This window comes from Pan paniscus, chromosome 17 (genome assembly GCF_029289425.2).
Source record: "Pan paniscus chromosome 17, NHGRI_mPanPan1-v2.0_pri, whole genome shotgun sequence".
NCBI classification, from domain to species: Eukaryota; Metazoa; Chordata; class Mammalia; order Primates; family Hominidae; genus Pan; species Pan paniscus.
The window spans coordinates 7,977,505-8,049,593 of NC_073266.2; positions in this window are offsets into that span (position 1 = coordinate 7,977,505).

Consider the following 72,089-nt stretch of genomic DNA (forward strand, 5'->3'; position numbering starts at 1 on the left):
AATATCAAAAGTACACCAAATATATATTATATAATCTATATAAAATATCAAAAAGTACAGTAAATATATTTCACATGTTGTACATATAATATTAACTAAAAGTACTCCAAATACATTTTACATACTGTAAATAAAATACCAAAAATTACAGTAAGTATATATTATCTACTGTACATAAAATATCAAAGAGTACACCAAATATGTTTTATATATACTGTAAATAAACTATCAAAATCTGCAGTAATTATATTTAATATACTGTACATAAAATATCAAAAATTACACCAAATGTATATTATACACTCTAAATAGAATATCAAAAAGGACAGTAAATATATATTACACTCTATTTAAAATATCAAAAACTACACCAAATATATATTATATAATTTACATAAAATATCAAAAGTACACCAAATATATTATATACTGTACATAAAATATCAAAAAGTACAGTAAATATATTTCATATGTTGTACATATAATATTAACTAAAAGTACACCAAATACATTTTACATACTGTAAATAAAATATCAAAAATTACAGTAAGTATATATTATCTACTGTACATAAAATATCAAAAAGTACACCAAATATGTGTTATATATACTGTAAATAAACTATCAAAATCTTCAGTAATTATATTTAATATACTGTACATAAAATATCAAAAATTACACCAAATGTATATTATACACTCTAAATAGAATATCAAAAAGGACAGTAAATATATATTACACTCTATGTAAAATATCAAAACTACACCAAATATATATTATATAATTTACATAAAATATCAAAAGTACACCAAATATATATTATATACTGTACATAAAATATCAAACAGTACAGTAAATATATTTCATATGTTGTAAATATAATATTAACTAAAAGTACACCAAATACATTTTACATACTGTAAATAAAATACCAAAAATTACAGTAAGTATATATTATCTTCTGTACATAAAATATCAAAAAGTACACCAAATATGTGTTGTATATACTGTAAATAAACTATCAAAATCTTCAGTAATTATATTTAATATACTGTACATAAAATATCAAAAATTACACCAAATGAATATTATACACTCTAAATAAAATATCAAAAAGGACAGTAAATATATATTACACTCTATTTAAAATATCAAAAACTACACCAAATATATATTATATAATTTACATAAAATATCAAAAGTACACCAAATATATATTATATACTCTACATAAAATATCAAAAAGTACAGTAAATATATTTCATATGTTGTACATATAATATTAACTAAAAGTACACCAAATACCTTTTACATACTGTAAATAAAATATCAAAAATTACAGTAAGTGTATATTATCTACTGTACATAAAATATCAAAAAGTACACAAAATATGTGTTATATATACTGTAAATAAACTATCAAAATCTTCAGTAATTATATTTAATATACTGTACATAAAATATCAAAAATTACACCAAATGTATATTATACACTCTAAATAGAATATCAAAAAGGACAGTAAATATATATTACACTCTATGTAAAATATCAAAACTACACCAAATATATATTATATCATTTACATAAAATATCAAAAGTACACCAAATATATATTATATACTGTACATAAAATATCAAAAAGTACAGTAAATATATGTCATATGTTGTACATATAATATTAACTAAAAGTACACCAAATACATTTTACATACTGTAAATAAAATACCAAAAATTACAGTAAGTATATATTATCTACTGTACATAAAATATCAAAAAGTACACCAAATATGTGTTATATATACTGTAAATAAACTATCAAAATCTTCAGTAATTATATTTAATATACTGTACATAAAATATCAAAAATTACACCAAATGTATAGTATACACTCTAAATAGAATATCAAAAAGGACAGTAAATATATATTACACTCTATTTAAAATATCAAAAACTACACCAAATATATATTATAAAATTTACATAAAATATCAAAAGTACACCAAATATATATTATATACTGTACATAAAATATCAAAAAGTACAGTAAATATATTTCATATGTTGTACAGATAATATTAACTAAAAGTACACCAAATACATTTTACATACTGTAAATAAAATACCAAAAATTACAGTAAGCATATATTATCTAGTGTACATAAAATATCAAAATGTACACCAAATATGTGTTATATATACTGTAAATAAACTATCAAAATCTTCAGTAATTATATTTAATATACTGTACATAAAATATCAATAATTACACCAAATGTATATTATACACTCTAAATAAAATATCAAAAAGGACAGTAAATATATATTACACTCTATTTAAAATATCAAAAACTACACCAAATATATATTATATAATTTACATAAAATATCAAAAGTACACCAAATATATATTATATACTGTACATAAAATATCGAAAAGTACAGTATATATATTTCATATTATGTACATATAATATTAACTAAAAGTACACCAAATACATTATACATACTGTAAATAAAATATCAAAAATTACAGTAAGTATATATTATCTACTGTACATAAAATATCAAAAAGTACACCAAATATGTGTTATAAATACTGTAAATAAACTATCAAAATCTTCAGTAATTATATTTAATTTACTGTACATAAAATATCAAAAATTACACCAAATGTATATTATACACTCTAAATAGAATATCAAAAAGGTCAGTAAATATATATTACACTCTATGTAAAATATCAAATCTACACCAAATATATATTATATAATTTACATAAAATATCAAAAGTACACCAAATATATATTATATACTCTACATAAAATATCAAAAAGTACAGTAAATATATGTCATATGTTGTACATATAATATTAACTAAAAGTACACCAAATACACTTTACATACTGTAAATAAAATACCAAAAATTACAGTAAGTATATATTATCTACTGTACATAAAATATCAAAAAGTACACCAAATATGTGTTATATATACTGTAAATAAACTATCAAAATCTTCAGTAATTATATTTAATATACTGTACATAAAATATCAAAAATTACACCAAATGTATATTATACACTCTAAATAGAATATCAAAAAGGACAGTAAATATATACTACACTCTATGTAAAACATCAAAACTACACCAAATATATATTATATAATTTACATAAAATATCAAAAGTACACCAAATATATATTATATACTCTACATAAAATATCAAAAAGTACAGTAAATATATTTCATATGTTGTACATATAATATTAACTAAAAGTACACCAAATACATTTTACATACTGTAAATAAAATATCAAAAATTACAGTAAGTATATATTATCTACTGTACATAAAATATCAAAAAGTACACCAAATATGTGTTATATATACTGTAAATAAACTATCAAAATCTTCAGTAATTATATTTAATATACTGTACATAAAATATCAAAAATTACACCAAATGTATATTATACACTCTAAATAGAATATCAAAAAGGACAGTAAATATATATTACACTCTATGTAAAATATCAAAACTACACCAAATATATATTATATAATTTACATAAAATATCAAAAGTACACCAAATATATATTATATACTGTACATAAAATATCAAAAAGTACAGTAAATATATTTCATATGTTGTACATATAATATTAACTAAAAGTACACCAAATACATTTTACATACTGTAAATAAAATATCAAAAATTACAGTAAGAATATATTATCTACTGTACATAAAATATCAAAAAGTACACCAAATATGTGTTATATATACTGTAAATAAACTATCAAAATCTTCAGTAATTATATTTAATATACTGTACATAAAATATCAAAAATTACACCAAATGTATATTATACACTCTAAATAGAATATCAAAAATGACAGTAAATATATACTACACTCTATGTAAAATAACAAAACTACACCAAATATATATTATATAATTTACATAAAATATCAAAAGTACACCAAATATATATTATATACTGTACATAAAATATCAAAAAGTACAGTAAATATATTTCATATGTTGTACAGATAATATTAACTAAAAGTACACCAAATACATTTTACATACTGTAAATAAAATACCAAAAATTACAGTAAGCATATATTATCTAGTGTACATAAAATATCAAAATGTACACCAAATATGTGTTATATATACTGTAAATAAACTATCAAAATCTTCAGTAATTATATTTAATATACTGTACATAAAATATCAATAATTACACCAAATGTATATTATACACTCTAAATAAAATATCAAAAAGGACAGTAAATATATATTACACTCTATTTAAAATATCAAAAACTACACCAAATATATATTATATAATTTACATAAAATATCAAAAGTACACCAAATATATATTATATACTGTACATAAAATATCAAAAAGTACAGTAAATATATTTCATATTATGTACATATAATATTAACTAAAAGTACACCAAATACATTATACATACTGTAAATAAAATATCAAAAATTACAGTAAGTATATATTATCTACTGTACATAAAATATCAAAAAGTACACCAAATATGTGTTATATATACTGTAAATAAACTATCAAAATCTTCAGTAATTATATTTAATTTACTGTACATAAAATATCAAAAATTACACCCAATGTATATTATACACTCTAAATAGAATATCAAAAAGGACAGTAAATATATATTACACTCTATGTAAAATATCAAATCTACACCAAATATATATTATATAATTTACATAAAATATCAAAAGTACACCAAATATATATTATATACTCTACATAAAATATCAAAAAGTACAGTAAATATATGTCATATGTTGTACATATAATATTAACTAAAAGTACACCAAATACACTTTACATACTGTAAATAAAATACCAAAAATTACAGTAATTATATATTATCTACTGTACATAAAATATCAAAAAGTACACCAAATATGTGTTATATATACTGTAAATAAACTATCAAAATCTTCAGTAATTATATTTAATATACTGTACATAAAATATCAAAAATTACACCAAATGTATATTATACACTCTAAATAGAATATCAAAAAGGACAGTAAATATATACTACACTCTATGTAAAACATCAAAACTACACCAAATATATATTATATAATTTACATAAAATATCAAAAGTACACCAAATATATATTATATACTCTACATAAAATATCAAAAAGTACAGTAAATATATTTCATATGTTGTACATATAATATTAACTAAAAGTACACCAAATACATTTTACATACTGTAAATAAAATATCAAAAATTACAGTAAGTATATATTATCTACTGTACATAAAATATCAAAAAGTACACCAAATATGTGTTATATATACTGTAAATAAACTATCAAAACCTTCAGTAATTATATTTAATATACTGTACATAAAATATCAAAAATTACACCAAATGTATATTATACACTCTAAATAGAATATCAAAAAGGACAGTAAATATATATTACACTCTATGTAAAATATCAAAAACTACACCAAATATATATTATATAATTTACATAAAATATCAAAAGTACACCAAATATATATTATATACTGTACATAAAATATCAAAAAGTACAGTAAATATATTTCATATATTGTACATATAATATTAACTAAAAGTACACCAAATACATTTTACATACTGTAAATAAAATATCAAAAATTACAGTAAGTATATATTATCTACTGTACATAAAATATCAAAAAGTACACCAAATATGTGTTATATATACTGTAAATAAACTATCAAAATCTTCAGTAATTATATTTAATATACCGTACATAAAATATCAAAAATTACACCAAATGTATATTATACACTCTAAATAGAATATCAAAAAGGACAGTAAATATATATAACACTCTATGTAAAATATCAAATCTACACCAAATATATATTATATAATTTACATAAAATATCAAAAGTAACCAAATATATATTATATAATTTACATAAAATATCAAAAGTACACCAAATATATATTATATACTGTACATAAAATACCAAAAAGTACAGTAAATATATTTCATATGTTGTACATATAATATTAACTAAAAGTACACCAAATACATTTTACATACTGTAAATAAAATATCAAAAATTACAGTAAGTATATATTATCTACTGTACATAAAATATCAAAAAGTACACCAAATATGTGTTATATATACTGTAAATAAATTATCAAAATCTTCAGTAATTATATTTAATATACTGTACATAAAATATCAAAAATTACACCAAATGTATATTATACACTCTAAATAGAATATCAAAAAGGACAGTAAATATATATTACACTCTATGTAAAATATCAAAACTACACCAAATATATATTATATAATTTACATAAAATATCAAAAGTACACCAAATATATATTATATAATTTTCATAAAATATCAAAAGTACACCAAATATATATTATATACTGTACATAAAATATTAAAAAGTACAGTAAATGTATTTCATATGTTGTACATATAATATTAACTAAAAGTACACCAAATACATTTTACATACTGTAAATAAAATAATAAAAATTACAGTAAGTATATATTATCTACTGTACATAACATATCAAAAAGTACACCAAATATGTGTTATATATACTGTAAATAAATTATCAAAATCTTCAGTAATTATATTTAATATACTGTACATAAAATATCAAAAATTACACCAAATGTATATTATACACTCTAAATAGAATATCAAAAAGGACAGTAAATATATATTACACTCTATGTAAAATATCAAAACTACACCAAATATATATTATATAATTTACATAAAATATCAAAAGTACACCAAATATATATTATATACTGTACATAAAATATCAAACAGTACAGTAAATATATTTCCTATGTTGTACATATAATATTAACTAAAAGTACACCAAATACATTTTACATACTGTAAATAAAATACCAAAAATTACAGTAAGTATATATTATCTACTGTACATAAAATATCAAAAAGTACACCAAATATGTGTTATATATACTGTAAATAAACTATCAAAATCTTCAGTAATTATATTTAATATACTGTACATAAAATATCAAAAATTACACCAAATGAATATTATACACTCTAAATAAAATATCAAAAAGGACAGTAAATATATATTACACTCTATTTAAAATATCAAAAACTACACCAAATATATATTATATAATTTACATAAAATATCAAAAGTACACCAAATATATATTATATACTCTACATAAAATATCAAAAAGTACAGTAAATATATTTCATATGTTGTACATATAATATTAACTAAAAGTACACCAAATACCTTTTACATACTGTAAATAAAATATCAAAAATTACAGTAAGTATATATTATCTACTGTACATAAAATATCAAAAAGTACACAAAATATGTGTTATATATACTGTAAATAAACTATCAAAATCTTCAGTAATTATATTTAATATACTGTACATAAAATATCAAAAATTACACCAAATGTATATTATACACTCTAAATAGAATATCAAAAAGGACAGTAAATATATATTACACTCTATGTAAAATATCAAAACTACACCAAATATATATTATATCATTTACATAAAATATCAAAAGTACACCAAATATATATTATATACTGTACATAAAATATCAAAAAGTACAGTAAATATATGTCATATGTTGTACATATAATATTAACTAAAAGTACACCAAATACATTTTACATACTGTAAATAAAATACTAAAAATTACAGTAAGTATATATTATCTACTGTACATAAAATATCAAAAAGTACACCAAATATGTGTTACATATACTGTAAATAAACTATCAAAATCTTCAGTAATTATATTTAATATACTGTACATAAAATATCAAAAATTACACCAAATGTATATTATACACTCTAAATAGAATATCAAAAAGGACAGTAAATATATATTACACTCTATTTAAAATATCAAAAACTACACCAAATATATATTATATAATTTACATAAAATATCAAAAGTACACCAAATATATATTATCTACTGTACATAAAATATCAAAAAGTACAGTAAATATATTTGACATGTTGCACATATAATATTAACTAAAAGTACACCAAATACATTTTACATACTGTAAATAAAATACCAAAAATTACAGTAAGTATATATTATCTACTGTACATAAAATATCAAAAAGTACACCAAATATGTGTTATATATACTGTAAATAAACTATCAAAATCTTCAGTAATTATATTTAATATACTGTACATAAAATATCAAAAATTACACCAAATGTATATTATACACTCTAAATAGAATATCAAAAAGGACAGTAAATATATATTACACTCTATGTAAAATATCAAAACTACACCAAATATATATTATATAATTTACATAAAATATCAAAAGTACACCAAATATATATTATATACTGTACATAAAATATCAAACAGTACAGTAAATATATTTCATATGTTGTACATATATTAACTAAAAGTACACCAAATACATTTTACATACTGTAAATAAAATACCAAAAATTACAGTAAGTATATATTATCTACTGTACATAAAATATCAAAAAGTACACCAAATATGTGTTATATATACTGTAAATAAACTATCAAAATCTTCAGTAATTATATTTAATATACTGTACATAAAACATCAAAAATTACACCAAATGTATATTATACACTCTAAATAGAATATCAAAAAGGACAGTAAATATATATTACACTCTATGTAAAATATCAAAAACTACACCAAATATATATTATATAATTTACATAAAATATCAAAAGTACACCAAATATATATTATATACTGTACATAAAATATCAAAAAGTACAGTAAATATATTTCATATATTGTACATATAATATTAACTAAAAGTACACCAAATACATTTTACATACTGTAAATAAAATACCAAAAATTACAGTAAGTATATATTATCTACTGTACATAAAATATCAAAAAGTACACCAAATATGTGTTATATATACTGGAAATAAACTATCAAAATCTTCAGTAATTATATTTAATATACCGTACATAAAATATCAAAAATTACACCAAATGTATATTATACACTCTAAATAGAATATCAAAAAGGACAGTAAATATATATTACACTCTATGTAAAATATCAAATCTACACCAAATATATATTATATAATTTACATAAAATATCAAAGTACACCAATTATATATTATATAATTTACATAAAATATCAAAAGTACACCAAATATATATTATATACTGTACATAAAATATCAAAAAGTACAGTAAATATATTTCATACGTTGTACATATAATATTAACTAAAAGTACACCAAATACATTTTACATACTGTAAATAAAATACCAAAAATTACAGTAAGTATATATTATCTACTGTACATAAAATATCAAAAAGTACACCAAATATGTGTTATATATACTGTAAATAAACTATCAAAATCTTCAGTAATTATATTTAATATACTGTACATAAAATATCAAAAACTACACCAAATGAATATTATACACTCTAAATAAAATATCAAAAAGGACAGTAAATATATATTACACTCTATTTAAAATATCAAAAACTACACCAAATATATATTATATAATTTACATAAAATATCAAAAGTACACCAAATATATATTATATACTGTACATAAAATATCAAAAAGTACAGTAAATATATTTCATATGTTGTACATATAATATTAACTAAAAGTACACCAAATACATTTTACATACTGTAAATAAAATATCAAAAATTACAGTAAGTATATATTATCTACTGTACATAAAATATCAAAAAGTACACAAAATATGTGTTATATGTACTGTAAATAAATTATCAAAATCTTCAGTAATTATATTTAATATACTGTACATAAAATATCAAAAATTACACCAAATGTATACTATACACTCTAAATAGAATATCAAAAAGGACAGTAAATATATATTACACTCTATGTAAAATATCAAAACTACACCAAATATATATTATATAATTTACATAAAATATCAAAAGTACACCAAATATATATTATATACTCTACATAAAATTTCAAAAAGTACAGTAAATATATGTCATATGTTGTACATATAATATTAACTAAAAGTACACCAAATACATTTTACATACTGTAAATAAAATACCAAAAATTACAGTAAGTATATATTATCTACTGTACATAAAATATCAAAAAGTACACCAAATATGTGTTATATATACTGTAAATAAACTATCAAAATCTTCAGTAATTATATTTAATATACTGTACATAAAATATCAAAAATTACACCAAATGTATATTATACACTCTAAATAGAATATCAAAAAGGACAGTAAATATATATTACACTCTATGTAAAATATCAAAAACTACACCAAATATATATTATATAATTTACATAAAATATCAAAAGTACACCAAATATATATTATATACTGTACATAAAATATCAAAAAGTACAGTAAATATATTTGACATGTTGCACATATAATATGAACTAAAAGTACACCAAATACATTTTACATACTGTAAATAAAATACCAAAAATTACAGTAAGTATATATTATCTACTGTACATAAAATATCAAAAAGTACACCAAATATGTGTTATATATACTGTAAATAAACTATCAAAATCTTCAGTAATTATATTTAATATACTGTACATAAATTATCAAAAATTACACCAAATGTATATTATACACTCTAAATAGAATACCAAAAAGGACAGTAAATATATATTACACTCTATGTAAAATATCAAAACTACACCAAATATATATTATATAATTTACATAAAATATCAAAAGTACACCAAATATATATTATATACTGTACATAAAATATCAAACAGTACAGTAAATATATTTCATATGTTGTACATATAATATTAACTAAAAGTACACCAAATACATTTTACATACTGTAAATAAAATATCAAAAATTACAGTAAGTATATATTATCTACTGTACATAAAATATCAAAAAGTACACCAAATATGTGTTATATATACTGTAAATAAATTATCAAAATCTTCAGTAATTATATTTAATATACTGTACATAAAATATCAAAAATTACACCAAATGTATATTATACACTCTAAATAGAATATCAAAAAGGACAGTAAATATATATTACACTCTATGTAAAATATCAAAACTACACCAAATATATATTATATAATTTACATAAAATATCAAAAGTACACCAAATATATATTATATACTGTACATAAAATATCAAACAGTACAGTAAATATATTTCATATGTTGTACATATAATATTAACTAAAAGTACACCAAATACATTTACATACTGTAAATAAAATACCAAAAATTACAGTAAGTATATATTATCTACTGAACATAAAATATCAAAAAGTACACCAAATATGTGTTATATATACTGTAAATAAACTATCAAAATTTTCAGTAATTATATTTAATATACTGTACATAAAATATCAAATATTACACCAAATGAATATTATACACTCTAAATAAAATATCAAAAAGGACAGTAAATATATATTACACTCTATTTAAAATATCAAAAACTACACCAAATATATATTATATACTTTACATAAAATATCAAAAGTACACCAAATATATATTATATACTCTACATAAAATATCAAAAAGTACAGTAAATATATTTCATATGTTGTACATATAATATTAACTAAAAGTACACCAAATACCTTTTACATACTGTAAATAAAATATCAAAAATTACAGTAAGTATATATTATCTACTGTACATAAAGTATCAAAAAGTACACAAAATATGTGTTATATATACTGTAAATAAACTATCAAAATCTTCAGTAATTATATTTAATATACTGTACATAAAATATCAAAAATTACACCAAATGTATATTATACACTCTAAATAGAATATCAAAAAGGACAGTAAATATATATTACACTCTATGTAAAATATCAGAACTACACCAAATATATATTATATCATTTACATAAAATATCAAAAGTACACCAAATATATATTATATACTCTACATAAAATATCAAAAAGTACAGTAAATATATGTCATATGTTGTACATATAATATTAACTAAAAGTTCACCAAATACATTTTACATACTGTAAATAAAATACTAAAAATTACAGTAAGTATATATTATCTACTGTACATAAAATATCAAAAAGTACACCAAATATGTGTTACATATACTGTAAATAAACTATCAAAATCTTCAGTAATTATATTTAATATACTGTATATAAAATATCAAAAATTACAACAAATGTATGTTATACACTCTAAATAGAATATCAAAAAGGACAGTAAATATATATTACACTCTATTTAAAATATCAAAAACTACACCAAATATATATTATATAATTTACATAAAATATCAAAAGTACACCAAATATATATTATCTACTGTACATAAAATATCAAAAAGTACAGTAAATATATTTGACATGTTGCACATATAATATTAACTAAAAGTACACCAAATACATTTTACATACTGTAAATAAAATACCAAAAATTACAGTAAGTATATATTATCTACTCTACATAAAATATCAAAAAGTACACCAAATATGTGTTATATATACTGTAAATAAACTATCAAAATCTTCAGTAATTATATTTAATATACTGTACATAAAATATCAAAAATTACACCAAATGTATATTATACACTCTAAATAGAATATCAAAAAGGACAGTAAATATATATTACACTCTATGTAAAATATCAAAACTACACCAAATATATATTATATAATTTACATAAAATATCAAAAGTACACCAAATATATATTATATACTGTACATAAAATATCAAACAGTACAGTAAATATATTTCATATGTTGTACATATAATATTAACTAAAAGTACACCAAATACATTTTACATACTGTAAATAAAATACCAAAAATTACAGTAAGTATATATTATCTACTGTACATAAAATATCAAAAAGTACACCAAATATGTGTTATATATACTGTAAATAAACTATCAAAATCTTCAGTAATTATATTTAATATACTGTACATAAAACATCAAAAATTACACCAAATGTATATTATACACTCTAAATAGAATATCAAAAAGGACAGTAAATATATATTACACTCTATGTAAAATATCAAAAACTACACCAAATATATATTATATAATTTACATAAAATATCAAAAGTACACCAAATATATATTATATACTGTACATAAAATATCAAAAAGTACAGTAAATATATTTCATATATTGTACATATAATATTAACTAAAAGTACACCAAATACATTTTACATACTGTAAATAAAATACCAAAAATTACAGTAAGTATATATTATCTACTGTACATAAAATATCGAAAAGTACACCAAATATGTGTTATATATACTGTAAATAAACTATCAAAATCTTCAGTAATTATATTTAATATACCGTAAATAAAATATCAAAAATTACACCAAATGTATATTATACACTCTAAATAGAATATCAAAAAGGACAGTAAATATATATTACACTCTATGTAAAATATCAAATCTACACCAAATATATATTATATAATTTACATAAAATATCAAAAGTACACCAAATATATATTATATAATTTACATAAAATATCAAAAGTACACCAAATATATATTATATACTGTACATAAAATATCAAAAAGTACAGTAAATATATTTCATATGTTGTACATATAATATTAACTAAAAGTACACCAAATACATTTTACATACTGTAAATAAAATACCAAAAATTACAGTAAGTATATATTATCTACTGTACATAAAATATCAAAAAGTACACCAACTATGTGTTATATATACTGTAAATAAACTATCAAAATCTTCAGTAATTATATTTAATATACTGTACATAAAATATCAAAAATTACACCAAATGTATATTATACACTCTAAATAGAATATCAAAAAGGACAGTAAATATATATTACACTCTATGTAAAATATCAAATCTACACCAAATATATATTATATAATTTACATAAAATATCAAAAGTACACCAAATATATATTATATAATTTACATAAAATATCAAAAGTACACCAAATATATATTATATACTGTACATAAAATATCAAAAAGTACAGTAAATATATTTCATACGTTGTACATATAATATTAACTAAAAGTACACCAAATACATTTTACATACGGTAAATAAATTACCAGAAATTACAGTAAGTATATATTATCTACTGTACATAAAATATCAAAAAGTACACCAAATATGTGTTATATATACTGTAAATAAACTATCAAAATCTTCAGTAATTATATTTAATATACTGTACATAAAATATCAAAAATTACACCAAATGAATATTATACACTCTAAATAAAATATCAAAAAGGACAGTAAATATATATTACACTCTATTTAAAATATCAAAAACTACACCAAATATATATTATATAATTTACATAAAATATCAAAAGAACAACAAATATATATTATATACTGTACATAAAATATCAAAAAGTACAGTAAATATATTTCATATGTTGTACATATAATATTAACTAAAAGTACACCAAATACATTTTACATACTGTAAATAAAATATCAAAAATTACAGTAAGTATATATTATCTACTGTACATAAAATATCAAAAAGAACACAAAATATGTGTTATATGTACTGTAAATAAATTATCAAAATCTTCAGTAATTATATTTTATATACTGTACATAAAATATCAAAAATTACACCAAATGTATACTATACACTCTAAATAGAATATCAAAAAGGACAGTAAATATATATTACACTCTATGTAAAATATCAAAACTACACCAAATATATATTATATAATTTACATAAAATATCAAAAGTACACCAAATATATATTATATACTCTACATAAAATATCAAAAAGTACAGTAAATATATGTCATATGTTGTACATATAATATTAACTAAAAGTACACCAAATACATTTTACATACTGTAAATAAAATACCAAAAATTACAGTAAGTATATATTATCTACTGTACATAAAATATCAAAAAGTACACCAAATATGTGTTATATATACTGTAAATAAACTATCAAAATCTTCAGTAATTATATTTAATATACTGTACATAAAATATCAAAAATTACACCAAATGTATATTATACACTCTAAATAGAATATCAAAAAGGACAGTAAATATATATTACACTCTATTTAAAATATCAAAAACTACACCAAATATATATTATATAATTTACATAAAATATCAAAAGTACACCAAATATATATTATCTACTGTACATAAAATATCAAAAAGTACAGTAAATATATTTGACATGTTGCACATATAATATGAACTAAAAGTACACCAAATACATTTTACATACTGTAAATAAAATACCAAAAATTACAGTAAGTATATATTATCTACTGTACATAAAATATCAAAAAGTACACCAAATATGTGTTATATATACTGTAAATAAACTATCAAAATCTTCAGTAATTATATTTAATATACTGTACATAAATTATCAAAAATTACACCAAATGTATATTATACACTCTAAATAGAATACCAAAAAGGACAGTAAATATATATTACACTCTATGTAAAATATCAAAACTACACCAAATATATATTATATAATTTACATAAAATATCAAAAGTACACCAAATATATATTATATACTGTACATAAAATATCAAACAGTACAGTAAATATATTTCATATGTTGTACATATAATATTAACTAAAAGTACACCAAATACATTTTACATACTGTAAATAAAATACCAAAAATTACAGTAAGTATATATTATCTACTGTACATAAAATATCAAAAAGTACACCAAATATGTGTTATATATACTGTAAATAAACTATCAAAATCTTCAGTAATTATATTTAATATACTGTACATAAAATATCAAAAATTACACCAAATGAATATTATACACTCTAAATAAAATATCAAAAAGGACAGTAAATATATATTACACTCTATTTAAAATATCAAAAACTACACAAAATATATATTATATAATTTACCTAAAATATCAAAAGTACACCAAATATATATTATATACTGTACATAAAATATCAAAAAGTACAGTAAATATATTTCATATGTTGTACATATAATATTAACTAAAAGTACACCAAATACCTTTTACATACTGTAAATAAAATATCAAAAATTACAGTAAGTATATATTATCTACTGTAGATAAAATATCAAAAAGTACACAAAATGTATATTATACAATCTAAATAGAATATCAAAAAGGACAGTAAATATATATTACACTCTATGTAAAATATCAAAACTACACCAAATATATAATATATAATTTACATAAAATATCAAAAGTACACCAAATATATATTATATACTGTACATAAAATATCAAAAAGTACAGTAAATATATTTCATATGTTGTACATATAATATTAACTAAAAGTACACCAAATACATTTTACATACTGTATATAAAATACCAAAAATTCCAGTAAGTATATATTATCTACTGTACATAAAATATCAAAAAGTACACCAAATATGTGTTATATATACTTTAAATAAACTATCAAAATCTTCAGTAATTATATTTAATATACTGTACATAAAATATCAAAAATTACACCAAATGTATATTATACACTCTAAATAGAACATCAAAAAGGACAGTAAATATATATTACACTTTATTTAAAATATCAAAAACTACACCAAATATATATTATATAATTTACATAAAATATCAAAAGTACACCAAATATATATTATCTACTGTACATAAAATATCAAAAAGTACAGTAAATATATTTGACATGTTGCACATATAATATTAACTAAAAGTACACCAAATACATTTTACATACTGTAAATAAAATACCAAAAATTACAGTAAGTATATATTATCTACTGTACATAAAATATCAAAAAGTACACCAAATATGTGTTATATATACTGTAAATAAACTATCAAAATCTTCAGTAATTATATTTAATATACTGTACATAAAACATCAAAAATTACACCAAATGTATATTATACACTCTAAATAGAATATCAAAAAGGACAGTAAATATATATTACACTCTATGTAAAATATCAAAAACTACACCAAATATATATTATATAATTTACATAAAATATCAAAAGTACACCAAATATATATTATATGCTTTACATAAAATATCAAAAAGTACAGTAAATATATTTCATATATTGTACATATAATATTAACTAAAGTACACCAAATACATTTTACATACTGTAAATAAAATACCAAAAATTACAGTAAGTATATATTATCTACTGTACATAAAATATCAAAAAGTACACCAAATATGTGTTATATATACTGTAAATAAACTATCAATACCTTCAGTAATTATATTTAATATACCGTACATAAAATATCAAAAATTACACCAAATGTATATTATACACTCTAAATAGAATATCAAAAAGGACAGTAAATATATATTACACTCTATGTAAAATATCAAATCTACACCAAATATATATTATATAATTTACATAAAATATCAAAAGTACACCAAATATATATTATATAATTTACATAAAATATCAAAAGTACACCAAATATATATTATATACTGTACATAAAATATCAAAAAGTACAGTAAATATATTTCATATGTTGTACATATAATATTAACTAAAAGTACACCAAATACATTTTACATACTGTAAATAAAATATCAAAAATTACAGTAAGTATATATTATCTACTGTACATAAAATATCAAAAAGTACACAAAATATGTGTTATATGTACTGTAAATAAACTATCAAAAACTTCAGTAACTATATTTAATATACTGTACATAAAATATCAAAAATTACACCAAATGTATACTATACACTCTAAATAGAATATCAAAAAGGACAGTAAATATATATTACACTCTATGTAAAATATCAAAACTACACCAAATATATATTATATAATTTACATAAAATATCAAAAGTACACCAAATATATATTATATACTCTATATAAAATATCAAAAAGTACAGTAAATATATGTCATATGTTGTACATATAATATTAACTAAAAGTACACCAAATACATTTTACATACTGTAAATAAAATACCAAAAATTACAGTAAGTATATATTATCTACTGTACATAAAATATCAAAAAGTACACCAAATATGTGTTATATATACTGTAAATAAACTATCAAAATCTTCAGTAATTATATTTAATATACTGTACATAAAATATCAAAAATTACACCAAATGTATATTATACACTCTAAATAGAATATCAAAAAGGACAGTAAATATATATTACACTCTATTTAAAATATCAAAAACTACACCAAATATATATTATATAATTTACATAAAATATCAAAAGTACACCAAATATATATTATCTACTGTACATAAAATATCAAAAAGTACAGTAAATATATTTGACATGTTGCACATATAATATGAACTAAAAGTACACCAAATACATTTTACATACTGTAAATAAAATACCAAAAATTACAGTAAGTATATATTATCTACTGTACATAAAATATCAAAAAGTACACCAAATATGTGTTATATATACTGTAAATAAACTATCAAAATCTTCAGTAATTATATTTAATATACTGTACATAAAATATCAAAAATTACACCAAATGTATATTATACACTCTAAATAGAATACCAAAAAGGACAGTAAATATATATTACACTCTATGTAAAATATCAAAACTACACCAAATATATATTATATAATTTACATAGAATATCAAAGTACACCAAATATATATTATATACTGTACATAAAATATCAAACAGTACAGTAAATATATTTCATATGTTGTACATATAATATTAACTAAAAGTACACCAAATACATTTTACATACTGTAAATAAAATACCAAATATTACAGTAAGTATATATTATCTACTGTACATAAAGTATCAAAAAGTACACCAAATATGTGTTATATATACTGTAAATAAACTATCAAAACCTTCAGTAATTATATTTAATATACTGTACATAAAACATCAAAAATTACACCAAATGTATATTATACACTCTAAATAGAATATCAAAAAGGACAGTAAATATATATTACACTCTCTGTAAAATATCAAAAACTACACCAAATATATATTATATAATTTACATAAAATATCAAAAGTACACCAAATATATATTATATACTGTACATAAAATATCAAAAAGTACAGTAAATATATTTCATATATTGTACATATATTAACTAAAAGTACACCAAATACATTTTACATACTGTAGATAAAATACCAAAAATTACAGTAAGTATATATTATCTACTGTACATAAAATATCAAAAAGTACACCAAATATGTGTTATATATACTGTAAATAAACTATCAAAATCTTCAGTAATTATATTTAATATACCGTACATAAAATATCAAAAATTACACCAAATGTATATTATACACTCTAAATAGAATATCAAAAAGGACAGTAAATATATATTACACTCTATGTAAAATATCAAATCTACACCAAATATATATTATATAATTTACATAAAATATCAAAAGTACACCAAATATATATTATATAATTTACATAAAATATCAATTGTACACCAAATATATATTATATACTGTACATAAAATATCAAAAAGTACAGTAAATATATTTCATATGTTGTACATATAATATTAGCTAAAAGTACACCAAATACATTTTACATACTGTAAATAAAATATCAAAAATTACAGTAAGTATATATTATCTACTGTACATAAAATATCAAAAAGTACACCGAATATGTGTTATATATACTGTAAATAAACTATCAAAATCTTCAGTAATTATATTTAATATACTGTACATAAAATATCAAAAATTACACCAAATGTATATTATACACTCTAAATAGAATATCAAAAAGGACAGTAAATATATATTACACTCTATGTAAAATATCAAATCTACACCAAATATATATTATATAATTTACATAAAATATCAAAAGTACACCAAATATATATTATATACTGTACATAAAATATCAAACAGTACAGTAAATATATTTCATATGTTGTACATATAATATTAACTAAAAGTACACCAAATACATTTTACATACTGTAAATAAAATACCAAAAATTACAGTAAGTATATATTATCTACTGTACATAAAATATCAAAAAGTACACCAAATATGTGTTATATATACTGTAAATAAACTATCAAAATCTTCAGTAATTATATTTAATATACTGTACATAAAATATCAAAAATTACACCAAATGAATATTATACACTCTAAATAAAATATCAAAAAGGACAGTAAATATATATTACACTCTAATTAAAATATCAAAAACTACACCAAATATATATTATATAATTTACATAAAATATCAAAAGTACACCAAATATATATTATATACTGTACATAAAATATCAAAAAGTACAGTAAATATTTTTCATATGTTGTACATATAATATTAACTAAAAGTACACCAAATACATTTTACATACTGTAAATAAAATACCAAAAATTACAGTAAGTATATATTATCTACTGTACATAAAATATCAAAAAGTACACCAAATATGTGTTATATATACTGTAAATAAACTATCAAAATCTTCAGTAATTATATTTAATATACTGTACATAAAATATCAAAAATTACACCAAATGAATATTATACACTCTAAATAAAATATCAAAAACGACAGTAAATATATATTACACCCTATTTAAAATATCAAAAACTACACCAAATATATATTATATAATTTACATAAAATATCAAAAGTACACCAAATATATATTATATACTGTACATAAAATATCAAAAAGTACAGTAAATATATTTCATATGTTGTACATATAATATTAACTAAAAGTACACCAAATACATTTTACATACTGTAAATAAAATATCAAAAATTACAGTAAGTATATATTATCTACTGCACATAAAATATCAAAAAGTACACCAAATATGTGTTATATATACTGTAAATAAACTATCAAAATCTTCAGTAATTATATTTAATATACTGTACATAAAATATCAAAAATTACACCAAATGTATATTATACACTCTAAATAGAATATCAAAAAGGACAGTAAATATATATTACACTCTATGTAAAATATCAAAACTACACCAAATATATATTATATAATTTACATAAAATATCAAAAGTACACCAAATATATATTATATACTCTACATAAAATATCAAAAAGTACAGTAAATATGTTTCATATGTTGTACATATAATATTAACTAAAAGTACACCAAATACATTTTACATACTGTAAATAAAATACCAAAAATTACAGTAAGTATATATTATCTACTGTACATAAAATATCAAAAAGTACACGAAATATGTGTTATATATACTGTAAATAAACTATCAAAAGCTTCAGTAATTATATTTAATATACTGTACATAAAACATCAAAAATTACACCAAATGTATATTATACACTCTAAATAGAATATCAAAAAGGACAGTAAATATATATTACACTCTACTTAAAATATCAAAAACTACACCAAATATATATTATATAATTTACATAAAATATCAAAAGTACACCAAATATATATTATATACTCTACATAAAATATCAAAAAGTACAGTAAATATATTTCATATGTTGTACATATAATATTAACTAAAAGTACACCAAATACATTTTACAAACTGTAAATAAAATACCAAAAATTACAGTAACTATATATTATCTACTGTACATAAAATATCAAAAAGTACACCAAATATGTGTTATATATACTGTAAATAAACTATCAAAATCTTCATTAATTATATTTAATATACAGTACATAAAATATCAAAAATTACACCAAATGTATATTATACACTCTAAATAGAATATCAAAAAGGACAGTAAATATATATTACACCCTATGTAAAATATCAAAACTACACCAAATATATATTATATAATTTACATAAAATATCAAAAGTACACGAAATATATATTATATACTCTACATAAAATATCAAAAAGTACAGTAAATATATTTCATATGTTGTACATACAATATTAACTAAAAGTACACCAAATACATTTTACATACTGTAAATAAAATACCAAAAATTTCAGTAAGTATATATTATCTACTGTACATAAAATATCAAAAAGTACACCAAATATGTGTTATATATACTGTAAATAAACTATCAAAATCTGCAGTAATTATATTTAATATAATGTGCATAAAATATCAATAATTACACCAAATGTATATTATACACTCTAAATAAAATATCAAAAAGGACAGTAAATATATATTACACACTATTTAAAATATCAAAAACTACACCAAATATATATTATATAATTTACATAAAATATCAAAAGTACACCAAATATATATTATATACTGTACATAAAATATCAAAAAGTACAGTAAATATATTTCATATGTTGTACATATAATATTAACTAAAAGTACACCAAATACATTTTACATACTGTAAATAAAATATCAAAAATTACAGTAAGTATATATTATCTACTGTACATAAAATATCAAAAAGTACACCAAATATGTGTTATATACACTGTAAATAAACTGTCAAAATCTTCAGTAATTATATTTAATATACTGTACATAAAATATCAAAAATTACACCAAATGTATATTATACACTCTAAATAAAATACAAAAAAGGACAGTAAATATATATTACACTCTATGTAAAATATCAAAACTACACCAAATATATATTATATAATTTACATAAAATATCAAAAGTACACCAAATATATATTATATACTCTACATAAAATATCAAAAAGTACAGTAAATATATTTCATATGTTGTACATATAATATTAACTAAAAGTACACCAAATACATTTTACATACTGTAAATAAAATACCAAAAATTACAGTAAGTATATATTATCTACTGTACATGAAATATCAAAAAGTACACCAAATATGTGTTATATATACTGTAAATAAACTATCAAAACCTTCAGTAATTATATTTAATATACTGTACATAAAATATCAAAAATTACACCAAATGTATATTATACACTCTAAATAGAATATCAAAAAGACAGTAAATATATACTACACTCAATTTAAAATATCAAAACTACACCAAATATATATTATATAATTTACATAAAATATCAAAAGTACACCAAATATATATTATATACTCTACATAAAATATCAAAAAGTACAGTAAATATATTTCATATGTTGTACATATAATATTAACTAAAAGTACACCAAATACATTTTACATACTGTAAATAAAATACCAAAAATTACAGTAAGTATATATTATCTACTGTACATAAAATATCAAAAAGTACACCAAATATGTGTTATATATACTGTAAATAAACTATCAAAACCTTCAGTAATTATATTTAATATACTGTACATAAAATATCAAAAATTACACCAAATGTATATTATACACTCTAAATAATATATCAAAAAGGACAGTAAATATATATTACACTCTATTTAAAATATCAAAAACTACACCAAATATATATTATATAATTTACATAAAATATCAAAAGTACACCAAATATATATTATATACTGTACATAAAATATCAAAAAGTACAGTAAATATATTTCATATGTTGTACATATTATATTAACTAAAAGTACACCAAACACATTATACAAACTGTAAATAAAATATCAAAAATTACAGTAAGTATATATTATCTACTGTACATAAAATATGAAAAAGTACACCAAATATGTGTTATATATTCTGTAAATAAACTATCAAAATCTTCAGTAATTATATTTAATATACTGTACATAAAATATCAAAAATTACACCAAATGTATATTAAACACTCTAAATAGAATATCAAAAAGGACAGTAAATATATATTACACTCTATGTAAAATATCAAAACTACACCAAATATATATTATATAATTTACATAAAATATCAAAAGTACACCAAATATATATTATATACTCTACATAAAATATCAAAAAGTACAGTAAATATATGTCATATGTTGTACATATAATATTAACTAAAAGTACACCAAATACATTTTACATACTGTAAATAAAATACCAAAAATTACAGTAAGTATATATTATCTACTGTACATAAAATATCAAAAAGTACACCAAATATGTGTTATATATACTCTAAATAAACTATTAAAATCTTCAGTAATTATATTTAATATACTGTACATAAAATATCAAAAATTACACCAAATGTATATTATACACTCTAAATAGAATATCAAAAAGACAGTAAATATATACTACACTCTATGTAAAACATCAAAACTACACCAAATATATATTATATAATTTACATAAAATATCAAAAGTACACCAAATATATATTATATACTCTACATAAAATATCAAAAAGTACAGTAAATATAATTCATATGTTGTACATATAATATTAACTAAAAGTACACCAAATACATTTTACATACTGTAAATAAAATATCAAATATTACAGTAAGTATATATTATCTACTGTACATAAAATATCAAAAAGTACACCAAATATGTGTTACACATACTGTAAATAAACTATCAAAATCTTCAGTAATTATATTTAATATACTGTACATAAAACATCAAAAATTACACCAAATGTATATTATACACTCTAAATAGAATATCAAAAAGGACAGTAAATATATATTACACTCTATGTAAAATATCAAATACTACACCAAATATATATTATATAATTTACATAAAATATCTAAAGTACACCAAATATATATTATCTACTGTACATAAAATATCAAAAAGTACAGTAAATATATTTCATATATTGTACATATATTAACTAAAAGTACACCAAATACATTTTTCTTACTGTAAATAAAATGTAAAATATTACAGTAAGTATATATTATCCACTGTACATAAAATATCAAAAAGTACACCAAATATGTGTTATATATACTGTAGAAAAACTATCAAATACTACAGTAATTATATTTAATGTACTGTACGTAAAATATCAAAAATTACACCAAATGTGTATTATATACTGTTAATAAAATATCAAAGTATAGTAAATATATATTGCACACCCTATGTAAAATATCAAAAAGTACACCAAATACATATTATATAATTTATATAAAATATCAAAAGGACAGCAAATATATCTTATATACTGCTCATAAAATATCAAAATGTACAGTAAATATATTTCATATATTGTATATGTAATATTAACTAAAAGTACACCAAATAAATTTTATATACTGTAAATAAAATATCAAAAAGAACAGTAAATATATATTACATACTGTACATAAAATATCAAAAAGTACATCAAATATCTGTTATATATACCGTAAGATTACTATCAAAAACCTCAGTAATTATATTTAATATACTGTACATAAAATATCAAAAATTACACCAAATGTATATTATATACTCTAAATAAAATATCAAAAAGGACAGTAAATATATATTGCACTCTACGTAAAATATCAAAGACTACACAAAATATATATTATATAATTTACATAAAATATCAGAAGTACACCAAATATATATTATATACTGTGTATAATATATCAAAAAGTACAGTAATTATATTTTATATATTGTACACATAATATTAACTAAAAGTACACCAAATACATTTTATATACTGTAAAAAAAAATCAAAATGTACAGTAAGTATATATTACATACTGTACATAAAATATCAAAAAGTACACAAAAAATGTTTTACATATACCATAAGTTTACTTTCAAAAACTACAGTAATTATATTTAATATACTGTACATAAAATATCAAAAATTACACCAAATGTATATTCTATACTCTAAATAAATTATCAAAAAGGAAAATAAATATATATTACACATCCTATGTTAAATATCAAAAACTACAACAAATATATATAATTTAATTTATATAAAATATCAATAGGACAGCAAATATATCTTATATACTGTACATAAAATATCAAAAAGTACAGTAAATATATTTCATATATTGTAGATATAATATTAACTAAAAGTACACCAAATACATTTTATATACTGTAAATAAAGTATCAAAAGGTACAGTAAATATATATTACATACTGTACATGAAATAAAATGTACACCAAACATGTGTTATATATACTGTAAAGAAACTATCAAAAACTACAGTAATTACATTTAATATACTGTGCGTAAAATATCAAAAATTACACCAAATGTATATTATATAGTGTAAATAAAATATCAAAATGAACAGTAAATATATATTTCACACCCTATGTAAAATATCAAAAACTACACCAAATATATATTATATAATTTACATAAAATATGAAAAGGACAGCAAATATATCTTATATAATGTACATAAAATATCAAAAAGTACAGTAAACATATTTCATATATTGTACATAAAATATTAACTAAAAGTACAACAAATACATTTTATATACTGTAAATAAAATATCAGAAAGTACAGTAAATATAACATAATATACATAAAATATCAAAAGGTACACCAAATATGTGTTATATATACTGTAAGTAAACTATCAAAAACTACAGTAATTATATTTAATATACTGTACATAAAATATCAAAAATTACACCAAATGTATATTTTATACTCTAAACAAAATATCAAAAACATAGTAAATATATATTACACATCCTACGTAAAATATCAAAAACTACACCAAATATATATTATATAATTTACATAAAATATCAAAAGTACACCAAATATATATTATATAATGTACATAAAATATCAAAAGTACAGTAAATATATTTCATATATTGTACATATAATATTATCTAAAAGTACAACAAATACGTTTTACATACTGTAAATAAAATATCAAAAATTACAGTAAGTATATATTATCTACTGTACATAAAATATCAAAAAGTGCACCAAATATGTGTTATATATACTATAAATAAACTATGAAAATCTTCAGTAATTATATTTAATATACTGTACATAAAATATCAAAAATTACACCAAATGTATATTATACACTCTAAATAGAATATCAAAAAGGACACTAAATATATATTACACCCTATGTAAAATATCAAAACTACACCAAATATATATTATATAATTTACATAAAATATCAAAAGTACACCAAATATATATTACATACTCTACATAAAATATCAAAAACTACAGTAAATATATTTCATATGTTGTACATACAATATTAACTAAAAGTACACCAAATACATTTTACATACTGTAAATAAAATACCAAAAATTTCAGTAAGTATATATTATCTACTGTACATAAAATATCAAAAAGTACACCAAATATGTGTTATATATACTGTAAATAAACTATCAAAATCTGCAGTAATTATATTTAATATACTGTACATAAAATATCAAAAATTACACCAAATGTATATTATACACTCTAAATAAAATATCAAAAAGGACAGTAAATATATATTACACTCTATTTAAAATATCAAAAACTACACCAAATATATATTATATAATTTACATAAAATATCAAAAGTACACCAAATATATATTATATACTGTACATAAAATATCAAAAAGTACAGTAAATATATTTCATATGTTGTACATATAATATTAACTAAAAGTACACCAAATACATTTTACATACTGTAAATAAAATATCAAAAATTACAGTAAGTATATATTATCTACTGTACATAAAATATCAAAAAGTACACCAAATATGTGTTATATACACTGTAAATAAACTGTCAAAATCTTCAGTAATTATATTTAATATACTGTACATAAAATATCAAAAATTACACCAAATGTATATTATACACTCTAAATAGGATATCAAAAAGGACAGTAAATATATATTACACTCTATGTAAAATATCAAAACTACACCAAATATATATTATATAATTTACATAAAATCTCAAAAGTACACCAAATATATATTATATACTCTACATAAAATATCAAAAAGTACAGTAAATATATTTCATATGTTGTACATATAATATTAACTAAAAGTACACCAAATACATTTTACATACTGTAAATAAAATACCAAAAATTACAGTAAGTATATATTATCTACTGTACATAAAATATCAAAAAGTACACCAAATATGTGTTATATATACTGTAAATAAACTATCAAAACCTTCAGTAATTATATTTAATATACTGTACATAAAATATCAAAAATTACACCAAATGTATATTATACACTCTAAATAGAATATCAAAAAGACAGTAAATATATACTACACTCTATGTAAAACATGAAAACTACACCAAATATATATTATATAATTTACATAAAATATCAAAAGTACACCAAATATATATTATATACTCTACATAAAATATCAAAAAGTACAGTAAATATATTTCATATGTTGTACATATAATATTAACTAAAAGTACACCAAATACATTTTACATACTGTAAATAAAATATCAAATATTACAGTAAGTATATATTATCTACTGTACATAAAATATCAAAAAGTACACCAAATATGTGTTATACATACTGTAAATAAACTATCAAAATCTTCAGTAATTATATTTAATATACTGTACATAAAACATCAAAAATTACACCAAATGTATATTATACACTCTAAATAGAATATCAAAAAGGACAGTAAATATATATTACACTCTATGTAAAATATCAAATACTACACCAAATATATATTATATAATTTACATAAAATATCTAAAGTACACCAAATATATATTATATACTGTACATAAAATATCCAAAAGTACAGGAAATATATTTCATATATTGTACATATATTAACTAAAAGTACACCAAATACATTTTTCTTACTGTAAATAAAATATAAAATATTACAGTAAGTATATATTATCCACTGTACATAAAATATCAAAAAGTACACCAAATATGTGTTATATATACTGTAGAAAAACTATCAAATACTACAGTAATTATATTTAATGTACTGTACGTAAAATATCAAAAATTACACCAAATGTGTATTATATACTGTAAATAAAATATCAAAGTATAGTAAATATATATTACACACCCTATGTAAAATATCAAAAGGTACACCAAATACATATTATATAATTTATATAAAATATCAAAAGGACAGCAAATATATCTTATATACTGTTCATAAAATATCAAAATGTACAGTAAATATATTTCATATATTGTATATGTAATATTAACTAAAAGTACACCAAATAAATTTTATATACTGTAAATAAAATATCAAAAAGAACAGTAAATATATATTACATACTGTACATAAAATATCAAAAAGTACATCAAATATGTGTTATATATACCGTAAGATTACTATCAAAAACCTCAGTAATTATATTTAATATACTGTACATAAAATATCAAAAATTACACCAAATGTATATTATATACTCTAAATAAAATATCAAAAAGGACAGTAAATATATATTGCACTCTACGTAAAATATCAAAGACTACACAAAATATATATTATATAATTTACATAAAATATCAGAAGTACACCAAATATATATTATATACTGTGTATAATATATCAAAAAGTACAGTAATTATATTTTATATATTGTACACATAATATTAACTAAAAGTACACCAAATACATTTTATATACTGTAAAAAAAAATCAAAATGTACAGTAAGTATATATTACATACTGTACATAAAATATCAAAAAGTACACAAAAAATGTTTTACATATACCGTAAGTTTACTTTCAAAAACTACAGTAATTATATTTAATATACTGTACATAAAATATCAAAAATTACACCAAATGTATATTCTATACTCTAAATAAATTATCAAAAAGGAAAATAAATATATATTACACATCCTATGTTAAATATCAAAAACTACAACAAATATATATAATTTAATTTACATAAAATATCAATAGGACAGCAAATATATCTTATATACTGTACATAAAATATCAAAAAGTACAGTAAATATATTTCATATATTGTAGATATAATATTAACTAAAAGTACACCAAATACATTTTATATACTGTAAATAAAGTATCAAAAGGTACAGTAAATATATATTACATACTGTACATGAAATAAAATGTACACCAAACATGTGTTATATATACTGTAAAGAAACTATCAAAAACTACAGTAATTACATTTAATATACTGTGCGTAAAATATCAAAAATTACACCAAATGTATATTATATAGTGTAAATAAAATATCAAAATGAACAGTAAATATATATTTCACACCCTATGTAAAATATCAAAAACTACACCAAATATATATTATATAATTTACATAAAATATGAAAAGGACAGCAAATATATCTTATATAATGTACATAAAATATCAAAAAGTACAGTAAACATATTTCATATATTGTACATAAAATATTAACTAAAAGTACAACAAATACATTTTATATACTGTAAATAAAATATCAGAAAGTACAGTAAATATAACATAATGTACATAAAATATCAAAAGGTACACCAAATATGTGTTATATATACTGTAAATAAACTATCAAAAACTACAGTAATTATATTTAATATACTGTACATAAAATATCAAAAATTACACCAAATGTATATTTTATACTCTAAACAAAATATCAAAAACATAGTAAATATATATTACACATCCTACGTAAAATATCAAAAACTACACCAAATATATATTATATAATTTACATAAAATATCAAAAGTACACCAAATATATATTATATAATGTACATAAAATATCAAAAGTACAGTAAATATATTTCATATATTGTACATATAATATTATCTAAAAGTACAACAAATACGTTTTACATACTGTAAATAAAATATCAAAAATTACAGTAAGTATATATTATCTACTGTACATAAAATATCAAAAAGTGCACGAAATATGTGTTATATATACTATAAATAAACTATGAAAATCTTCAGTAATTATATTTAATATACTGTACATAAAATATCAAAAATTACACCAAATGTATATTATACACTCTAAATAGAATATCAAAAAGGACAGTAAATATATATTACACCCTAGGTAAAATATCAAAACTACACCAAATATATATTATATAATTTACATAAAATATCAAAAGTACACCAAATATATATTATATACTCTACATAAAATATCAAAAAGTACAGTAAATATATTTCATATGTTGCACATACAATATTAACTAAAAGTACACCAAATACATTTTACATACTGTAAATAAAATACCAAAAATTTCAGTAAGTATATATTATCTACTGTACATAAAATATCAAAAAGTACACCAAATATGTGTTATATATACTGTAAATAAACTATCAAAATCTGCAGTAATTGTATTTAATATACTGTACATAAAATATCAAAAATTACACCAAATGTATATTATACACTCTAAATAAAATATCAAAAAGGACAGTAAATATATATTACACTCTATTTAAAATATCAAAAACTACACCAAATATATATTATATAATTTACATAAAATATCAAAAGTACACCAAATATATATTATATACTGTACATAAAATATCAAAAAGTACAGTAAATATATTTCATATGTTGTACATATAATATTAACTAAAAGTACACCAAATACATTTTACATACTGTAAATAAAATATCAAAAATTACAGTAAGTATATATTATCTACTGTACATAAAATATCAAAAAGTACACCAAATATGTGTTATATACACTGTAAATAAACTGTCAAAATCTTCAGTAATTATATTTAATATACTGTACATAAAATATCAAAAATTACACCAAATGTATATTATACACTCTAAATAGGATATCAAAAAGGACAGTAAATATATATTACACTCTATGTAAAATATCAAAACTACACCAAATATATATTATATAATTTACATAAAATATCAAAAGTACACCAAATATATATTATATACTCTACATAAAATATCAAAAAGTACAGTAAATATATTTCATATGTTGTACATATAATATTAACTAAAAGTACACCAAATACATTTTACATACTGTAAATAAAATACCAAAAATTACAGTAAGTATATATTATCTACTGTACATAAAATATCAAAAAGTACACCAAATATGTGTTATATATACTGTAAATAAACTATCAAAACCTTCAGTAATTATATTTAATATACTGTACATAAAATATCAAAAATTATACCAAATGTATATTATACACTCTAAATAGAATATCAAAAAGACAGTAAATATATACTACACTCTATGTAAAACATCAAAACTACACCAAATATATATTATATAATTTACATAAAATATCAAAAGTACACCAAATATATATTATATACTCTACATAAAATATTAAAAAGTACAGTAAATATATTTCATATGTTGTACATATAATATTAACTAAAAGTACACCAAATACATTTTACATACTGTAAATAAAATATCAAATTTACAGTAAGTACATATTATCTACTGTACATAAAATATCAAAAAGTACACCAAATATGTGTTATATATACTGTAAATAAACTATCAAAATCTTCAGTAATTATATTTAATATACTGTACATAAAACATCAAAAATTACACCAAATGTATATTATACACTCTAAATAGAATATCAAAAAGGACAGTAAATATATATTACACTCCATGTAAAATATCAAATACTACACCAAATATATATTATATAATTTACATAAAATATCTAAAGTACACCAAATATATATTATATACTGTACATAAGATATCAAAAAGTACAGTAAATATATTTCATATATTGTACATATATTAACTAAAAGTACACCAAATACATTTTTCTTACTGTAAATAAAGTATAAATATTACAGTAAGTATATATTATCCACTGTACATAAAATAACAAAAAGTACACCAAATATGTGTTATATATACTGTAGAAAAACTATCAAATACTACAGTAATTATATTTAATGTACTGTACGTAAAATATCAAAAATTACACCAAATGTGTATTATATACTGTAAATAAAATATCAAAGTATAGTAAATATATATTACACACCCTATGTAAAATATCAAAAAGTACACCAAATACATATTATATAATTTATATAAAATATCAAAAGGACAGCAAATATATCTTATATACTGTTCATAATATATCAAAATGTACAGTAAATATATTTCGTATATTGTATATGTAATATTAACTAAAAGTACACCAAATAAATTTTATATACTGTAAATAAAATATCAAAAAGAACAGTAAATATATATTACATACTGTACATAAAATATCAAAAAGTACATGAAATATGTGTTATATATACCATAAGTTTACTATCAAAAACCTCAGTAATTATATTTAATATACTGTACATAAAATATCAAAAATTACACCAAATGTATATTATATACTCTAAATAAAATATCAAAAAGGACAGTAAATATATATTACACTCTACGTAAAATATCAAAGACTACACAAAATATATATTATATAATTTACATAAAATATCAGAAGTACACCAAATATATATTATATACTGTGTATAATATATCAAAAAGTACAGTAATTATATTTTATATATTGTACACATAATATTAACTAAAAGTACACCAAATACATTTTATATACTGTAAAAAAAAATCAAAATGTACAGTAAGTATATATTACATACTGTACATAAAATATCAAAAAGTACACAAAAAATGTTTTACATATAACGTAAGTTTACTTTCAAAAACTACAGTAATTATATTTAATATACTGTACATAAAATATCAAAAATTACACCAAATGTATATTCTATACTCTAAATAAATTATCAAAAAGGAAAATAAATATATATTACACATCCTATGTTAAATATCAAAAACTACAACAAATATATATAATTTAATTTACATAAAATATCAATAGGACAGCAAATATATCTTATATACTGTACATAAAATATCAAAAAGTACAGTAAATATATTTCATATATTGTAGATATAATATTAACTAAAAGTACACCAAATACATTTTATATACTGTAAATAAAGTATCAAAAGGTACAGTAAATATATATTACATACTGTACATGAAATAAAATGTACACCAAACATGTGTTATATATACTGTAAAGAAACTATCAAAAACTACAGTAATTACATTTAATATACTGTGCGTAAAATATCAAAAATTACACCAAATGTATATTATATAGTGTAAATAAAATATCAAAATGAACAGTAAATATATATTTCACACCCTATGTAAAATATCAAAAACTACACCAAATATATATTATATAATTTACATAAAATATGAAAAGGACAGCAAATATATCTTATATAATGTACATAAAATATCAAAAAGTACAGTAAACATATTTCATATATTGTACATAAAATATTAACTAAAAGTACAACAAATACATTTTATATACTGTAAATAAAATATCAGAAAGTACAGTAAATATAACATAATGTACATAAAATATCAAAAGGTACACCAAATATGTGTTATATATACTGTAAATAAACTATCAAAAACTACAGTAATTATATTTAATATACTGTACATAAAATATCAAAAATTACACCAAATGTATATTTTATAGTCTAAACAAAATATCAAAAACATAGTAAATATATATTACACATCCTACGTAAAATATCAAAAACTACACCAAATATATATTATATAATTTACATAAAATATCAAAAGTACACCAAATATATATTATATAATGTACATAAAATATCAAAAGTACAGTAAATATATTTCATATATTGTACATATAATATTATCTAAAAGTACAACAAATACGTTTTACATACTGTAAATAAAATATCAAAAATTACAGTAAGTATATATTATCTACTGTACATAAAATATCAAAAAGTGCACGAAATATGTGTTATATATACTATAAATAAACTATGAAAATCTTCAGTAATTATATTTAATATACTGTACATAAAATATCAAAAATTACACCAAATGTATATTATACACTCTAAATAGAATATCAAAAAGGACAGTAAATATATATTACACCCTATGTAAAATATCAAAACTACACCAAATATATATTATATAATTTACATAAAATATCAAAAGTACACCAAATATATATTATATACTCTACATAAAATATCAAAAAGTACAGTAAATATATTTCATATGTTGTACATACAATATTAACTAAAAGTACACCAAATACATTTTACATACTGTAAATAAAATACCAAAAATTTCAGTAAGTATATATTATCTACTGTACATAAAATATCAAAAAGTACACCAAATATGTGTTATATATACTGTAAATAAACTATCAAAATCTGCAGTAATTGTATTTAATATACTGTACATAAAATATCAAAAATTACACCAAATGTATATTATACACTCTAAATAAAATATCAAAAAGGACAGTAAATATATATTACACTCTATTTAAAATATCAAAAACTACACCAAATATATATTATATAATTTACATAAAATATCAAAAGTACACCAAATATATATTATATACTGTACATTAAATATCAAAAAGTACAGTAAATATATTTCATATGTTGTACATATAATATTAACTAAAAGTACACCAAATACATTTTACATACTGTAAATAAAATATCAAAAATTACAGTAAGTATATATTATCTACTGTACATAAAATATCAAAAAGTACACCAAATATGTGTTATATACACTGTAAATAAACTGTCAAAATCTTCAGTAATTATATTTAATATACTGTACATAAAATATCAAAAATTACACCAAATGTATATTATACACTCTAAATAGGATATCAAAAAGGACAGTAAATATATATTACACTCTATGTAAAATATCAAAACTACACCAAATATATATTATATAATTTACATAAAATATCAAAAGTACACCAAATATATATTATATACTCTACATAAAATATCAAAAAGTACAGTAAATATATTTCATATGTTGTACATATAATATTAACTAAAAGTACACCAAATACATTTTACATACTGTAAATAAAATACCAAAAATTACAGTAAGTATATATTATCTACTGTACATAAAATATCAAAAAGTACACCAAATATGTGTTATATATACTGTAAATAAACTATCAAAACCTTCAGTAATTATATTTAATATACTGTACATAAAATATCAAAAATTACACCAAATGTATATTATACACTCTAAATAGAATATCAAAAAGACAGTAAATATATACTACACTCTATGTAAAACATCAAAACTACACCAAATATATATTATATAATTTACATAAAATATCAAAAGTACACCAAATATATATTATATACTCTACATAAAATATTAAAAAGTACAGTAAATATATTTCATATGTTGTACATATAATATTAACTAAAAGTACACCAAATACATTTTACATACTGTAAATAAAATATCAAATTTACAGTAAGTACATATTATCTACTGTACATAAAATATCAAAAAGTACACCAAATATGTGTTATATATACTGTAAATAAACTATCAAAATCTTCAGTAATTATATTTAATATACTGTACATAAAACATCAAAAATTACACCAAATGTATATTATACACTCTAAATAGAATATCAAAAAGGACAGTAAATATATATTACACTCCATGTAAAATATCAAATACTACACCAAATATATATTATATAATTTACATAAAATATCTAAAGTACACCAAATATATATTATATACTGTACATAAGATATCAAAAAGTACAGTAAATATATTTCATATATTGTACATATATTAACTAAAAGTACACCAAATACATTTTTCTTACTGTAAATAAAATATAAAATATTACAGTAAGTATATATTATCCACTGTACATAAAATATCAAAAAGTACACCAAATATGTGTTATATATACTGTAGAAAAACTATCAAATACTACAGTAATTATATTTAATGTACTGTACGTAAAATATCAAAAATTACACCAAATGTGTATTATATACTGTAAATAAAATATCAAAGTATAGTAAATATATATTACACACCCTATGTAAAATATCAAAGAGTACACCAAATACATATTATATAATTTATATAAAATATCAAAAGGACAGCAAATATATCTTATATACTGTTCATAATATATCAAAATGTACAGTAAATATATTTCGTATATTGTATATGTAATATTAACTAAAAGTACACCAAATAAATTTTATATACTGTAAATAAAATATCAAAAAGAACAGTAAATATATATTACATACTGTACATAAAACATCAAAAAGTACATCAAATATGTGTTATATATACCGTAAGTTTACTATCAAAAACCTCAGTAATTATATTTAATATACTGTACACAAAATATCAAAAATTACACCAAATGTATATTATATACTCTAAATAAAATATCAAAAAGGACAGTAAATATATATTACACTCTACGTAAAATATCAAAGACTACACAAAATATATATTATATAATTTACATAAAATATCAGAAGTACACCAAATATATATTATATACTGTGTATAATATATCAAAAAGTACAGTAATTATATTTTATATATTGCACACATAACATTAACTAAAAGTACACCAAATACATTTTATATATAGTGTAAAAATAAATCAAAATGTACAGTAAGTATATATTACATACTGTACATAAAATATCAAAAAGTACACAAAAAATGTTTTACATATACCGTAAGTTTACTTTCAAAAACTACAGTAATTATATTTAATATACTGTACATAAAATATCAAAAATTACACCAAATGTATATTCTATACTCTAAATAAATTATCAAAAAGGAAAATAAATATATATTACACATCCTATGTTAAATATCAAAAACTACAACAAATATATATAATTTAATTTACATAAAATATCAATAGGACAGCAAATATATCTTATATACTGTACATAAAATATCAAAAATTACAGTAAATATATTTCATATATTGTAGATATAATATTAACTAAAAGTACACCAAATACATTTTATATACTCTAATTAAAGTATCAAAAGGTACAGTAAATATATATTACATACTGTACATGAAATAAAATGTACACCAAACATGTGTTATATATACTGTAAATAAACTATCAAAAACTACAGTAATTACATTTAATATACTGTGGGTAAAATATCAAAAATTACACCAAATGTATATTATATAGTGTAAATAAAATATCAAAATGAACAGTAAATATATATTTCACACCCTATGTAAAATATCAAAAACTACACCAAATATATATTATATAAATTACATAAAATATGAATAGGACAGCAAATATATCTTATATAATGTACATAAAATATCAAAAAGTACAGTAAACATATTTCATATATTGTACATAAAATATTAACTAAAAGTACAACAAATACATTTTATATACTGTAAATAAAATATCAGAAAGTACAGTAAATATAACATAATGTACATAAAATATCAAAAGGTACACCAAATATGTGTTATATATACTGTAAATAAACTATCAAAAACTACAGTAATTATATTTAATATACTGTACATAAAATATCAAAAATTACACCAAATGTATATTTTATACTCTAAACAAAATATCAAAAACATAGTAAATATATATTACACATCCTACGTAAAATATCAAAAACTACACCAAATATATATTATATAATTTACATAAAATATCAAAAGTACACCAAATATATATTATATACTGTACATAAAATATCAAAAAGTACAGTAAATATATTTCATATATTGTACATATAATATTAACTAAAAGTACAACAAATACGTTTTACATACTGTAAATAAAATATCAAAAATTACAGTAAGTATATATTATCTACTGTACATAAAATATCAAAAAGTGCACCAAATATGTGTTATATATACTATAAATAAACTATGAAAATCTTCAGTAATTATATTTAATATACTGTACATAAAATATCAAAAATTACACCAAATGTATATTATACACTCTAAATAAAATATCAAAAAGGACAGTAAATATATATTACACTCTATGTAAAATATCAAAAACTACACCAAATATATATTATATAATTTACATAAAATATCAAAAGTACACCAAATATATATTATATACAGTACATAAAATATCAAAAAGTACAGTAAATATATTTCATATATTGTACATATAATATTAACTAAAACTACAACAAATACATTTTATATACTGTAAATAAAGTATCAAAAATTACAGTAAGTATATATTATCTACTGTACATAAAATATCAAAAAGTACACCAAATATGTGTTATATATACTGTAAATAAACTATCAAAATCTTCAGTAATTATATTTAATATACTGTACATAAAATATCAAAAATTACACCAAATGTATATTATACACTCTAAATAGAATATCAAAAAGGACAGTAAATATATATTACACTCTATGTAAAATATCAAAACTACACCAAATATATATTATATAATTTACATAAAATATCAAAAGTACACCAAATATATATTATATACTCTACATAAAATATCAAAAAGTACAGTAAATATATTTCATATGTTGTTCATATAATATTAACTAAAAGTACACAAAATACATTTTGCATACTGTAAATAAAATACCAAAAATTACAGTAAGTATATATTATCTACTGTACATAAAATATCAAAAAGTACACCAAATATGTGTTATATATACTGTAAATAAACTATCAAAATCTTCAGTAATTATATTTAATATACTGTACATAAAATATCAAAAATTACACCAAATGTATATTATACACTCTAAATAGAATATCAAAAAGGACAGTAAATATATATTACACCCTATGTAAAATATCAAAACTACACCAAATATATATTATATAATTTACATAAAATATCAAAAGTACACCAAATATATATTATATACTCTACATAAAATATGAAAAAGTACAGTAAATATATTTCATATGTTGTACATATAATATTAACTAAAAGTACACCAAATACATTTTACATACTGTAAATAAAATACCAAAAATTACAGTAAGTATATATTATCTACTGTACATAAAATATCAAAAAGTACACCAAATATGTGTTATATATACTGTAAATAAACTATCAAAATCTTCAGTAATTATATTTAATATACTGTACATAAAATATCAAAAATTACACCAAATGTATATTATACACTCTAAATAGAATATCAAAAAGACAGTAAATATATACTACACTCTATGTAAAACATCAAAACTACACCAAATATATATTATATAATTTACATAAAATATCAAAAGTACACCAAATATATATTATATACTCTACATAAAATATCAAAAAGTACAGTAAATATATTTCATATGTTGTACATATAATATTAACTAAAAGTACACCAAATACATTTTACATACTGTAAATAAAATATCAAAAATTACAGTAAGTATATATTATCTACTGTACATAAAATATCAAAAAGTACACCAAATATGTGTTATACATACTGTAAATAAACTATCAAAATCTTCAGTAATTATATTTAATATACTGTACATAAAACATCAAAAATTACACCAAATGTATATTATACACTCTAAATAGAATATCAAAAAGGACAGTAAATATATATTACACTCCATGTAAAATATCAAATACTACACCAAATATATATTATATAATTTACATAAAATATCTAAAGTACACCAAATATATATTATATACTGTACATAAGATATCAAAAAGTACAGTAAATATATTTCATATATTGTACATATATTAACTAAAAGTACACCAAATACATTTTTCTTACTGTAAATAAAATATAAAATATTACAGTAAGTATATATTATCCACTGTACATAAAATATCAAAAAGTACACCAAATATGTGTTATATATACTGTAGAAAAACTATCAAATACTACAGTAATTATATTTAATGTACTGTACGTAAAATATCAAAAATTACACCAAATGTGTATTATATACTGTAAATAAAATATCAAAGTATAGTAAATATATATTACACACCCTATGTAAAATATCAAAAAGTACACCAAATATATATTATATAATTTATATAAAATATCAAAAGGACAGCAAATATATCTTATATACTGTTCATAAAATATCAAAATGTACAGTAAATATATTTCATATATTGTATATGTAATATTAACTAAAAGTACACCAAATAAATTTTATATTCTGTAAATAAAATATCAAAAAGAACAGTAAATATATATTACATACTGTACATAAAATATCAAAAAGTACATCAAATATGTGTTATATATACCGTAAGATTACTATCAAAAACCTCAGTAATTATATTTAATATACTGTACATAAAATATCAAAAATTACAGCAAATGTATATTATATACTCTAAATAAAATATCAAAAAGGACAGTAAATATATATTGCACTCTACGTAAAATATCAAAGACTACACAAAATATATATTATATAATTTACATAAAATATCAGAAGTACACCAAATATATATTATATACTGTGTATAATATATCAAAAAGTACAGTAATTATATTTTATATATTGTACACATAATATTAACTAAAAGTACACCAAATACATTTTATATACTGTAAAAAAAAATCAAAATGTACAGTAAGTATATATTACATACTGTACATAAAATATCAAAAAGTACACAAAAAATGTTTTACATATACCGTAAGTTTACTTTCAAAAACTGCAGTAATTATATTTAATATACTGTACATAAAATATCAAAAATTACACCAAATGTATATTCTATACTCTAAATAAATTATCAAAAAGGAAAATAAATATATATTACACATCCTATGTTAAATATCAAAAACTACAACAAATATATATAATTTAATTTACATAAAATATCAATAGGACAGCAAATATATCTTATATACTGTACATAAAATATCAAAAAGTACAGTAAATATATTTCATATATTGTAGATATAATATTAACTAAAAGTACACCAAATACATTTTATATACTGTAAATAAAGTATCAAAAGGTACATTAAATATATATTACATACTGTACATGAAATAAAATGTACACCAAACATGTGTTATATATACTGTAAAGAAACTATCAAAAACTACAGTAATTACATTTAATATACTGTGCGTAAAATATCAAAAATTACACCAAATGTATATTATATAGTGTAAATAAAATATCAAAATGAACAGTAAATATATATTTCACACCCTATGTAAAATATCAAAAACTACACCAAATATATATTATATAATTTACATAAAATATGAAAAGGACAGCAAATATATCTTATATAATGTACATAAAATATCAAAAAGTACAGTAAACATATTTCATATATTGTACATAAAATATTAACTAAAAGTACAACAAATACATTTTATATACTGTAAATAAAATATCAGAAAGTACAGTAAATATAACATAATGTACATAAAATATCAAAAGGTACACCAAATATGTGTTATATATACTGTAAATAAACTATCAAAAACTACAGTAATTATATTTAATATACTGTACATAAAATATCAAAAATTACACCAAATGTATATTTTATACTCTAAACAAAATATCAAAAACATAGTAAATATATATTACACATCCTACGTAAAATATCAAAAACTACACCAAATATATATTATATAATTTACATAAAATATCAAAAGTACACCAAATATATATTATATAATGTACATAAAATATCAAAAGTACAGTAAATATATTTCATATATTGTACATATAATATTATCTAAAAGTACAACAAATACGTTTTACATACTGTAAATAAAATATCAAAAATTACAGTAAGTATATATTATCTACTGTACATAAAATATCAAAAAGTGCACCAAATATGTGTTATATATACTATAAATAAACTATGAAAATCTTCAGTAATTATATTTAATATACTGTACATAAAATATCAAAAATTACACCAAATGTATATTATACACTCTAAATAGAATATCAAAAAGGACAGTAAATATATATTACACCCTCTGTAAAATATCAAAACTACACCAAATATATATTATATAATTTACATAAAATATCAAAAGTACACCAAATATATATTATATACTCTACATAAAATATCAAAAAGTACAGTAAATATATTTCATATGTTGTACATACAATATTAACTAAAAGTACACCAAATACATTTTACATACTGTAAATAAAATACCAAAAATTTCAGTAAGTATATATTATCTACTGTACATAAAATATCAAAAAGTACACCAAATATGTGTTATATATACTGTAAATAAACTATCAAAATCTGCAGTAATTATATTTAATATACTGTACATAAAATATCAAAAATTACACCAAATGTATATTATACACTCTAAATAAAATATCAAAAAGGACAGTAAATATATATTACACTCTATTTAAAATATCAAAAACTACACCAAATATATATTATATAATTTACATAAAATATCAAAAGTACACCAAATATATATTATATACTGTACATAAGATATCAAAAAGTACAGTAAATATATTTCATATGTTGTACATATAATATTAACTAAAAGTACACCAAATACATTTTACATACTGTAAATAAAATATCAAAAATTACAGTAAGTATATATTATCTACTGTACATAAAATATCAAAAAGTACACCAAATATGTGTTATATACACTGTAAATAAACTGTCAAAATCTTCAGTAATTATATTTAATATACTGTACATAAAATATCAAAAATTACACCAAATGTATATTATACACTCTAAATAGGATATCAAAAAGGACAGTAAATATATATTACACTCTATGTAAAATATCAAAACTACACAAAATATATATTATATAATTTACATAAAATATCAAAAGTACACCAAATATATATTATATACTCTACATAAAATATCAAAAAGTACAGTAAATATATGTCATATGTTGTACATATAATATTAACTAAAAGTACACCAAATACATTTTACATACTGTAAATAAAATACCAAAAATTACAGTAAGTATATATTATCTACTGTACATAAAATATCAAAAAGTACACCAAATATGTGTTATATATACTGTAAATAAACTATCAAAACCTTCAGTAATTATATTTAATATACTGTACATAAAATATCAAAAATTACACCAAATGTATATTATACACTCTAAATAGAATATCAAAAAGACAGTAAATATATACTACACTCTATGTAAAACATCAAAACTACACCAAATATATATTATATAATTTACATAAAATATCAAAAGTACACCAAATATATATTATATACTGTACATAAAATATCAAAAAGTACAGTAAATATATTTCATATGTTGTACATATAATATTAACTAAAAGTACACCAAATACATTTTACATACTGTAAATAAAATATCAAAATTACAGTAAGTATATATTATCTACTGTACATAAAATATCAAAAAGTACACAAAATATGTGTTATACATACTGTAAATAAACTATCAAAATCTTCAGTAATTATATTTAATATACTGTACATGAAACATCAAAAATTACACCAAATGTATATTATACACTCTAAATAGAATATCAAAAAGGACAGTAAATATATATTACACTCTATGTAAAATATCAAATACTACACCAAATATATATTATATAATTTACATAAAATATCTAAAGTACACCAAATATATATTATATACTGTACATAAGATATCAAAAAGTACAGTAAATATATTTCATATATTGTACATATATTAACTAAAAGTACACCAAATACATTTTTCTTACTGTAAATAAAATATAAAATATTACAGTAAGTATATATTATCCACTGTACATAAAATATCAAAAAGTACACCAAATATGTGTTATATATACTGTAGAAAAACTGTCAAATACTACAGTAATTATATTTAATGTACTGTACGTAAAATATCAAAAATTACACCAAATGTGTATTATATACTGTAAATAAAATATCAATGTATAGTAAATATATATTACACACCCTATGTAAAATATCAAAAAGTACACCAAATACATATTATATAATTTATATAAAATATCAAAAGGACAGCAAATATATCTTATATACTGTTCATAAAATATCAAAATGTACAGTAAATATATTTCATATATTGTATATGTAATATTAAATAAAGTACACCAAATAAATTTTATATACTGTAAATAAAATATCAAAAAGAACAGTAAATATATATTACATACTGTACATAAAATATCAAAAAGTACATCAAATATGTGTTATATATACCGTAAGATTACTATCAAAAACCTCAGTAATTATATTTAATATACTGTACATAAAATATCAAAAATTACAGCAAATGTATATTATATACTCTAAATAAAATATCAAAAAGGACAGTAAATATATATTGCACTCTACGTAAAATATCAAAGACTACACAAAATATATATTATATAATTTACATAAAATATCAGAAGTACACCAAATATATATTATATATTGTGTATAATATATCAAAAAGTACAGTAATTATATTTTATATATTGTACACATAATATTAACTAAAACTACACCAAATACATTTTATATACTGTAAAAAAAAATCAAAATGTACAGTAAGTATATATTACATACTGTACATAAAATATCAAAAAGTACACAAAAAATGTTTTACATATACCGTAAGTTTACTTTCAAAAACTACAGTAATTATATTTAATATACTGTACATAAAATATCAAAAATTACACCAAATGTATATTCTATACTCTAAATAAATTATCAAAAAGGAAAATAAATATATATTACACATCCTATGTTAAATATCAAAAACTACAACAAATATATATAATTTAATTTACATAAAATATCAATAGGACAGCAAATATATCTTATATACTGTACATAAAATATCAAAAAGTACAGTAAATATATTTCATATATTGTAGATATAATATTAACTAAAAGTACACCAAATACATTTTAAATACTGTAAATAAAGTATCAAAAGGTACAGTAAATATATATTACATACTGTACATGAAATAAAATGTACACCAAACATGTGTTATATATACTGTAAAGAAACTATCAAAAACTACAGTAATTACATTTAATATACTGTGCGTAAAATATCAAAAATTACACCAAATGTATATTATATAGTGTAAATAAAATATCAAAATGAACAGTAAATATATATTTCACACCCTATGTAAAATATCAAAAACTACACCAAATATATATTATATAATTTACATAAAATATGAAAAGGACAGCAAATATATCTTATATAATGTACATAAAATATCAAAAAGTACAGTAAACATATTTCATATATTGTACATAAAATATTAACTAAAAGTACAACAAATATATTTTATATACTGTAAATAAAATATCAGAAAGTACAGTAAATATAACATAATGTACATAAAATATCAAAAGGTACACCAAATATGTGTTATATATACTGTAAATAAACTATCAAAAACTACAGTAATTATATTTAATATACTGTACATAAAATATCAAAAATTACACCAAATGTATATTTTATAGTCTAAACAAAATATCAAAAACATAGTAAATATATATTACACATCCTACGTAAAATATCAAAAACTACACCAAATATATATTATATAATTTACATAAAATATCAAAAGTACACCAAATATATATTATATAATGTACATAAAATATCAAAAGTACAGTAAATATATTTTATATATTGTACATATAATATTATCTAAAAGTACAACAAATACGTTTTACATACTGTAAATAAAATATCAAAAATTTCAGTAAGTATATATTATCTACTGTACATAAAATATCAAAAAGTGCACCAAATATGTGTTATATATACTATAAATAAACTATGAAAATCTTCAGTAATTATATTTAATATACTGTACATAAAATATCAAAAATTACACCAAATGTATATTATACACTCTAAATAGAATATCAAAAAGGACAGTAAATATATATTACACCCTATGTAAAATATCAAAACTACACCAAATATATATTATATAATTTACATAAAATATGAAAAGTACACCAAATATATATTATATACTCTACATAAAATATCAAAAAGTACAGTAAATATATTTCATATGTTGTACATACAATATTAACTAAAAGTACACCAAATACATTTTACATACTGTAAATAAAATACCAAAAATTTCAGTAAGTATATATTATCTACTGTACATAAAATATCAAAAAGTACACCAAATATGTGTTATATATACTGTAAATAAACTATCAAAATCTGCAGTAATTATATTTAATATACTGTACATAAAATATCAAAAATTACACCAAATGTATATTATACACTCTAAATAAAATATCAAAAAGGACAGTAAATATATATTACACTCTATTTAAAATATCAAAAACTACACCAAATATATATTATATAATTTACATAAAATATCAAAAGTACACCAAATATATATTATATACTGTACATAAAATATCAAAAAGTACAGTAAATATATTTCATATGTTGTACATATAATATTAACTAAAAGTACACCAAATACATTTTACATACTGTAAATAAAATATCAAAAATTACAGTAAGTATATATTATCTACTGTACATAAAATATCAAAAAGTACACCAAATATGTGTTATATACACTGTAAATAAACTGTCAAAATCTTCAGTAATTATATTTAATATACTGTACATAAAATATCAAAAATTACACCAAATGTATATTATACACTCTAAATAGGATATCAAAAAGGACAGTAAATATATATTACACTCTATGTAAAATATCAAAACTACACCAAATATATATTATATAATTTACATAAAATATCAAAAGTACACCAAATATATATTATATACTCTACATAAAATATCAAAAAGTACAGTAAATATATTTCATATGTTGTACATATAATATTAACTAAAAGTACACCAAATACATTTTACATACTGTAAATAAAATACCAAAAATTACAGTAAGTATATATTATCTACTGTACATAAAATATCAAAAAGTACACCAAATATGTGTTATATATACTGTAAATAAACTATCAAAACCTTCAGTAATTATATTTAATATACTGTACATAAAATATCAAAAATTACACCAAATGTATATTATACACTCTAAATAGAATATCAAAAAGGACAGTAAATATATACTACACTCTATGTAAAATATCAAAAACTACACCAAATATATATTATATAATTTACATAAAATATCAAAAGTACACCAAATATATATTATATAGTCTACATAAAATATCAAAACGTACAGTAAATATATTTCACATGTTGTACATATAATATTAACTAAAAGTACACCAAATACATTTTACATACTGTAAATAAAATATCAAAAATTACAGTAAGTATATATTATCTACTGTACATAAAATATCAAAAAGTACACCAAATATGTGTTATATATACTGTAAATAAACTATCAAAATCTTCAGTAATTATATTTAATATACTGTACATAAAATATCAAAAATTACACCAAATGTATATTATACACTCTAAATAGAATATCAAAAAGGACAGTAAATATATATTACACTCTATGAAAAATATCAAAACTACACCAAATATATATTATATAATTTACATAAAATATCAATAGTACACCAAATATATATTATATACTGTACATAAAATATCAAAAAGTACAGTAAATATATTTCATATGTTGTACATATAATATTAACTAAAAGTACACCAAATACATTTTACATACTGTATATAAAATACCAAAAATTACAGTAACTATATATTGTCTACTGTACATAAAATATCAAAAAGTACACCAAATATGTGTTATATATACTGTAAATAAACTATCAAAATCTTCAGTAATTATATTTAATATACTGTACATAAAATATCAAAAATTACACCAAATGTATATTATACACTCTAAATAGAATATCAAAAAGGACAGTAAATATACATTACACCCTATGTAAAATATCAAAACTACACCAAATATATATTATATAATTTACATAAAATATCAAAAGTACACCAAATATATATTATATACTCTACATAAAATATCAAAAAGTACAGTAAATATATTTCATATGTTGTACATATAATATTAACTAAAAGTACAGCAAATACATTTTACATACTGTAAATAAAATACCAGAAATTACAGTAAGTATATATTATCTACTGTACATAAAATATCAAAAAGTACACCAAATATGTGTTATATATACTGTAAATAAACTATCAAAATCTGCAGTAATTATATTTAATATACTGTACATAAAATATCAAAAATAACACCAAATGTATATTATACACACTAAATAAAATATCAAAAAGGACAGTAAATATATATTACACTCTATTTAAAATATCAAAAACTACACCAAATATATATTATATAATTTACATAAAATATCAAAAGTACACCAAATATATATTATATAATCTACATAAAATATCAAAAAGTACAGTAAATATATTTCACATGTTGTACATATAATATTAACTAAAAGTCCACCAAATACATTTTACATACTGTAAATAAAATACCAAAAATTACAGTAAGTATATATTATCTACTGTACATAAAATATCAAAAAGTACACCAAATATGTGTTATATATACTGTAAATAAACTATCAAAAACTTCAGTAATTATATTTAATATACTGTACATAAAATATCAAAAATTACACCAAATGTATATTATACACTCTAAATAGAATATCAAAAATGACAGTAAATATATATTACACTCTATTTAAAATATCAAAAACTACACCAAATATATATTATATAATTTACATAAAATATCAAATTACACCAAATATATATTATATACTGTACATAAAATATCAAAAAGTACAGTAAATATATTTCATATGTTGTATATTTAATATTAACTAAAAGTACACCAAATACATTTTACATACTGTAAATAAAATATCAAAAATTTCAGTACGTATATATTATCTACTGTACATAAAATATCAAAAAGTACACCAAATATGTGTTATATATACTGTAAATAAGCTATCAAAATCTTCAGTAATTATATTTAATATACTGTACATAAAATATCAAAAATTACACCAAATGTATATTATACACTCTAAATAGAATATCAAAAAGGACAGTAAATATATATTACACTCTATGTAAAATATCAAAACTACACCAAATATATATTATATAATTTACATAAAATATCAAAAGTACACCAAATATATATTATATACTCTACATAAAATATCAAAAAGTACAGTAAATATATTTCATATGTTGTACATATAATATTAACTAAAAGTACACCAAATACATTTTACATACTGTAAATAAAATACCAAAAATTACAGTAAGTATATATTATCTACTGTACATAAAATATCAAAAAGTACACCAAATATGTGTTATATATACTGTAAATAAACTATCAAAATCTTCAGTAATTATATTAAATATACTGTACATAAAATATCAAAAATTACACCAAATGTATATTATACACTCTAAATAGAATATCAAAAAGGACAGTAAATATATACTACACTCTATGTAAAATATCAAAACTACACCAAATGTATATTATATAATTTACATAAAATATCAAAAGTACACCAAATATATATTATATACTCTACATAAAATATCAAAAAGTACAGTAAATATATTTCATATGTTGTACATATAATATTAACTAAAAGTACACCAAATACATTTTACATACTGTAAATAAAATACCAAAAATTACAGTAAGTATATATTATCTACTGTACATAAAATATCAAAAAGTACACCAAATATGTGTTATATATACTGTAAATAAACTATCAAAATCTTCAGTAATTATATTTAATATACTGTACATAAAATATCAAAAATTACACCAAATGTATATTATACACTCTAAATAGAATATCAAAAAGGACAGTAAATATATATTACACCCTATGTAAAATATCAAAACTACACCAAATATATATTATATAATTTACATAAAATATCAAAAGTACACCAATTATATATTATATACTGTACATAAAATATCAAAAAGTACAGTAAATATATTTCATATGTTGTACATATAATATTAACTAAAAGTACACCAAATACATTTTACATACTGTAAATAAAATACCAAAAATTACAGTAAGTATATATTATCTACTGTACATAAAATATCAAAAAGTACACCAAATATGTGTTATATATACCGTAAATAAACTATCAAAATCTTCAGTAATTATATTTAATATACTGTACATAAAATATCAAAAATTACACCAAATGTATATTATACACTCTAAATAGAATATCAAAAAGGACAGTAAATATATACTACACTCTATGTAAAATAACAAAACTACACCAAATATATATTATATAATTTACATAAAATATCAAAAGTACACCAAATATATATTATATACTCTACATAAAATATCAAAAAGTACTGTAAATATATTTCATATGTTGTACATATAATATTAACTAAAAGTACACCAAATACATTTTACATACTGTAAATAAAATATCAAAAATTACAGTAAGTATATATTATCTACTGTACAGAAAATATCAAAAAGTACACCAAATATGTGTTATATATACTGTAAATAAACTATCAAAATCTTCATTAATTATATTTAATATACTGTACATAAAATATCAAAAATTACACCAAATGTATATTATACACTCTAAATAGAATATCAAAAAGGACATTAAATATATATTACACTCTATGTAAAATATCAAAACTACACCAAATATATATTATATAATTTACATAAAATATCAAAAGTACACCAAATATATATTATATACTCTACATAAAATATCAAAAAGTACAGTAAATATATTTCATATGTTGTACATATAATATTAACTAAAAGTACACCAAATACATTTTACATACTGTAAATAAAATACCAAAAATTACAGTAAGTATATATTATCTACTGTACATAAAATATCAAAAAGTACACCAAATATGTGTTATATATACCGTAAATAAACTATCAAAATCTTCAGTAATTATATTTAATATACTGTACATAAAATATCAAAAATTACACCAAATGTATATTATACACTCTAAATAGAATATCAAAAAGGACAGTAAATATATACTACACTCTATGTAAAATAACAAAACTACACCAAATATATATTATATAATTTACATAAAATATCAAAAGTACACCAAATATATATTATATACTCTACATAAAATATCAAAAAGTACTGTAAATATATTTCATATGTTGTACATATAATATTAACTAAAAGTACACCAAATACATTTTACATACTGTAAATAAAATATCAAAAATTACAGTAAGTATATATTATCTACTGTACAGAAAATATCAAAAAGTACACCAAATATGTGTTATATATACTGTAAATAAACTATCAAAATCTTCATTAATTATATTTAATATACTGTACATAAAATATCAAAAATTACACCAAATGTATATTATACACTCTAAATAGAATATCAAAAAGGACATTAAATATATATTACACTCTATGTAAAATATCAAAACTACACCAAATATATATTATATAATTTACATAAAATATCAAAAGTACACCAAATATATATTATATACTCTACATAAAATATCAAAAAGTACAGTAAATATATTTCATATGTTGTACATATAATATTAACTAAAAGTACACCAAATACATTTTACATACTGTAAATAAAATACCAAAAATTACAGTAAGTATATATTATCTACTGTACATAAAATATCAAAAAGTACACCAAATATGTGTTATATATACTGTAAATAAACTATCAAAATCTTCAGTAATTATATTTAATATACTGTACATAAAATATCAAAAATTACACCAAATGTATATTATACACTCTAAATAGAATATCAAAAAGGACAGTAAATATATATTACACCCTATGTAAAATATCAAAACTACACCAAATATATATTATATAATTTACATAAAATATCAAAAGTACACCAAATATATATTATATACTGTACATAAAATATCAAAAAGTACAGTAAATATATTTCATATGTTGTACATATAATATTAACTAAAAGTACACCAAATACATTTTACATACTGTAAATAAAATACCAAAAATTACAGTAGGTATATATTATCTACTGTACATAAAATATCAAAAAGTACACCAAATATGTGTTATATATACTGTAAATAAACTATCAAAATCTGCAGTAATTATATTTAATATACTGTACATAAAATATCAAAAATTACACCAAATGTATATTATACACACTAAATAAATATCAAAAAGGACAGTAAATATATATTACACTCTATTTAAAATATCAAAAACTACACCAAATATATATTATATAATTTACATAAAATATCAAAAGTACACCAAATATATATTATATACTCTACATAAAATATCAAAAAGTACAGTAAATATATTTCATATGTTGTACATATAATATTAACTAAAAGTACACCAAATACATTTTACATACTGTAAATAAAATACCAAAAATTACAGTAAGTATATATTATCTACTGTACATAAAATATCAAAAAGTACACCAAATATGTGTTATATATACTGTAAATAAACTATCAAAACCTTCAGTAATTATATTTAATATACTGTACATAAAATATCAAAAATTACACCAAATGTATATTATACACTCTAAATAGAATATCAAAAAGGACAGTAAATATATACTACACTCTATGTAAAATATCAAAAACTACACCAAATATATATTATATAATTTACATAAAATATCAAAAGTACACCAAATATATATTATATACTCTACATAAAATATCAAAAAGTACAGTAAATATATTTCACATGTTGTACATATAATATTAACTAAAAGTACACCAAATACATTTTACATACTGTAAATAAAATATCAAAAATTACAGTAAGTATATATTATCTACTGTACATAAAATATCAAAAAGTACACCAAATATGTGTTATATATAGTGTAAATAAACTATCAAAACCTTCAGTAATTATATTTAATATACTGTACATAAAATATCAAAAATTACACCAAATGTATATTATACACTCTAAATAGAATATCAAAAAGGACAGTAAATATATATTACACTCTATGAAAAATATCAAAACTACACCAAATATATATTATATAATTTACATAAAATATCAATAGTACACCAAATATATATTATATACTGTACATAAAATATCAAAAAGTACAGTAAATATATTTCATATGTTGTACATATAATATTAACTAAAAGTACACCAAATACATTTTACATACTGTATATAAAATACCAAAAATTACAGTAAGTATATATTATCTACTGTACATAAAATATCAAAAAGTACACCAAATATGTGTTATATATACTGTAAATAAACTATCAAAATCTTCAGTAATTATATTTAATATACTGTACATAAAATATCAAAAATTACACCAAATGTATATTATACACTCTAAATAGAATATCAAAAAGGACATTAAATATATATTACACTCTATGTAAAATATCAAAACTACACCAAATATATATTATATAATTTACATAAAATATCAAAAGTACACCAAATATATATTATATACTCTACATAAAATATCAAAAAGTACAGTAAATATATTTCATATGTTGTACATATAATATTAACTAAAAGTACACCAAATACATTTTACATACTGTAAATAAAATATCAAAAATTACAGTAAGTATATATTATCTACTGTACATAAAATATCAAAAAGTACACCAAATATGTGTTATATATACTTTAAATAAACTATCAAAATCTTCAGTAATTATATTTAATATACTGTACATAAAATATCAAAAATTACACCAAATGTATATTATACACTCTAAATAGAATATCAAAAAGGACAGTAAATATATATTACACCCTATGTAAAATATCAAAACTACACCAAATATATATTATATAATTTACATAAAATATCAAAAGTACACCAAATATATATTATATACTCTACATAAAATATCAAAAAGTACAGTAAATATATTTCATATGTTGTACATATAATATTAACTAAAAGTACACCAAATACATTTTACATACTGTAAATAAAATACCAAAAATTACAGTAGGTATATATTATCTACTGTACATAAAATATCAAAAAGTACACCAAATATGTGTTATATATACTGTAAATAAACTATCAAAATCTGCAGTAATTATATTTAATATACTGTACATAAAATATCAAAAATAACACCAAATGTATATTATACACACTAAATAAAATATCAAAAAGGACAGTAAATATATATTACACTCTATTTAAAATATCAAAAACTACACCAAATATATATTATATAATTTACATAAAATATCAAAAGTACACCAAATATATATTATATAATCTACATAAAATATCAAAAAGTACAGTAAATATATTTCACATGTTGTACATATAATATTAACTAAAAGTACACCAAATACATTTTACATACTGTAAATAAAATACCAAAAATTACAGTAAGTATATATTATCTACTGTACATAAAATATCAAAAAGTACACCAAATAGGTGTTATATATACTGTAAATAAACTATCAAAATCTTCAGTAATTATATTTAATATACTGTACATAAAATATCAAAAATTACACAAAATGTATATTATACACTCTAAATAGAATATCAAAAAGGACAGTAAATATATATTACACTCTATTTAAAATATCAAAAACTACACCAAATATATATTATATAATTTACATAAAATATCAAAAGTACACCAAATATATATTATATACTGCACATAAAATATCAAAAAGTACAGTAAATATATTTCATATGTTGTATATTTAATATTAACTAAAAGTACACCAAATACATTTTACATACTGTAAATAAAATATCAAAAATTTCAGTACGTATATATTATGTAGTGTACATAAAATATCAAAAAGTACACCAAATATGTGTTATATATACTGTAAATAAGCTATCAAAATCTTCAGTAATTATATTTAATATACTGTACATAAAATATCAAAAATTACACCAAATGTATATTATACACTCTAAATAGAATATCAAAAAGGACAGTAAATATATATTACACTCTATGTAAAATAGCAAAACTACACCAAATATATATTATATAATTTACATAAAATATCAAAAGTACACCAAATATATATTATATACTCTACATAAAATATCAAAAAGTACAGTAAATATATTTCATATGTTGTACATATAATATTAACTAAAAGTACACCAAATACATTTTACATACTGTAAATAAAATACCAAAAATTACAGTAAGTATATATTATCTACTATACATAAAATATCAAAAAGTACACCAAATATGTGTTATATATACTGTAAATAAACTATCAAAATCTTCAGTAATTATATTTAATATACTGTACATAAAATATCAAAAATTACACCAAATGTATATTATACACTCTAAATAGAATATCAAAAAGGACAGTAAATATATATTACACCCTATGTAAAATATCAAAACTACACCAAATATATATTATATAATTTACATAAAATATCAAAAGTACACCAAATATATATTATATACTCTACATAAAATATCAAAAAGTTCAGTAAATATATTTCATATGTTGTACATATAATATTAACTAAAAGTACACCAAATATATTTTACATACTGTAAATAAAATACCAAAAATTACAGTAGGTATATATTATCTACTGTACATAAAATATCAAAAAGTACACCAAATATGTGTTATATATACTGTAAATAAACTATCAAAATCTGCAGTAATTATATTTAATATACTGTACATAAAATATCAAAAATTACACCAAATGTATATTATACACACTAAATAAATATCAAAAAGGACAGTAAATATATATTACACTCTATTTAAAATATCAAAAACTACACCAAATATATATTATATAATTTACATAAAATATCAAAAGTACACCAAATATATATTATATACTCTACATAAAATATCAAAAAGTACAGTAAATATATTTCATATGTTGTACATATAATATTAACTAAAAGTACACCAAATACATTTTACATACTGTAAATAAAATACCAAAAATTACAGTAAGTATATATTATCTACTGTACATAAAATATCAAAAAGTACACCAAATATGTGTTATATATACTGTAAATAAACTATCAAAACCTTCAGTAATTATATTTAATATACTGTACATAAAATATCAAAAATTACACCAAATGTATATTATACACTCTAAATAGAATATCAAAAAGGACAGTAAATATATACTACACTCTATGTAAAATATCAAAAACTACACCAAATATATATTATATAATTTACATAAAATATCAAAAGTACACCAAATATATATTATATACTCTACATAAAATATCAAAAAGTACAGTAAATATATTTCACATGTTGTACATATAATATTAACTAAAAGTACACCAAATACATTTTACATACTGTAAATAAAATATCAAAAATTACAGTAAGTATATATTATCTACTGTACATAAAATATCAAAAAGTACACCAAATATGTGTTATATATAGTGTAAATAAACTATCAAAATCTTCAGTAATTATATTTAATATACTGTACATAAAATATCAAAAATTACACCAAATGTATATTATACACTCTAAATAGAATATCAAAAAGGACAGTAAATATATATTACACTCTATGAAAAATATCAAAACTACACCAAATATATATTATATAATTTACATAAAATATCAATAGTACACCAAATATATATTATATACTGTACATAAAATATCAAAAAGTACAGTAAATATATTTCATATGTTGTACATATAATATTAACTAAAAGTACACCAAATACATTTTACATACTGTATATAAAATACCAAAAATTACAGTAACTATATATTATCTACTGTACATAAAATATCAAAAAGTACACCAAATATGTGTTATATATACTGTAAATAAACTATCAAAATCTTCAGTAATTATATTTAATATACTGTACATAAAATATCAAAAATTACACCAAATGTATATTATACACTCTAAATAGAATATCAAAAAGGACAGTAAATATACATTACACCCTATGTAAAATATCAAAACTACACCAAATATATATTATATAATTTACATAAAATGTCAAAAGTACACCAAATATATATTATATACTCTACATAAAATATCAAAAAGTACAGTAAATATATTTCATATGTTGTACATATAATATTAACTAAAAGTACAGCAAATACATTTTACATACTGTAAATAAAATACCAAAAATTACAGTAAGTATATATTATCTACTGTACATAAAATATCAAAAAGTACACCAAATATGTGTTATATATACTGTAAATAAACTATCAAAATCTGCAGTAATTATATTTAATATACTGTACATAAAATATGAAAAATAACACCAAATGTATATTATACACACTAAATAAAATATCAAAAAGGACAGTAAATATATATTACACTCTATTTAAAATATCAAAAACTACACCAAATATATATTATATAATTTACATAAAATATCAAAAGTACACCAAATATATATTATATAATCTACATAAAATATCAAAAAGTACAGTAAATATATTTCACATGTTGTACATATAATATTAACTAAAAGTCCACCAAATACATTTTACATACTGTAAATAAAATACCAAAAATTACAGTAAGTATATATTATCTACTGTACATAAAATATCAAAAAGTACACCAAATATGTGTTATATATACTGTAAATAAACTATCAAAAACTTCAGTAATTATATTTAATATACTGTACATAAAATATCAAAAATTACACCAAATGTATATTATACACTCTAAATAGAATATCAAAAATGACAGTAAATATATATTACACTCTATTTAAAATATCAAAAACTACACCAAATATATATTATATAATTTACATAAAATATCAAAAGTACACCAAATATATATTATATACTGTACATAAAATATCAAAAAGTACAGTAAATATATTTCATATTTTGTATATTTAATATTAACTAAAAGTACACCAAGTACATTTTACATACTGTAAATAAAATATCAAAAATTTCAGTACGTATATATTATCTACTGTACATAAAATATCAAAAAGTACACCAAATATGTGTTATATATACTGTAAATAAACTATCAATATCTTCAGTAATTATATTTAATATACCGTACATAAAATATCAAAAATTATACCAAATGTATATTATACACTCTAAATAGAATATCAAAAAGGACAGTAAATATATATTACACTCTATGTAAAATATCAAAACTACACCAAATATATATTATATAATTTACATAAAATATCAAAAGTACACCAATTATATATTATATACTGTACATAAAATATCAAAAAGTACAGTAAATATATTTCATATGTTGTACATATAATATTAACTAAAAGTACACCAAATACATTTTACATACTGTAAATAAAATACCAAAAATTACAGTAGGTATATATTATCTACTGTACATAAAATATCAAAAAGTACACCAAATATGTGTTATATATACTGTAAATAAACTATCAAAATCTGCAGTAATTATATTTAATATACTGTACATAAAATATCAAAAATTACACCAAATGTATATTATACACACTAAATAAATATCAAAAAGGACAGTAAATATATATTACACTCTATTTAAAATATCAAAAACTACACAAAATATATATTATATAATTTACATAAAATATCAAAACTACACCAAATATATATTATATAATCTACATAAAATATCAAAAAGTACAGTAAATATATTTCATATGTTGTACAAATAATATTAACTAAAAGTACACCAAATACATTTTACATACTGTAAATAAAATACCAAAAATTACAGTAAGTACATATTATCTACTGTACATAAAATATCAAATAGTACACCAAATATGTGTTATATATACCGTAAATAAACTATCAAAATCTTCAGTAATTATATTTAATATACTGTACATAAAATATCAAAAATTACACCAAATGTATATTATACACTCTAAATAGAATATCAAAAAGGACAGTAAATATATATTACACTCTATGTAAAATAACAAAACTACACCAAATATATATTATATAATTTACATAAAATATCAAAAGTACACCAAATATATATTATATACTCTACATAAAATATCAAAAAGTACAGTAAATATATTTCATATGTTGTACATATAATATTAACTAAAAGTGCACCAAATACATTTTACATACTGTAAATAAAATACCAAAAATTACAGTAAGTATATATTATCTACTGTACATAAAATATCAAAAAGTACACCAAATATGTGTTATATATACTGTAAATAAACTATCAAAATCTTCAGTAATTATATTTAATATACTGTACATAAAATATCAAAAATTACACCAAATGTATATTATACACTCTAAATAGAATATCAAAAAGGACAGTAAATATATACTACACTCTATGTAAAATATCAAAACTACACCAAATATATATTATATAATTTACATAAAATATCAAAAGTACACCAAATATATATTATATACTCTACATAAAATATCAAAAAGTACAGTAAATATATTTCATAGGTTGTACATATAATATTAACTAAAAGTACACCAAATACATTTTACATACTGTAAATAAAATACCAAAAATTACAGTAAGTATATATTATCTACTGTACATAAAATATCAAAAAGTACACCAAATATGTGTTATATATACTGTGAATAAACTATCAAAATCTTCAGTAATTATATTTAATATACTGTACATAAAATATCAAAAATTACACCAAATGTATATTATACACTCTAAATAAAATATCAAAAAGGACAGTAAATATATATTACACTCTATTTAAAATATCAAAAACTACACCAAATATATATTATATAATTTACATAAAATATCAAAAGTACACCAAATATATATTATATACTGTACATAAAATATCAAAAAGTACAGTAAATATATTTCATATGTTGTACATATAATATTAACTAAAAGTACACCAAATACATTTTACATACTGTAAATAAAATATCAAAAATTACAGTAAGTATATATTATCTACTGTACATAATATATCAAAAAGTACACCAAATATGTGTTATATATAGTGTAAATAAACTATCAAAATCTTCAGTAATTATATTTAATATACTGTACATAAAATATCAAAAATTACACCAAATGTATATTATACACTCTAAATAGAATATCAAAAAGGACAGTAAATATATATTACACTCTATGTAAAATATCAAAACTACACCAAATATATATTATATAATTTACATAAAATATCAAAAGTACACCAAATATATATTATATACTCTACATAAAATATCAAAAAGTACAGTAAATATATTTCATATATTGTACATATAATATTAACTAAAAGTACACCAAATACATTTTACATACTGTAAATAAAGTATCAAAAATTACAGTAAGTATATATTATCTACTGTACATAAAATATCAAAAAGTACACCAAATATGTGTTATATATTGTGTAAATAAACTATCAAAATCTTCAGTAATTATATTTAATATACTGTACATAAAATATCAAAAATTACACCAAATGTATATTATACACTCTAAATAGAATATCAAAAAGGACAGTAAATATATATTACACTCTATGTAAAATATCAAAACTACACCAAATATATATTATATAATTTACATAAAATATCAAACGTACACCAAATATATATTATATACTCTACATAAAATATCAAAAAGTACAGTAAATATATTTCATATGTTGTACATATAATATTAACTAAAAGTACACCAAATACATTTTACATACTGTAAATAAAATACCAAAAATTACAGTAAGTATATATTATCTACTGTACATAAAATATCAAAAAGTACACCAAATATGTGTTATATATACTGTAAATAAACTATCAAAATCTTCAGTAATTATATTTAATATACTGTACATAAAATATCAAAAATTACACCAAATGTATATTATACACTCTAAATAGAATATCAAAAAGGACAGTAAATATACATTACACCCTATGTAAAATATCAAAACTACACCAAATATATATTATATAATTTACATAAAATATCAAAAGTACACCAAATATATATTATATACTCTACATAAAATATCAAAAAGTACAGTAAATATATTTCATATGTTGTACATATAATATTAACTAAAAGTACACCAAATACATTTTACATACTGTAAATAAAATACCAAAAATTACAGTAAGTATATATTATCTACTGTACATAAAATGTCAAAAAGTACACCAAATATGTGTTATATATACTGTGAATAAACTATCAAAATCTTCAGTAATTATATTTAATATACTGTACATAAAATATCAAAAATTACACCAAATGTATATTATACACTCTAAATAAAATATCAAAAAGGACAGTAAATATATATTACACTCTATTTAAAATATCAAAAACTACACCAAATATATATTATATAATTTACATAAAATATCAAAAGTACACCAAATATATATTATATACTGTACATAAAATATCAAAAAGTACAGTAAATATATTTCATATGTTGTACATATAATATTAACTAAAAGTACACCAAATACATTTTACATACTGTAAATAAAATATCAAAAATTACAGTAAGTATATATTATCTACTGTACATAATATATCAAAAAGTACACCAAATATGTGTTATATACACTGTAAATAAACTATCAAAATCTTCAGTAATTATATTTAATATACTGTACATAAAATATCAAAAATTACACCAAATATATATTATACACTCTAAATAGAATATCAAAAAGGACAGTAAATATATATTACACTCTATGTAAAATATCAAAACTACACCAAATATATATTATATAATTTACATAAAATATCAAAAGTACACCAAATATATATTATATACTCTACATAAAATATCAAAAAGTACAGTAAATATATTTCATATATTGTACATATAATATTAACTAAAAGTACACCAAATACATTTTACATACTGTAAATAAAGTATCAAAAATTACAGTAAGTATATATTATCTACTGTACATAAAATATCAAAAAGTACACCAAATATGTGTTATATATTGTGTAAATAAACTATCAAAAGCTTCAGTAATTATATTTAATATACTGTACATAAAATATCAAAAATTACACCAAATGTATATTATACACTCTAAATAGAATATCAAAAAGGACAGTAAATATATATTACACTCTATGTAAAATATCAAAACTACACCAAATATATATTATATAATTTACATAAAATATCAAACGTACACCAAATATATATTATATACTCTACATAAAATATCAAAAAGTACAGTAAATATATTTCATATGTTGTACATATAATATTAACTAAAAGTACACCAAATACATTTTACATACTGTAAATAAAATACCAAAAATTACAGTAACTATATATTATCTACTGTACATAAAAGATCAAAAAGTACACCAAATATGTGTTATATATACTGTAAATAAACTATCAAAATCTTCAGTAATTATATTTAATATACTGTACATAAAATATCAAAAATTACACCAAATGTATATTATACACTCTAAATAGAATATCAAAAAGGACAGTAAATATACATTACACCCTATGTAAAATATCAAAACTACACCAAATATATATTATATAATTTACATAAAATATCAAAAGTACACCAAATATATATTATATAATCTACATAAAATATCAAAAAGTACAGTAAATATATTTCATATGTTGTACATATAATATTAACTAAAAGTACACCAAATACATTTTACATACTGTAAATAAAATACCAAAAATTACAGTAAGTATATATTATCTACTGTACATAAAATATCAAAAAGTACACCAAATATGTGTTATATATACTGTAAATAAACTATCAAAATCTTCAGTAATTATATTTAATATACTGTACATAAAATATCAAAAATAACACCAAATGTATATTATACACACTAAATAAAATATCAAAAAGGACAGTAAATATATATTACACTCTATATAAAATATCAAAAACTACACCAAATATATATTATATAATTTACATAAAATATCAAAAGTACACCAAATATATATTATATAATCTACATAAAATATCAAAAAGTACAGTAAATATATTTCACATGTTGTACATATAATATTAACTAAAAGTACACCAAATACATTTTACATACTGTAAATAAAATACCAAAAATTACAGTAAGTATATATTATCTACTGTACATAAAATATCGAAAAGTACACCAAATATGTGTTATATATACTGTAAATAAACTATCAAAATCTTCAGTAATTATATTTAATATACTGTACATAAAATATCAAAAATTACACCAAATGTATATTATACACTCTAAATAGAATATCAAAAAGGACAGTAAATATATACTACACTCTATGTAAAATATCAAAACTACACCAAATATATATTATATAATTTACATAAAATATCAAAAGTACACCAAATATATATTATATACTCTACATAAAATATCAAAAAGTACAGTAAATATATTTCATATGTTGTACATATAATATTAACTAAAAGTACACCAAATACATTTTACATACTGTAAATAAAATATCAAAAATTACAGTACGTATATATTATCTACTGTACATAAAATATCAAAAAGTACACCACATATGTGTTATATATACTGTAAATAAACTATCAAAAACTTCAGTAATTATATTTAATATACTGTACATAAAATATCAAAAATTACACCAAATGTATATTATACACTCTAAATAGAATATCAAAAAGGACAGTAAATATATATTACACTCTATGTAAAATATCAAAACTACACCAAATATATATTATATAATTTACATAAAATATCAAAAGTACACCAAATATATATTATATACTCTACATAAAATATCAAAAAGTACAGTAAATATATTTCATATGTTGTACATATAATATTAACTAAAAGTACACCAAATACATTTTACATACTGTAAATAAAATACCAAAAATTACAGTAAGTATATATTATCTACTGTACATAAAATATCAAAAAGTACACCAAATATGTGTTATATATACTGTAAATAAACTATCAAAATCTTCAGTAATTATATTTAATATACTGTACATAAAATATCAAAAATTACACCAAATGTATATTATACACTCTAAATAGAAGATCAAAAAGGACAGTAAATATATATTACACCCTATGTAAAATATCAAAACTACACCAAATATATATTATATAATTTACATAAAATATCAAAAGTACACCAAATATATATTATATACTGTACATAAAATATCAAAAAGTACAGTAAATATATTTCATATGTTGTACATATAATATTAACTAAAAGTACACCAAATACATTTTACATACTGTAAATAAAATACCAAAAATTACAGTAGGTATATATTATCTACTGTACATAAAATATCAAAAAGTACACCAAATATGTGTTATATATACTGTAAATAAACTATCAAAATCTGCAGTAATTATATTTAATATACTGTACATAAAATATCAAAAATTACACCAAATGTATATTATACACACTAAATAAATATCAAAAAGGACAGTAAATATATATTACACTCTATTTAAAATGTCAAAAACTACACCAAATATATATTATATAATTTACATAAAATATCAAAACTACACCAAATATATATTATATAATCTACATAAAATATCAAAAAGTACAGTAAATATATTTCATATGTTGTACAAATAATATTAACTAAAAGTACACCAAATACATTTTACATACTGTAAATAAAATACCAAAAATTACAGTAAGTACATATTATCTACTGTACATAAAATATCAAAAAGTACACCAAATATGTGTTATATATACCGTAAATAAACTATCAAAATCTTCAGTAATTATATTTAATATACTGTACATAAAATATCAAAAATTACACCAAATGTATATTATACACTCTAAATAGAATATCAAAAAGGACAGTAAATATATATTACACTCTATGTAAAATAACAAAACTACACCAAATATATATTATATAATTTACATAAAATATCAAAAGTACACCAAATATATATTATATACTCTATATAAAATATCAAAAAGTACAGTAAATATATTTCATATGTTGTACATATAATATTAACTAAAAGTGCACCAAATACATTTTACATACTGTAAATAAAATACCAAAAATTACAGTAAGTATATATTATCTACTGTACATAAAATATCAAAAAGTACACCAAATATGTGTTATATATACTGTAAATAAACTATCAAAATCTTCAGTAATTATATTTAATATACTGTACATAAAATATCAAAAATTACACCAAATGTATATTATACACTCTAAATAGAATATCAAAAAGGACAGTAAATATATACTACACTCTATGTAAAATATCAAAACTACACCAAATATATATTATATAATTTACATAAAATATCAAAAGTACACCAAATATATATTATATACTCTACATAAAATATCAAAAAGTACAGTAAATATATTTCATAGGTTGTACATATAATATTAACTAAAAGTACACCAAATACATTTTACATACTGTAAATAAAATACCAAAAATTACAGTAAGTATATATTATCTACTGTACATAAAATATCAAAAAGTACACCAAATATGTGTTATATATACTGTGAATAAACTATCAAAATCTTCAGTAATTATATTTAATATACTGTACATAAAATATCAAAAATTACACCAAATGTATATTATACACTCTAAATAAAATATCAAAAAGGACAGTAAATATATATTACACTCTATTTAAAATATCAAAAACTACACCAAATATATATTATATAATTTACATAAAATATCAAAAGTACACCAAATATATATTATATACTGTACATAAAATATCAAAAAGTACAGTAAATATATTTCATATGTTGTACATATAATATTAACTAAAAGTACACCAAATACATTTTACATACTGTAAATAAAATATCAAAAATTACAGTAAGTATATATTATCTACTGTACATAATATATCAAAAAGTACACCAAATATGTGTTATATACACTGTAAATAAACTATCAAAATCTTCAGTAATTATATTTAATATACTGTACATAAAATATCAAAAATTACACCAAATGTATATTATACACTCTAAATAGAATATCAAAAAGGACAGTAAATATATATTACACTCTATGTAAAATATCAAAACTACACCAAATATATATTATATAATTTACATAAAATATCAAAAGTACACCAAATATATATTATATACTCTACATAAAATATCAAAAAGTACAGTAAATATATTTCATATATTGTACATATAATATTAACTAAAAGTACACCAAATACATTTTACATACTGTAAATAAAGTATCAAAAATTACAGTAAGTATATATTATCTACTGTACATAAAATATCAAAAAGTACACCAAATATGTGTTATATATTGTGTAAATAAACTATCAAAATCTTCAGTAATTATATTTAATATACTGTACATAAAATATCAAAAATTACACCAAATGTATATTATACACTCTAAATAGAATATCAAAAAGGACAGTAAATATATATTACACTCTATGTAAAATATCAAAACTACACCAAATATATATTATATAATTTACATAAAATATCAAAAGTACACCAAATATATATTATATACTCTACATAAAATATCAAAAAGTACAGTAAATATATTTCATATGTTGTACATATAATATTAACTAAAAGTACACCAAATACATTTTACATACTGTAAATAATATATCAAAAATTACAGTAAGTATATATTATCTACTGTACATAAAATATCAAAAAGTACACCAAATATGTGTTATATATACTGTAAATAAACTATCAAAATCTTCATTAATTATATTTAATATACTGTACATAAAATATCAAAAATTACACCAAATGTATATTATACACTCTAAATAGAATATCAAAAAGGACATTAAATATATATTACACTCTATGTAAAATATCAAAACTACACCAAATATATATTATATAATTTACATAAAATATCAAAAGTACACCAAATATATATTATATACTCTACATAAAATATCAAAAAGTACAGTAAATATATTTCATATGTTGTACATATAATATTAACTAAAAGTACACCAAATACATTTTACATACTGTAAATAAAATACCAAAAATTACAATAAGTATATATTATCTACTGTACATAAAATATCAAAAAGTACACCAAATATGTGTTATATATACTGTAAATAAACTATCAAAATCTTCAGTAATTATATTTAATATACTGTACATAAAATATCAAAAATTACACCAAATGTATATTATACACTCTAAATAGAATATCAAAAAGGACAGTAAATATATATTACACCCTATGTAAAATATCAAAACTACACCAAATATATATTATATAATTTACATAAAATATCAAAAGTACACCAAATATATATTATATACTCTACATAAAATATCAAAAAGTACAGTAAATATATTTCATATGTTGTACATATAATATTAACTAAAAGTACACCAAATACATTTTACATACTGTAAATAAAATACCAAAAATTACAGTAAGTATATATTATCTACTGTACATAAAATATCAAAAAGTACACCAAATACGTGTTATATATACTGTAAATAAACTATCAAAATCTTCAGTAATTATATTTAATATACTGTACATAAAATATCAAAAATTACACCAAATGTATATTATACACTCTAAATAGAATATCAAAAAGGACAGTAAATATATACTACACTCTATGTAAAATATCAAAACTACACCAAATATATATTATATAATTTACATAAAATATCAAAAGTACACCAAATATATATTATGTACTCTACATAAAATATCAAAAAGTACAGTAAATATATTTCATATGTTGTACATATAATATTAACTAAAAGTACACCAAATACATTTTACATACTGTAAATAAAATACCAAAAATTACAGTAAGTATATATTATCTACTGTACATAAAATATCAAAAAGTACACCAAATATGTGTTATATATACTGTAAATAAACTATCAAAATCTTCAGTAATTATATTTAATATACTGTACATAAAATATCAAAAATTGCACCAAATGTATATTATACACTCTAAATAGAATAACAAAAAGGACAGTAAATATATATTACACTCTATGTAAAATATCAAAATCTACACCAAATATATATTATATAATTTACATAAAATATCAAAAAGAACAGTAAATATATTTCATATATTGTACATATATTAACTAAAAGTACACCAAATACATTTTACATACTGTAAATAAAATATAAAATATTACAGTTAGTATATATTATCTACTGTACATAAAATATCAAAAAGTACACCAGATATGTGTTATATATACTGAAAATAAACTATCAATATCTTCAGTAATTATATTTAATATACTGTACATAAAATATCAAAAATTGCACCAAATGTATATTATACACTCTAAATAAAATATCAAAAAGTACAGTAAATATATATTACACTCTAAGTAAAATATCAAAAACTACACCAAATATATATTATATAATTTACATAAAATATCAAAAGTACACCAAATATATATTATATACTCTACATAAAATATCAAAAAGTACAGTAAATATATTTCATATGTTGTACATATAATATTAACTAAAAGTACACCAAATACATTTTACATACTGTAAATAAAATATCAAAAATTACAGTACGTATATATTATCTACTGTACATAAAATATCAAAAAGTACACCAAATATGTGTTATATATACTGTAAATAAACTATCAAAATCTTCAGTAATTATATTTAATATACTGTACATAAAATATCAAAAATTACACCAAATGTATATTATACACTCTAAATAGAATATCAAAAAGGACAGTAAATATATATTACACTCTATGTAAAATATCAAAACTACACCAAATATATATTATATTATTTACATAAAATATCAAAAGTACACCAATTATATATTATATACTGTACATAAAATATCAAAAAGTACAGTAAATATATTTCATATGTTGTACATATAATATTAACTAAAAGTACACCAAATACATTTTACATACTGTAAATAAAATACCAAAAATTACAGTAAGTATATATTATCTACTGTACATAAAATATCAAAAAGTACACCAAATATGTGTTATATATACCGTAAATAAACTATCAAAATCTTCAGTAATTATATTTAATATACTGTACATAAAATATCAAAAATTACACCAAATATATATTATACACTCTAAATAGAATATCAAAAAGGACAGTAAATATATACTACACTCTATGTAAAATAACAAAACTACACCAAATATATATTATATAATTTACATAAAATACCAAAAGTACACCAAATATATATTATATACTCTACATAAAATATCAAAAAGTACAGTAAATATATTTCATATGTTGTACATATAATATTAACTAAAAGTACACCAAATACATTTTACATACTGTAAATAAAATATCAAAAATTACAGTAAGTATATATTATCTACTGTACATAAAATATCAAAAAGTACACCAAATATGTGTTATATATACTGTAAATAAACTATCAAAATCTTCATTAATTATATTTAATATACTGTACATAAAATATCAAAAATTAAACCAAATGTATATTATACACTCTAAATAGAATATCAAAAAGGACATTAAATATATATTACACTCTATGTAAAATATCAAAACTACACCAAATATATATTATATAATTTACATAAAATATCAAAAGTACACCAAATATATATTATATACTCTACATAAAATATCAAAAAGTACAGTAAATATATTTCATATGTTGTACATATAATATTAACTAAAAGTACACCAAATACATTTTACATACTGTAAATAAAATACCAAAAATTACAGTAAGTATATATTATCTACTGTACATAAAATATCAAAAAGTACACCAAATATGTGTTATATATACTGTAAATAAACTATCAAAAGCTTCAGTAATTATATTTAATATACTGTACATAAAATATCAAAAATTACACCAAATGTATATTATACACTCTAAATAGAATATCAAAAAGGACAGTAAATATATATTACACCCTATGTAAAATATCAAAACTACACCAAATATATATTATATAATTTACATAAAATATCAAAAGTACACCAAATATATATTATATACTCTACATAAAATATCAAAAAGTACAGTAAATATATTTCATATGTTGTACATATAATATTAACTAAAAGTACACCAAATACATTTTACATACTGTAAATAAAATACCAAAAATTACAGTAAGTATATATTATCTACTGTACATAAAATATCAAAAAGTACACCAAATACGTGTTATATATACTGTAAATAAACTATCAAAATCTTCAGTAATTATATTTAATATACTGTACATAAAATATCAAAAATTACACCAAATGTATATTATACACTCTAAATAGAATATCAAAAAGGACAGTAAATATATACTACACTCTATGTAAAATATCAAAACTACACCAAATATATATTATATAATTTACATAAAATATCAAAAGTACACCAAATATATATTATATACTCTACATAAAATATCAAAAAGTACAGTAAATATATTTCATATGTTGTACATATAATATTAACTAAAAGTACACCAAATACATTTTACATACTGTAAATAAAATACCAAAAATTACAGTAAGTGTATATTATCTACTGTACATAAAATATCAAAAAGTACACCAAATATGTGTTATATATACTGTAAATAAACTATCAAAATCTTCAGTAATTATATTTAATATACTGTACATAAAATATCAAAAATTACACCAAATGTATATTATACACTCTAAATAGAATAACAAAAAGGACAGTAAATATATATTACACTCTATGTAAAATATCAAAATCTACACCAAATATATATTATATAATTTACATAAAATATCAAAAAGAACAGTAAATATATTTCATATATTGTACATATATTA